This window comes from Amaranthus tricolor, chromosome 1, assembly GCF_026212465.1.
Source record: "Amaranthus tricolor cultivar Red isolate AtriRed21 chromosome 1, ASM2621246v1, whole genome shotgun sequence".
Lineage (NCBI taxonomy): Eukaryota > Viridiplantae > Streptophyta > Magnoliopsida > Caryophyllales > Amaranthaceae > Amaranthus > Amaranthus tricolor.
This window is the reverse complement of record NC_080047.1, coordinates 11,161,929-11,234,017: the sequence shown is the minus strand read 5'-3', so window position 1 is coordinate 11,234,017 and position 72,089 is coordinate 11,161,929. Positions and strand designations below refer to the sequence as shown.

Here is a 72,089-nt window from a genome sequence, read left to right as displayed (position 1 = left end):
TAAAGTCGTTTCTATGAAAGACGGTCTTTCACTAGAGTAATTGTTGAAGAAAATAGAATGACCATAGTCCATAATCCTCGAATTAAATATGATGTTATCACCAATTAAAATGAGAATTATTGATTAAATGACTTTGAGAAAATATTTCTTAGTGAAATAACTTTTAGTGACATAGTCCCTTAAAAAAATCTTTAAATAAAGAGATAATATTTTTTAATTTGATTATTTAACCTATGTATAAGGGCATATATCATAGTAAAATTGTCTCATACAACAATTTGTATCGATTAAATTCATGAGTAATAGATTACCTAAATTATGAATCATATAAGACGGAAAATCAGACTTCATATACCATTTTATTGTCACGGCTAGGCTAACAACGTACTAGAAAACGCATTTCCAAAACGGTAATTTTCAAATGAGTCTCACAGGCAATGTCATAAATCCACGGGTAATTAGCATTGACTTGTATACACACTTGATTAGGTTCATTCTTTTTTAAAATTATATGGCATTAGGAGATTCACCCATCAAGTATTATATACAAGTCTAAAACCCATTCTTTTAGCGATTTGCAATCTTCCTAACACGTGAATTATTTCCAACACTCCCCTCACATATAAGCCACATCATATCCAAGAACAACATTCGGCTCTGATACTATGTCAAAAAATCAACTCAACTAAATAATTAAGCTGATGATTAAGGCCTCATGATATATTATATACTGTAACAGTGATTTGATTTGAAACTTTGATTTTTTCAAATTAGGAAGATGAACCTAATCTAAAATAAATATTCAAATTTTTTCAAATCAATTCCATTCTTATTGTAAATAAAAATACCATATTTATTTTTCGGATTAAATATATTTGATTTATGATTTTATTTAAATTACTTTCACTTCTAAATAGTAGTTGGTATACTCATAAAAACATCATGCTATTGTTTCGTGTTCTTTTTGTTTGCATAATATGGAACTATAAACGGTGGCCTTATTGGTAGTCGGTATTAAAAGGTAGAAATAATATTATTAGTTTAGCGTAAATTTGATGAGAAAATCTCTTAACAAGTTTATTTTCCATGCTTAATCTAGCTACTTGAATCATCACTTTCTTCACAAAACACTTCCCAAAACATTATTATCATTTAAAAATGTGATTTTAGGTGGTAATTGTGAAAACTTGTGAAAAAAGCCTTTTTATATAACTTAAGTTTCATTACCCATAAATAAAATGGTAATCTTTAGGAAAATTTACACTACATATCATTCTCTCCATTTAGTACTATCAAACAAATGAGTTGTATGTGTTATATTAGAGATCAAACAACGTGTTTCAATCTCTAATATCACTAAGATCGAATGTATGAAGTCTTGTGACAAACAAATTACACTATTAATGAAACAATGTTTGTAGGAGATAATAATGCAATAAAACGACACAAAGATTTAACGAGGTTTACCTAATTAAGGCTAGGTCCTCCGATGTGTAGTATTTCACTTATATTATAACAAAGGATTTCAAAGAATTCTCAGATAGAGATTTACAATAGAGAAGAGTTTAGGCTATGTGTTTAGGCTTGGGGTAATTTTTGTGGATGTGTTACAATGACATATGAGACCTCTATTTATAGAGGTTTGTACATTAATGAGTATTAAATAATTAAGGCTAAGGATTAATGTAAAATAAACAACTTCATGGAACATCAATAGTCAAAAATCGAATCCAATGCTCGATCAAGACAATGCTTCATTACTTGGATGCCTCGTACAAGAATCTTCACCTTTTAGTCTTCTCATTAATTATCATTCATCATGCCATAATTCTTATGTTTAAGTCACTCCTTAATTCCTTCATAACTTTATGAATTAATTCTATCATTTAAACACCATCATCAATCACACATTAAGTTACAAACTTAACCCACCCATTTAATCCATTTATGGTATTCCCTCTCTATGCTCACATAATGCATAGAATTTATTTGGTGCATACAAGTCACCAGTTACTTTAACACCGTAAAAGTACATGGTGATAAACTATTAGGGTGTTTGATAAAATTATTTATCCGTAAATTCCAACTTATTTTTGTACAAATAATTGTTTGAATGGACAAATTAATTCAACCAATTTTTAGTATTTGGTAATTAACGTGTTAAAACAAATCATCTTACAAATTTCAGTTAGGGTATCAATTTAATAAACCCAAATATCGAAATGACCAGGATTAAGTGAATGATTGGAAAAGTGATCAATTTTATAAATCCAAGTATCTATCCAACCATTAAGGCTAACATAAATCAATCAATGTTAACCTTAATCGCATGAAATGAACTAAATAGACAATTACAATCACACACCTTTGATAGGAGAAACTAAATAAATAAGTTGTGATTTACTTGGTAAGAGTTGGGTTTTAACTACAATATAATTTTATTTTATATATTGTCGCTATTGTGTAAACAAAAAATAAATACGTTGGATTTTTTCTGTAGTCATCTAATTGTATACTTTTATAATATAGACTTTATAAAATCATTAGTTTCATATAACTGATGATATAAATGATTAAAATACAGTAATAACCCAAAATCAATTAGATGCTTAAACTAGATTACTTAGACGGAAACTGATGATATAAATGATTAAAATACAGTACAACCCAAAATCAATTACATACTTAAACTAGATTACTTAGACTTAATGCGACAGCAAAATATATAATGTAATCAATTACTCAAATGACTCTATTATCCACTAAACAATTTATCAAGGATTTAACTATTAGAGTTCAAAACATTTAAATTATTTTCACATTACAAATAGAATTTAAAACAATTTTTAAATACATAATTTTTTGTGAAAGATTTTGGTAATGTTTCGTTTGCAAATTAAATATCTTAAGTTTTTTTAACTTAAAAGTCACACTGCAAGTTAAAAATTAATAATTTCAAAATAAAAATTATAATTTTAAATATTACAAGTATAACGGAATGAGGTTTAATTTATTCTTGTGCAAAGAATTAAAAGAAAGTTCTGTTTTTCACCATGGAAAATGGTGGGGATTTGTGTATTAATGGATGATTACAACAATGTCACCAAAGAATGGAGAATTTCAATTTGTATAGATCTTATATTTGATTGGATACAGCTCCAGTGGCGGATTTAGCAAGATATTACTGTGATTAGTTGATGTCAGTTAAATAAATATCCTTTAAGTAAATTATTCTAATCTATAATATATGTTGATGGATTAGCTCGCATACTTATTTGATCAATACTTAGTAGCCCAAAATAATAAATTCCAATCCATTCCTCATTTCTAATATTTTTGACTCGATTCACTATAATAAATTTAACTTTTTACGATATTGGATTTAAAAACATTAAAAATACTATTGATTTATATTTTTAGTATAATAATTATTGGTTTTTATTTTAAGTTCCACTCCAAAGTGATTTAGCGACATTTTATTTGGTCTTTAGTAACATGTAATTGTTACTACTCCCTCCGTTCCTATTTGTTCTTCCTATTTGGGTATTTCACAAAGATTAAGAAAAAGAGAATCTTTGGTGGTAGTGGGTATTATTTTAATTATATAATAGTGAGAAGTAATGATTGTATTGGAAGTATGAGGTTGTAGTGGGTATTATTTTAATTAAATAGTAGTGTGAAGTAATGATTGTATGGAAAGTATGAGAGAGAAAATAATTATAAATAAAAGAAAATGGGTACATTAAAAGAAAAGGGGGATTTTAAGGGGTAAAAGTGAGATAAAAACTTTCTAAAAATAGAAAGTATTCTAAAGTGGAAGAACTTTTGAAACTACCCGTTATAGTAATGTGGAAGATCAAAAAGGAACGGAGGGAGTATAATCTATAGTGACATTTTTGACAAATGTCAATAGATCCTATGTCATAAGAAGCTTTAGTTTGATTTTTTTATAATGCTGCTAAAAGGTTTAATAAATGTCACTAAATATATATACTAGGAAAAATTATAAGAAACTACCTAATCTATAGGTTTATTTGCAAAAAACTACCTTATGTAATTTTTTTTTGCAAAAAACTACCTGATATATTTCTCTGCAAATGACTACCACTTAACGAAAAACGTTCATTGAACGTTAAATTTGAGGGTTTGACCGATTTGAGAGGTTAAGTTGTTTATGTGGCATTATCTCCTTAGTCCTCATATTTTAAAATAATTAGAAAATTAAAACACAAATTAAAATAAAAATAAAAGATATTTGACGTCATTTTTATCCATCATAACGATTTTCTTTTTCAAAAAACGGACGTCGTAATTATCCTTATGGAGTAACTCTTTCGAAAATAAGCAATTGTTCCGACCGGATTTTCGAAAGAGTTACTCCATAACAGTAATTGCGAAGTCTGTTTTTTTTAAAATTATCGTTATGATGGGTAAAATGACGTTAAATATCTTTTTCGGTTTACGTGTCAGGAAATAGGCAAATAAGTACTTGTTTCAACCGGATTTCCGAAACGGTTACCGTATAAGGATAATCACGACGTCCGTTTTTGAGAAAAAATCATTATAATGGGTAAAAATGAAGTCAAATATCTTTTATTTTGGTCTTGCCACATAGACAACTTAACTTCTCAAATTGGTCAAACCCTCAAATTTAACAGGCAATTAACGTTTTCCGTTAAGTGGTAGTTATTTGCAGAGAAATATATCACATCAGGTAGTTTTTTGTAAAAAAAATATGTAAGGTAGTTTTTTGCAAATAGAACTATAAATTAAGTAGTTTCTTATAAGTTTTCCTATATACTATTAGAAATTTGAAATAGTAACATTTAAATTAAATGTCGCTAATTATATACCAATAAAAGCAAATTATGTTGTAGTTACTGTTTTACTATAACACAAGCTTATATAATTAGCCTATTTGTATAGTTGATCACTTCAAAATTATAAATAATCACTTTAACATACTAAATAAAAATTCATAAATAGGTCTAATAGAAACGATGTCACCATATGACGGTCTGATTTAAAAATTTGTGTGTTTCTAGAGGTTATTGTTAGTTATATATTCATGAAATTCAAATTAAAATTGAGTTTACAATCAACTTTAATTGAGGAAAACAATATGATATAGACTAGGTACACGATTTAAGATATAAATGGCCTGTCAATATATAATTTGCATTATTATTCAAATCATTCAAAGTGATAGCAAAATTTCATCTTCCTCTTTGGGACCCTGTGTTTATAAGCTAGGAAAGACTAAATCATTTTGAATTTAAAAATCTTTTTTAGGTTTAAAACTTCAGCAGCTATTGCTGAATATTAAAGAGTATGAAGCTCTACCAAATTTTAGATTATCTGCTAGTTATTGCTTGATAATGAACTCATTTGGCGGCCATATACATAAACCACCCAATAATTTCAATTGTATTTTTCTTTTTTATTTGCTTTAATTAAAAAGTAGAAATGCTCATATTTTGAGATAGGGCGAGAGGTGTGTGTCTAGGACCCAACATAAAATTTAATTGAATTTTATTATATATAAGAAGAGTAACAAGTTTTAGTAGATTAATAAATACGGTATTATTATGATTTTAGATATTAAGATAGGATCAATCAAAATTCGATATATGTAAAACTATGTTTGATTATATTTGATTATATTGACAAGAACAATATACGATCGTCAAATTTTTAAATAATATAAGTTCTAACATTTTAATTAATTTTTATTTGTTAGTTGTTATTATGGACCCCGCATAGTTTGAAGTTCCTGAACGACATTAGAATGAATAATGTTGTATTCTTATATATTGAAGTTTGGTATTAAGTTTGGTCTTAGGCGTAGTTGGATATGGACATATGGTTAGAATGAGGTTTATTATTAGTCTTATTAAAATAGATCGATATTCAATTAATGAGCTTAAATGTTTTGCACAATAATGTTGACCACAAATGATGAGCAAACAATATAAGAGGTTGGCTTGTTTTGTCTTCTAAGGCCATCTCTAAAAGCCTTGGAATGTTATCAAGGCTACTTATCATTAAAATGAATATATATTTTTGGTAAAATGATAGGCTCACAGATAAAAAGAAGGAAATAAGAATGAGCATGTTTGGATAACTCCAATACTGACACATCTCAATTATTTGTATTCAAGCAAATTTTCAAAAAAGATTTTTTATAATTAAATAAACTAACACATTTATGCATTGCAAAAACGTATATTCTAGTATAAAATAGATTTTAATAAATCATATTTTGTAGGTGTTATTAATTTTTAAGAAACAAATTCTATTGCTCAAACATATTATCTAAAAATTACTACTACTTTCATTTCACATGTTTTGTAATATTTTCTTTTTAGTCTGTTCCATAAATTTGCAAAGTTTCTTTTTTTTTTGTTTGGTTATGGCCGAAGTTATTAGGATCGAGACTTCACTTAAATGGTTCTGAAGTATAGGATCAAATCGATAAAATCGAATCATAAAATTATAAGATTCTACTAATAAACATAAATTTACCAATATTTAGTACCTAGTCATTATTATTCAATTTAAAGCTTGAATTTCTGAAATGCGAAATTTTTTTTAATTCATAATTATGATTATAGAATATTTCAAACATATTTGTGCAAGTGAAAGAAATCAGTGAAGTATGATACATAAGAGAATAATTAATATTAGTTATTACTTAATATATTGGACAGATCGTTAGATTGTAGGATTGCGGAATCGTATTATATTCTTATTTCTATAATTTTAATCCAACTAGAATCGTAAGATTCTACCGAGTCATATCTGTGATCCAAATTGTTTCCCTATATTGAATTGTAAAATCATAAGATCATAGATAAGAATAGCGATTTTAATAACAATAGTTAGATCAAACACACTCTTTTTTTATTTTAATCTACATTTTTAACTTACATTTTTATCCGATCCACACATTTTTCTAACCATTGTTCTCATAAAGTATATTTTTCACTTTGTTTAGTTTGCACTATATATTTACTTGTTTGTAAAGTATTGGTAAAGGTGACTACTAGTTGTCCCTAAAAATACACATTAAAAAACATTTAATCTACACAAATTGTTGTTAGAGATAGATTTTTTGAGAGATACATTAGATATATGAACTAAATAGCCTAATTAATACGAATTAAAGATAAAAAAATATGAACTTCTTATTTTTAGGTCATTCCTTTAAAAGATGATCTCTCACAACAATAATTGTATAATCTATTAATGACCATTATTGGCGGCCAATTGGCCGGCCAAGTCACTCAGTCACTCAAAAGAAAAATCAATGTACGGAATTCGCTTGGTAGTTCAACTTTTACCTCATATTTTTGGGTTGAAATCGGAAAGGCTAGTCCCTCAATTTTGACTATAGGATTGTCCGACTACGTCAACCATCCAAAAGGGATACTTTAGACTATACACACGTGAGCCAAATTGCATGCTGCATGCCATTAATGCTAGCTATGCCCAATAATCAATACATTCGGCCCGTTTAGTGCCACTACATTTATACTTGTAGATTCTAGTTTTCTTAATAATTTCATTATTTATGATAGTTTATAGTTGGAAAACAATCAATGAACAAATAAAAATTTTAACAATTTTATTTATTACATGTTCATCTAATGATTATAGTAAGTTATAGGTTCGTATTTCATTTAAAAAAGAATATTTTAAAATGAGGTTTTTATTTAGTGTAAATAAATGATTTAAATTTTTTCAGAGCGTTTATTTAGGTATTAAATGAAAATAGTAAAAACAAATTTTAATTTTAGTTTTCATTAAATATTTTATGTCATTTTCATGGTCGTGAAACTCTAATTCTCAAATGTGTTTTTTCTTTTTCATAATTTTTCATTATTATGATATTATGAAGTAAGAAATTAATTAGAATAGGACAAGCTTGATTACAAACCTTGTCTAATACTTAGCTTCTAATTTTTTTAATTAAATTACATTACATATTCATTATCCATTTCACCATTTAATATTATTAACTAAAGAGGTCATGTAATATATTAAAACTTTATTATTTTCAGAGTCACCTCCTTAGTCCTTACACATGTGGTATACGTTCAGTTTGGTAATGAAATTTTAATTGTCCTGAAATTCTAAGTTTTATGTATCAAGGGGGGCAACTGTAGCCTTCTTTCATCTCAAGGTTGAAAGCAACAACTTAATCCTATTTTCACTCAATAACTAAGGCGTTGGAATCTCGATCTTTGAATTTGGCGCCAAACATGAAATTACTCTTACCTCATATTCAGCTCATTAGTCCTATTTAATTTTTCTTATTTGTCGAATGTTAGAGTATATAACATATGTTGGGGCTTCAACTAACTGCTTAAGCTTTTGGTTAAGTTGGTTTCTTAACATGATATCAGAAGCCAATGTGATAAGAGGCTTGTCACGGGTTCGAATCTCAACCACCCCTCATTTAAAGTGGAATATTAAGCGTCAGGTATGAGGAGGGCCTGTGCTGCATCCACACTTCTAGCCCAAAGGGCTCTCGTGTGAGGGGTCATGTTAGAGTATATAACATATCTTAGGGCCTTAGCCATCAACTTAAGCTTTTGATTGAGTTGGTTCCTTGACAGCGAGTCAAAATTTTAACCCTTGATATTTATAATTTTCTTAATTAAAAATTATAAAAAGTTGATATCAATAATCATTATATTGAGACAAATCAAACAAGATCTCACATGATGACATGACTATGTTTTAACTTATATATTAAAAATAAAATACAAATTAAAAGTGATAAGTAAATAGTGATAAAAAATAAATGTGAAAAATGGGTAAATAAGGAGGGAGTATTATTACTTAGCTTGTACATGTCTATTTTAGAGAAATTTAAATTTTAAGTTTATTTTTCAAAATATCTTATTGATTAAATTGCGAATTACATACCTTATTTTTAGGACTTTTGCGAATTACAGTTTCACTATTATTTCTTGCGAATTCACTACAACATAATTTACACTTAGTGGAATATATTTAGCGACATTTAATTTAAATCACTACATCAAATTTCTAATAGTATATATAAAGGATTTAATGGCATTTATGAGATTAGCGGCATAATAAAAAATCAGACTAAAGCTTTTTGCGACATAGGTACTAGTGACATTTCTTATAAATGTCACTATATACTATTGTAAAAATTATATTACCACTAAAAACCAAATAAAATGTCGCTAAATCACTTTATAGTGGAAGTTAAAATAAAAAGCTAATAATTATTATGCTAAAAATATAATTCAGTGGCATTTTTTTATTGCCACTAAATCCAATGTCGCGAAAAGTTAAATTTGTTGTAGTGATTACAGCCACAAAGTTGCCACATTTTTTCCTTCCCCAAACTCTGATAATAGTTTTTTATGGTCGGGATACACTGGTGTAATGATGATGACATCCACAAAGTTGTCGAAATTTAAGGTTAAGTGGTCGTAATTCTATAATATGGCCTGAAGTCGTAGATTTTGATATTTTAGTGATTATAATTCTCAAAAAATAAATATCAAAATTATAATTTGTAACAATCTTAAATTTTAAAGTTGTAATTCATTAACTATTCTTTTTTATTTATTAGTAGTACCGCTACTTTTCAATTCTGGATCCCACTTATCACGTTGTGATCCAAAATTGAAAATTAGGGATAGCACTAATAAATAAAATATTTTAAAAATAGTTTAATTTAAGACAAACCCACTTTACCGACATTATTTTAATTGGTATTAGGAGAATAGTTTTCAAGATGGATATATAATAAAAACACTGTTGTGACATCAAACTCCAGTGGGAATTACAGAACAGGCATTCGATTAATCGTAATGCTTTGTATCAAATTATTTATAGTGATTATTAATTTAATCCAGTAGGTAGTTGGCTATTTTAGTTATCACGTCAATGTTTAAGTTGGATTTAATGTAGTGTTTATCATCTAAATTAGTTAATCAACGTTGTCCCATCAGTTATATTTATGTAATTATAATTCTTTTATTTTGTTAATCTCCTGCTTGTCTAAAAATATAACTATTTTCTATTAGTATGATCTTCACATAACAGTTGAATGCGTGACTCGTAACTCATAATCAATGTGAGAGGACACAAAATTAGGAGGTACAAAAAAAAAAATTAAGAGCTATTTTGATCTTGTGAGATGATTTTAAAATAAAAAGCACATATGCTTACAATTGTATTAATTAGGTTATCCAATCTATTTAAAAAAGTATATTCAAAATAAGATCAATTGATAAACAATGGTTAGTACTAACAGTAACAATGGAAACTAAAAATTTCCAAAGGTAGTAAGTATTTGATATTTTTTCACCTCTTTTTAAAGGTATAAATATTAATTTATAATTAGCCAAAAAAATAAAAAAAACAAAAAAAACATGTGAAGTAAGAAATTCAATAAATAAAATTAGAAAGAATTATAAAAGTAATTTTCAATAGAGAAAATAATGCAAAATGAAACTAACGTGCAATTACATTTTATGGGACAAGGGGTATCATAATTAAGCAATTTTTCACCAATTAATTTATAAGCGGAAATGAACGTTCCTTTGTTGAAACTTTGCATTATCATAATAATTAAAAAAAAAAAAAAAAAAAAAGAACTTTGCATTATCATACATACACACGTCGACCTACACTGCTTACGAAGAAGTCTCACAAGTCACTTTCACTGGTAGACTTATACCACGTCACCAGTAAACCTCACTGCCCGTCACCCTTCCAGTTTCAATACTATTTTAAATGGTTCACGTAAGAAATGTTCATCAAAATTAAGAAAACACAATATGTTTAATAGTGAATATATTATTTTATTGAATAATAAATTTTATGTAAGCAAAATAGAAATCATAAGCATAAAAAAAATATTAAAATAAAATTAGTAGAAAAATATAACATAAAATATTGAAATAATTACCATGAATAATACAATTTTTTGTTAAGTTTTCTACAATAATACTAACTATTGATAAACCATGAATAATACCAACTTACTACTTAGAAGGGTATTTTCCTAGAATAATACCAACTTTAGTTTATTAAATAATTTATTGATTTTTTTGTCTTATAATTACCTATAGTTTGATTTTTAACATGTTAGAAATTTTTTAGGAAAACCCTGCTTAAGTTGGTATAATTCATGGTAAATTAATAGTTGGTGTTATTGTGGGGAAATTTACAAAAGTTGTAATATTCACGGCAAATTTTCCTAAAATATTTTACTAAAATTAATTGAAAACATGTTGAACATAAAATATACAAAAATATTATAAAGCAAGTTATTTGAAAATATGTAAATACCATAAATTTTATTAAAATACTTAAATAAAAATAAACAAAATTAATTACGTCTAATATATTTAATATAACTAGAAATATTTCTTATCAAAAATTTAAAACAGCAAATAAAAAAGTATCAATCATCTTTCCAATCACAAACTTCCACGTGTACATCTCTACAGCAGTGATCCTCCACGTCACAGCACTACTATATATACCCATCTCACCTTCTTCAAACTTCATCACATTCACTCCTCATATTCCACTCAAAAACATTCTTAATCTTCCGTTATCCCGTACTGTCCTCTATAATGGCCTTTAATTACACTTTTGCCACTTTCTCTCTCCTCCTTTGTTTCACTCTCTGTCTAAAACTATCTTCTGCTGCTCTTGTCCAGCAACAACCTCTTATACTCAAATATCACAACGGTCCTCTTTTAAAGGGTAAATTTTCGGTGAATTTGATCTGGTACGGTAAGTTTACACCTACCCAACGATCAATCATCGTTGATTTCATCCAATCATTAGGATCAGTTGCTGCATCACCGTCCGTTTCATCATGGTGGAAGATCACGGAAAAGTACAAAGGAGGAGCTTGTAATCTTATTGTAGGGAATCAAGTTATCCATGAGAATTACCCCTTTGGAAAAACCCTAAAAAACTCCCATTTAATTGGGCTTATTGGGTTGACCTCTAAGCCCAATAATAATGGGCTCAATTCCATTGATATTATTCTCACGGCCCAAGACGTGGCTGTTGAAGGGTTCTGTTCTCGGTGTGGGTCTCATGGGTCGACGGGTCGGGTCGGGTCTAAGAAGGCGTATATTTGGGTTGGAAACTCGGCGAGTCAGTGTCCGGGTCAGTGTGCTTGGCCGTTTTATCAACCTTTGTATGGCCCACAAAGCCCACCTCTTGTGGCCCCCAATGGTGATGTTGATGTGGATGGAATGATTATTAATTTGGCTACGTTATTGGCGGGTACGGTAACAAACCCGTTTTCTGACGGGTATTTTCAAGGACCCGCAACAGCTCCGCTTGAAGCTGTTAGTGCCTGTACCGGAATATTCGGTACAGGCGCTTATTCAGGTTATCCCGGGAGGGTGCTTGTTGATAAGGCCACTGGAGCCAGTTATAATGCTTATGGGGTAAATGGAAGGAAGTATTTACTTCCGGCGATGTGGGACCCATTAAAGTCTGCTTGTTCGACGCTTGTTTGAGTGAACTTGATGAAGGATTATGATGTATCGACTATTGATGATGCATATAGTGAAAAGTGTAAAATGTTTTTATTTTATTTTATTTTTTTTTTATTTTGGGAGGATAATATAATGAAGAAAAAGATCATATAGATGCAAAATATGTAATGTAATGTGACAATGTGACTATGTGAGTACGTAGATACGGGTGGGTTTAGATTTTTTTTTGAATTACATTTATATCATGAAAAGAATTACTTATGTGAGAATTAGATAAGATTTTATCTGAAAAAGCGATATTAACTCTTTAACAGAGATATGTTTTGATTCCCATGATCTAGTTTGATATTGGGCTATTTGTTGATTTGTAATGTTAAATGTATATTCCGTTTACGAGAAAGTCAAGAAGTTTGAAAAATTAATTGCAAATTATAGCCTTAATATTTAATGCTTTTGCGAATTACAGCCTTTTAAATAGCCTTTTGACCAATATTCAAACTAAGTGACCGGTTCCATACAATTTTAAACCGTTGACCATACTTTTTACCTTTGACTTCCCTTTTTCTGATTTTTTTTTTGTGTTTTAATTTTTTTTTTGAAATTTAATTCCCTCTTCCCCTAACTTTGATAAAACTCCATTGATGAAATTCCAAGCTTAAATCCAAAATCTCTCCTCCTTGTGCTCTTTAATCCCAATCACCTTCCTCTCTCCTTCTTTTTCTTCATCCATAAAATGTTTAAGCCTACAAATCTGCAACTTCCAGGTTTATTAGATCTGTTGATTAACCGGGTTATAATTTTAGTTATTCGTTTCTTGATGTAAATGGACACCTACAGTGGGTTAGTTTGAGTCTCAGTGATTCCAAAGACAGTGGTGCCTTGTCTAATTTTAATGATAATTGGGACAATACTGATCCTTTTCCTAAGTGTCCATTGAATCACCTTCCTTTCTCCTCTCTCCTTCCATTAATTTTCCAATTTTTTTCAGAAAATTTAGTTCTTACTCTTCTTTGAATCACAAATTTATATAAGGTATTCGCAATTAATTCTATTATGTTAAAACTCATTGGACAGTTGATCAACAGAGGAAATTGAAGCAATACAATAAACTGGTTTGAGAGAAGATACCATCAACATTGCATTTGTTATTTCCGAAATAACATTTTGTACAAAATCTTTTTGTGTGTGTTGAATATAGGAAAACATACCTATATATATAGAGGAGGCAAGGAGGCATAAATACAAGCCTCTAACAAACTAAGGATAACTAAGCAATCATAACATAAATCAGTTATAACTAACTTCTAAGTTTAGAGCCAAACAGAATGTCCAACACCCCCCCTCAAGGTAGGCAGGGTTGAAACATGCCTAACTTGTTAATGGGAGTATTAAATTGAGCAAAGGGAAGAGCTTTGGTGAGAACATCTGCTAACTGACTTTGAGTAGGCAAATAGGTCAATTGTAAGAGACCTTCTAGGACCTTTTCCCTTGTGAAGTGGCAATCGAGTTCTATGTGCTTGGTCCTTTCATGGAAAACTGAATTTTTGGCTATGTAAAAATCACTTTGATTGTCACAATGTAAGGTGACTCCTCAAGCAATCTAACAATCCATGTTACTTCAGCTGCAGCACTACTCATAGCTCTGTATTCTGCCTCGGCTGAAGACCTAGAAATGGTACCCTGCTTCTTACTTTTCCAACTAATTGGAGAGTTGCCTAGTAAAAGAATATACCCAGTAATAGATCTTCTTGTGTCAGCACAAGCTCCCTAGTCACTGTCACGAAAAGCTTGAAGAAGTAGTTTATCACTGGTTTTAGGAGAATCCCCTAGCTGCTGGTATTGTTAACATATTGCGGTACATGTTGTAGAGCAGAATAATGTGAGATTTTTGGTGCTTGTAAGAATTGGCTTAGTGTTTGTACTGCATAAGCCAAATCTGGTCTGGTATTTGTTAAGAAGTTGAGCTTGCCAACTAGACTTCTATAAAGAGTTGGATTATCAAAATCAGGACCTTCAGTAGCACTTAGCTTTAGATACAATGGTAAAGGAGTTACTACCCTTTTTGTAGTGGTAATATTTGCTTCTGTGAGAATCTCTTTTGTAAATTTTTGCTGTGTTAAAGAGATGCCTTCAGTTGTGTAACCAACTTCAAACCCAAGAAAGTAGTGAAGTAAGCCCAAATCTTTGATGCCAAAAACCTGATGTAAATGATTCTTGAGATTGTGAATACCAAGCTTATCAGTGCCAGGAAGAACTATATCATCTACATAAACTACTGCAATGATGACCCCGGATGCTTTCTTTCTAATGAACAAAGAATAATCATATTTAGATTGAAAGAAACCTTGATGTGCAAGTTCATGAGCAAGCTTGGAAAACCATTGTCTGCTAGCTTGTTTTAGACCATAAAGTGACTTCTTGAGTTTACAGACTTTGTCTGTTGAATGAGGGTAACCTGGAGGCGGTTTCATGTATACTTCCTCGTGCAAATCCCCATGTAGAAATGCATTATTCACATCAAGTAGATATAAACTCCAACCCTTGCTTGCAGCAATAGCCAAGATACTTTTAACTGTTGACATTTTTACAATGGGAGAGAAGGTTTCTGAATAATCTATGCCATATTTCTGTGTGTAACCTATAGCTACCAAACGAGCTTTGAGTCTCTTCAAAGTACCATCAGCATGGAGTTTTGTTTTATATACCCATTTACATGCAAATGGTTTCTTTTCCAGTTGGTAAAGAAACAACATCCCATGTATGATTCTTTTCTAATGCTTGTAATTCCTTTGTCATTGCTGCCACCCACCTAGGATCATTTGCTGCTTCTTTATAGCAGGTAGGTTCTTTTGGAATATCCGAATGAGGAAGAAGAACTGTGTGAGATGGTGTGTAAAGGGTTAAATTACACCAATGAGTACTGGTGTTAGCTGAGTATCCAGGAAGTGAGTAAACAAAATCATTGAGGTGTTGAGGAAGTTTAGTAGGTCTGTGAGATCTTCTGGGTTCAGGAACATCAAGTGTAGAAGAAGTGGCAGGGAAAATATCTGAAAGATCTAGAGTACTGGAATCGGAGGAAATATTAGAAGTAGAAGTAGAATCTAAGGAGAAAGAAGAAGAGGAAGTAGAAAGGCTGTTTGTGGACTGAGTGTTATTTGTTGGATTGATGTTTTTGGTGAAGATATCAGGTATATCATAGTCAAAGAAACTAGTATTAGTGGTAGTAGAAGGAAGAAAAATTTGAAAAGTAGAGGTAGAGGGAGTTGAAGGAGATTGAAAGAAATGAAATGAGAAATATTTTTCATGAAATGTGACATCCCTTGTGATATGAACTTTGAATGTTTTGAGATTTAACACTTTATAAGCTTTCTGATTTGGTGGATACCCAATGAATACACATGAATCAACTCTAGGATCAAATTTTGACCTGGTTTGTTTCAAAGTAGAGATATAACAAAGGCATCTAAAAACTCTCAAATGGTGCAAACTAGGTGATTTTCCATATAATTTTTCATAGGGACTAACATTGTTTATTGACTTCAATGGGGTTCTATTTATGAGGTGAGCAGCAATGAGAACACACTCATTCCAATAAGAAATAGGAATTTTTAATTGAAAGAACAAAGCCCTTTTAGTTTCAAGGAGATGCTTGTGCTTTCTTTCAACAATGCCATTTTGTTGAGGAGTATCAACACAAGTCTTTGCAAAATAATACCTTGTGTTAAGTAATATTGAAGAATTTCACCTTCAGTGAGTTCCTTAGCATTATCACATCGTACAATTTTAACAGGAAAATGAAATTGTGTAGAAGAATAGGCAGCAAAATTTTTCAGAATTGAAACAACATCAGATTTGTATTTCAAGAAATGAACCCAAGTATGTCTTGAGTAATCATCTACAATAGTGAGGAAAAGATTACATTTGGTATAGATAGGAACTTTATAAGGTCCGCAAATATCAACATGAATAAGCTCAAAAGGTTTAGTTGTTTTTATTGTACTAAGAGAAAAAGTAGATCTAGTTTGCCTTGCTACAGGGAAAACTTGACAGATACATTCTATAGAAGGACAAGTAACAATATTCTTTGTAGCTGTTTGTAGTTGAGGAAAAGGCAAGTGACCTAATCGGAGATGCCACAGCTTAGCAAGTTCTGCATTTTGGACATGAACAGCATGACAAGAGATACTAGGAACAGGAGCTTGTAGTTGATTTGTTGAAGACTGGAATTCATGTTTTGTGCAGTGAAGTCCTTGATGTAGATCACCAAGAACTTGAGGATGGGTCAAGTGAGGGCCCTGGATCATACAAGAAGAAGTAGAGAAAGTGATTTCACAATTTAGGTCAAGACACAATTTATGTATGGAAATTAGATTATAATGAAAATCAGGAACATGGAAAACATTTCTCAAAGTGATGTTCCCTGGTAAAATTACAGAATCCATATGTTTAATTCCAACTTGTCTACCATCAGGTACAGTAATAGCATGATCATGAGATTGTAATGAGGTATATGTAGAAAACAGACTTAAATCATGGCAAATGTGGTATGTGGCACCACTATCCAGAATCCAAATAGGATTTTTGCAGCTCATCATACAGAACTGATAACTAGAGAATAAGGCTGGAGAATTACCTGCTTGCATCATTGATTTTTCTACATTAATTCCTTCAGAATTATGATTCTTGGATAAAAGACTCATTAATTGATTGTATTGATCAAAATTGATAGGTGGAGGAATATCAGATGTGCCTGCCTGAGATTGTATGTCAGATTCATCAGTATTTTGACAAAGATTAGCAGATTTCTTCTCCCTATTCCAAGTGTTGGGGTACCCATGTAGCTTATAACACCTTTCAATGCTATGGCCTGACATTTTGCAGTGATCACAAAACCATATAGAATTCCTTTTGGCCCCAATCATTTTATTAGCAACAACATTAGAATTGGTATTGTAGTTGTTTGTGGGGTAAGGGTTTTGGCCATATTTACTATTTTCAGAAAACCTCCTTCTGTCAACTGTAAAAGCTATAGGCTCAAGTTGTGTGGCTGTTGCAGCCTTAGTAACAGCCTTTTGATTTTCTTCCTGTAAGCACATTCTATTCACTTGATTGAGAGGAGGTAAAGGTTGTAACATTAGAACATTACTTCTAACTTGTTTGAAATCATCAGTTAACTTCATCAAGAATAGCATTACTCTCCTTGCCTGTTGTGATCTTAGATTTTTCTTGCTAGAAGTGCAATTGCAAGCATTACATGAACATACAGATAAGGGATCATGCATATCAATTTCATCCCAAATGCTTTTGATTTTGGTGTAGAAATCAGCAACTGATTTATCAGATTCTTGTTTAACATCCAACAAACTTTGCCTTAAAGAATATAATTGTGAAGCTATAGCTTGGCCATATCTTTCTTCCAAATCATTCCATATCTCAGTCGTAGTTTTGCAGTAATACACACTTTTTGCAATATTTTTCACCAATGATCAATGTAACCAAATCTTGAACATGTCATTACAGCTATGCCAAGCTGCATAGTTGATATGATTTAAAGGGGGTTCAGGGAGGGAGCCATCAGTGAAACAAAGTTTGTTTTTAGGGGATAAGGTAAGCATAACATATCTTTTCCAATCAATGAACCCTGTGCCATTGAAGGGCTCAAGAACAAGTTTAATAATAGTAGTATCTGAGGGATGAATGTAGAAATGGCTTCCATAAATGGTGCAAGGATCTTGATTGTTTTGAGTATTATTGTTGTTATTTGGTGGATTTTGTGGTGTTTTAGACATATTGACAAACACTTGATCAACAAAGAAAGCAAATAATCAAGAACAGAAGAAAGAAAAACAATTGAAGCAACAAAACAAAACTCAAAAACAAGAATGAGTAAAGAACACAATCAATGATGATTTCAACAATAAAAGGTGATCAAGCAACAAATTGCAAAAGAAACAATGAGGCAATGCAGCAATAGAAAAATACCAAGAGATGAGCAATTAGCACAAGATCATTTGATCGCAGAAGAATCATAAGAGAAAGAGCAACAACAGAAGAGAGAAAGGATCAAAAATCTTTAATGGCGTCTGATACCATGTTAGAACTCATTGGACAGTTGATCAATAGATGAAATTGAAGCAATACAATAAACTTGTTTGAGAGAAGATATCATCAACATTGCATTTGTTAGTTCAGAATTAACATTTTGTACAGAATCTTTTTGTGTGTGTTGAATATAGGAAAACAGACCTATATATATAGAGGAGGCATAAATACAAACCTCTAACAAACTAAGGATAACTAAGCAATCATAACAGAAATCAATTATAACTAACTTCTAAGTTTAGAGCCAAAGAGAACCTCCAACATATTATATAAGGTATTGCTTTGGGGTGTCCATTAAACTTGAGCATTTTCTTTTTATTTTTTCTGGATTTCTTTTTATAATGGGTAGAATATTCTAGTTGCATTTATATATCATATGACATTACTCATTCCATAAGAAGAAGTGAAGAGGTGCAGAAGCAAGCGAACAAAAACAATGTTGAGGGAAAATTCATTCCAATGTTTCTTGATCCGATTGAGCATCAAATAAGCTCTGATTGATGCGAGATTTTACGGGTGTGCTGCTGCTATTCTCCTCTTGTTATCCTACGGTGTGATTGTCGTTTTGTCATCATCAAGTCAGTAATTTTTAACCCACTTGTATTTATTTAATCACCTACTTTATACTTTAATTTTGGTTGATTGTTAAACCAAGTTTGATACTTGATGTATTGTGATATCCCCTACATTGTTAGGGAAGGTCAATTGAGAATCTCATTGTTAATTTATTGATGATAGTGGAAGTGTGGTTTTTCCCATTGGGGTTTTACACAAAATTAATTTCTTATATTTGTTGATATACTTGGGTTATTATTGCGAATCTTGGTGGTGTTATTTAACCCATTCTACTTGAATTTTGTGGGAAATTCTGATTGTAAGTAGTTGTCTTTTAATCGTTAAACATAGAAAATATAAATTAGAAGGTTTGAGAATATATATTGAGTATAAAATGGCTATGTACATTGAAATTTTTATTAGTAATGGTCCTGAATGTGCATTTTGCTACTACTAGGGATGAGCATGGTTCTTGGATTTTAAGGATCTAGACTCGACCTGATTTTAATTTAAGGGTTTGAATTCACCTATTTTTGAACCTTATGAATCCAGGTCGGATTCGATTTCGGGTTCAAATGTTTGAGACCCAGATCCCACCCATAAACACATTTACACCTTTTATTTAAATTATATATTAGCTATTATCATGTGTATTTAATTATTTTATTTGGAATTTTGTTATATTTTTGAAATTACGTGATTTTAAACTTTGTCGATTCATGTAATTTGAAATGTAGTCATTATATCTATACTTTAAAAGTTAAAAAACATGATAAATATTTCGTTATAGCAACTTGAATGTTGAAAAGCTTCATATATTTATTCGCTCAATTAGTATAAAGTATAAGAAGATCTTTGTTAATCGAACATTTTTAAATAATTTTATACGAATGGTCGAAAATTGCACTTCATAATATATTTTTATAAAAATTTTAGGAAAAAAATTATTTAGGACCTAAATCCAGACTCTAAATCTGCCAGTGTCTAAAGGCCTGAGTCTGGGTCCGAGTCTAAAATTTTTAGGCCGTGTCCATCTACAACTAGCATGTTGTATTTTTTTAGTGTGAAATGTGAATTGTTAATTGTTAATTGTTGACTGCTTGTTTGTTTGTTATACAAGGGGAGACTCTTTTATTTAGTACTAAAGCAATCAATACATGTTTCACAGGTCAAATGTTATGTGTGATACCAGTAATTATGACGTTGTTTCTTTTCAAGTATTTTCCATTCTTCTTAGTTCTAACCTATTCATTAATCTTACAGTTTGTTGGTAAGTATTAACAAATAATATTAATGGGAATGAAAAACTAGTGTAATTTTAGTTGAAAAATCTCTATGGTCATGCTTGTCTAACTTTAATCATTTCATTTTATTCATAAAATTCATTCTATTGCATTATCATTGGAAGATGTGATATTAGATGGTAATGGAAATTTATAAACAAAAACACTTTTTTGTGATCAAAGTTTCATTACCGTGAAAATGATAAGGAGCTTTTCATGAAATTTTACACTATAAATCATTTTTATTTCCGCCATTTAGTACCACTAACCAAACGGGCCGTTAATATATTCTCAAATTTTGATGATAATTAGAATTGTTAATTAGGCCAAGTCGAGTCAAAATGTTAACGGGCAAGGAGGGTCGGGATAAATGAGTCGGGTTGAGTGAAATTCCGTTTAAACATGACTCACTCTGCCCATTAAAAAAGTGTATATATATATATATATATATATATATATATATATATATATATATATATATATATATATTTATATATGTATGTATGTATGTATGTATGTATGTATGTATGTATGTATGTATGTATGTATATATATATATATATATATATATATATATATATATATATATATATATATATATATATATATATATATATATATATATATATATATGTGTGTGTTAATGTCATATAAAAAATAAAAATAATATGATTATAATTTTATGAAAACCAAACTCAATACTAACTCAGCCTTAACTCATCCGATCCTTTACAACAAAGCTTGATTATGATCCAATCTGTTAGCGATCCAACTTTATAATAACTAGCTTAAAAGTAATTTGATGTTTGATCTGTTGGGTCTACCTGTGCCATCAAACACCTATAATGATAATAGAGAAGTTTGTTACATTTGTTTGTGGTTTATAATACAAAGAATGCAAAATTTTTGAGATTACTTAATATAGAAATTATGTGCAAATTAAGAGAGACGGAAAATTGAATTGGAGAACTTATGGATGGTTCAAGGAGACCAAAGAAAGTTATTGCAAGGAGACCAAATAAATTTTTTATGGTTCAAGGAGTATTTGCGAATCAATTTGAGAAATTACTCAAATGTTAGAGTACATAATATATTTTGGCCTCAACTATCAATTTAGGCTTTGAGTTGAGTTAGTTCCTTGATATAGTGTTATAAGTCAGTGTAATAAGGGGTCACATGTTCAAATTTCATTTATATCGCAATTAAAGTGAAATGTTCAACGTCAGGTATAGCATTCACACTTTTAGCACAAAGAACTCTCGTATAAAAGGACGTGTTAGAATATATAACATGTTTTAGGGCCTCAACTATCAGCTTAATTAACAACTTTTAGCCGCCAACATCCCAACTTTAATAGGAGACAAACAGTATCAAGATATCGTTTGCTGCATGTCTAATGCCAAAGTCAGTTTGAACATAGTAAATGTTCAACATATATTGTCAGTCATTGAATATTTTTTGCCCTGAGCCAGCTTAAAATTAATATGAACTTTTTAAGTATATATAAATGCCTAATTTTTTAAAGTGTCAATGATAAGTTACGAATTTATTTTAGTTGAATTAATAATTAATTTGCTCAACTAATCTAATTAACGGAAAAAACAATAAATTAAGAATAATACTATTTTATTACCTAAATTCAATTAATATAAATGAAAAGATAAAAATATCAAACCATATCCACCAATTAATAACCCAAAATCAATAATACACAAGTACTCATTGTTAGGGCGATGAATAGTCAAAATTAAGAAAAAAAGTTGACGTAAATTGTATGGAGATATGCACGTGTTACTTTTCTAAGTAAATTTTCTTTAAAAAAAATTAATCTAAAAATTCAAATATATTAAAATATATTGAGATTTTAAAATAACGAGGCTGTAAAATGTCGCTCATGACGCTCATGTGGCAGACCACCCGAAGAATTTCCACATTTATTATAAAAATTATATTTAAAATTATGGGTTATTCTCAACTTTGTCATTTGCTTACCATTTTTCCGCTAAAGAACATACACCTATTTGCCAATAATGCTTATTACATACAATAATCCAACTAAAATAGTGAAGGAACTAAATACAAGGACATGAAATGAAAGTGGTAGATAAAAGTGACAAAACACCTTGTATATTCATGTCAAAGGCACTCGAAAAAAATAGGAGGAAAAAGACAACAAAATGTCTAATTGTTAAGAATTCGGACAAATTTTGTAGTTAATAAATATTTATTTTTATTAACTTTTGATTTAGATAAACAAATAAAAAATATATTTGATAAGATTATCTCTCATTTCTCCTTCCATAGAAATCCCGAATAAACCCTTCTTTAGGAGCAACTTACCAACTAAAGACTTTGAATAATTAGTCTTTGCTAATTGCTTGCATAAGATTTTAGGGTTGTTCACCTCAAGAACATCATACTTAATCTCCGGTCTAAGTGCTATTTTGATAGTTTATGAAGCATCCAACTTCATATCTGTTCACTTTAGCTCCTCTACATCAACGCGTTTCTTACCCTCAAGAATTTCATATAAAACTCTTCTACATCAATGTATTTCTTACCCTCAAGAGTTACATATAACCCTTGTCGGATCAACAAATTTTTCATCATACTTTGCAATAATTTGAAATTATTCTAACCATTATTACATGATTCGAATTGAAACGTATCATCCAATAAAATTTTAAATCACAACTACGTGAACTTGAATCTTGATACCACTTTCTTATAAATTTTAAAAAAAATAAATAAATAACACAAGATTCGGTTTGAGAAATTTCAAACACCCCTTCACAATTAATGAGAACTTTCATTATTCTCACAAGGATGTCTCAAAGACCCTTATTTATAGGAAATCACAAAAACTCCTAAGCTTATAAGTATAAGAAAGTAACTATCACAATAACCTTTTTAGAAAAGTTACATAACTTAAAAAAACTATATTACTGTGATTATATTAGACTTATAATTTCCTAATTATTATAGGAGTATATTACTTAGTAATAAAAAATCTATCAAATAATAATAATATTTATATTTAATTTATTTCATAACATTTGCTTCTATATTATCAATTTAGGTGTACATTTTATTACTAAAAATTAAAACATTAAAAAAGAAAATATATGAAAATAAGTAAGACAGTGAATATCACATGGAGTATTTATAAGTCCTCATTAATTTGCTATAAATTCTCTTTATAAATTAGATAGTAAGACTACTATCTATCTTGATCTTATCCTAACAACTGGATTCAGTGTCACAAATAGATTACTAGTATAACATAGGAAGAACATACCTAATTCAACATACAAAATAGAAGTCTACCACAAATTGCCAATGTTACCTCAATAATAGCCAACAACAATATGACATATGTGCCCCATTGATTTTACTGAATCTTCAAATTTTAAATTGAAAATTTTGTCGACAATAGTAGGTAGACGGAAAAAATAATACAAATATTTAATATTGCCAAATATACGCAGCTTAATGGAGGGGTACGGTAAATGAATTCAGCTGGTCTTCGACGAGACCATCTCAATATGAGACGGATAACCCAATCAGTTCAATTATAATTTTTCTCAATATGCGCTCAGTATTTGATCCATTTAAGGTCATAATTAATATATTTAACGTTAAAATTGAATTCTTCTATAAGTTATAACTGATAATAATAGATCACTTTAAGGTCTAAAGTGATCATTTTTAGATTAAAATTGAAATTTCTTATAACAAAAAAGACTTAAACTCTTGGTCATTTCTAAGAGCATTCATTTAATCAATTGACAAACATAATTTGGAATCGAAACTTCTTCCACCTTCACATTCAGAGTAAACAAACATTAAACCTACAACTTTATTTCCAAGCCCATTATGAACAGCGAAACTGTTAAGGAAAGAGCAATCTCACTATCATTAATCAATAATTGAAGAGTACAAGTACTCTTATGTTCCATTAAAACCATCATGTATGCATTGAATAAGAGTACTTGTATTGCGTAATGTTTTAACACTATTATTGATAGTTTTATTGACCATTTATTTGTAGTTTGAAATTCATCCATAGAATGATAGAATATACTAGTTTATTAAACTTCGTTCTGAAATTGTGAAAACAGAACTATATTTAGGTAGAATTTGATTAGTTTAACGTCAAAATTGATCACTTATAGGTCCAAATTAAAATTTTTTATTTTAATTGATATGTTTAAGTTTTACTTTACGTTGATTTTGATACCTTTAAGGTCAAAATTAATAACTTTAAAGTCAAAATTGATAAATTGCCAAAAAATAGAAAAAACGTAGGAAAACGTGTGATGTTGTTACATATACGAATTGGGCCGACCCAAAATTAAAGGCCTCATAATGAGACCGTCTCTTCCATGTTTTTGTGAAATGAATTTTGCATTGATGTTTTGTTTTGGGCTCGTTAATCGGTCAAAGGTTAGAAAATTGTTGGGTAAATTGCTTTGCAGCTGACTGAAAGCTTGCATTTAAGCAAAAATGAAAAAAATTATTTCAGTTGCTTTTTCATTAATTTTTTACTTGTTGATCAACTTTATTTATATACTCCACACACAACAATACCTAATTTTATAAAACATTTTTAATGTCTTTAGAAGTACTCTTTTTTCGACAATTGAATGTAGGCCTAAGATAACGACTTTTTTCAATCTTATGATGGAGATTGTATACTCACAACCTACCTAAAGAATTAAAATTTCCTTCCTTTTTACCTATGGGGTTTCTCAAGTCCTTGCCTCCGATAAAAAAAGGTTAAAGCTAACGATATGTCAATGAAATTAATAATATATTTCAAAAAGTAAATTACAAAACATAATAAAAAAAATAATATAATATACTTTAACGTATGATTTAAGTTTTGAATTATTTTACAATAGCAAAAACTAAAATTAATACTTAAATATTTTGAATTATATATATATATATATATATATATATATATATATATTAATTATTAATTTAAGTTATATTACATGCTTCTTAACCAACATCGAGGCCAACAAAATCCCAAAACATTTACTCTTCTTCGAACTATTCTTGATACACAGTGGCGGATCCAACGTTCAATTTCCATTTGTAAAATGAACAAGTAAATTTATTTTCATTCCTTAAAATTACATGTACACACACAATAATTTCAAGCTAAGAACAAAAATTATAAAAGCCGTCAATTAATCTCATCTTCACCTCAAATGATGGCAATCCAATAAATTAATAAAAATTTAAAAGCTTATAATAAAACAAAGTCAAAAAAAATAAAATTCAAAGTAACAACATAGCCAATTAGGGCATTCATTGGTTTGTTAAGTTGTTAATTTTATATTAGTATATTATAAATATTTAAATTTTCTAGTAATGATTTTAATGATGTAATATTGTAATAGCAAATAGTACATTAAATGCAAGAGTGTTTCTCTGTTTTTGTTTGTAATTTCTATATACCTATTTCCTGGGATTTTTATTGCTTTTTTTTTTATATATATTTTTAATTCATCTCTATGACGATTTATATCTCAACTTTTTCTGGGGTTTTCTTGCTTTTTCAGACCAAATTAAAAGTGGGTTTTTCTTCTGTTATTGAAATTTTAATGAAAATCTTTCAACTATAACTTCAATTTTAAAGTTTATGTCTTTTTGTCTTCAAAAATTAAAAAATGTTATAATGAAAAACTTCAACTTTTCATTGCAAGTGACTTCAATTCAAGGTTTATATCTTTATTTTGGGTGAAATGAAAGATGGGTTTTCTTCTTCTGTTGAAAATTTCATTATTCATGATATGTTTCAAGCTTGATGATAGGTAGTTTTGTGATCTCTGTTAATATACTCATATAATATACTCATTCAACTTTTTCAGACCAATTCATTTGACTGTTTAATTATATATGGAATGGAACTCGTTTCACAAATAGATGTGCTATACTTATACAATTATGAAAGTGGTAAATTCGTAATTGCCACCCATTTAAAAAGGTTTTATAGTACTGTCTCTTATTCACTTTATTATCTTATTCGCTTTTGGCACATCTGTAGAAGCACTATTTTAATTTTAAATATCTTTAATTATACTCGAGTAAAAATTATAAAAAGTTGGTATTAATAAAATTTACTTTGAGATTAATCAAATAAGATTACACTTGATTATATTTTAACTTATAAATTGAAACTATAACACAAATTGTCGTGAAAAGACGATATCTCCAAGATAGATATATAGATTTAAGAGAAAATAAAAATATGTATTTTTTTTATAATGTCGATTTTTTACAAAAATAATTACTACTATAATTAATAAATAATTTAAAAACTAGCCCAACATCAGTCAACAGGTGTCAGAAGTATACAGCCCAATAATTAACTTTCGAAATTCGATTCTCATGATACTTGTATTGAAGTTACAAGAATTCCTAATAGACACCCAAATCTTCGCTGCTCTCGCGAAGCAGCTGGGTGAGAGAGAAAGGAGAGCGGTTTTCAGAGGTTGGGAAGGGAGAAAACATGGAAATCGCGAAAGAACATGAGGTAGATATGACTTCTTCCGGTGCATTCATTAACAATGTCGCTTCTGCGTTTTTTTTTTTTCGAATTTCAACAAATGATTATATTTGTTTGTTTAAGAACCCTAATCAGTGATTAAAGATGTGTGTATGATGATTTTAAGGATGTTGAAGGACTGAAAAAGAGGTTAAAGGAAATGGAGGAAGAAACTCTTGCTCTTCGTGATATGCAAGCCAAAATCGAGAAAGAGATGGGCGTTGCTATTCAAGGTTTTCTTTTTTCTTTTTAAATATTGGTTTTGAGAGTTGAATGATTATTGGAATGTATGAATTTAGGGTTCTGATTTCTTTGTTTTGGACTTTTGATTAATTGATCGAGTGAATTTACTTATTTGATGTGATCATGAATTTTATTGTTTCATTTTGGTTGAATTTGTGGTTTTTGATCAAGTTTTTTTATATACATTGTGTAATGTAAAAACTATTATTCGAGGTTTTAATTTTTAGGCAGTGTATTGACTGGGATAATTTTGTAATGTCGAACATGTAATCGCTTGTTTTTGTATGTTGGTAAACAAGTATATGAGAGTGTAGGTAGTGATGCCACGGAATAGTTTTCGTGAGACAAATTTCAAGTTGCTTTTGTGTGATTAAATCGCTGTTTACATCTTAGTGATGCTTTTTAAAATATTGATGATTTATGATATTGGGAGTTTGCAAATAGGAGTATTATCTTGTATCAAGCCTTTATACGTTCCTATGTTTTAAAATTTAGGGTTTATTGTTAGAATGAACTTAGTTCAATGTAGATTCTTCAGCTGTTTTTCAGAGCAAAAAAATGGAAGGAAAGCTGTATCATCCGCAAATGTTATTTGATATGCAAAATTTTTGAATTTGGTGGATAATGGGTTCGAAAGCGTATACTATGTCGTACTATTGGTATTTATTCTTAATAATTTCAACGGGTTACCTGTTTGTGTATGCGTGTAACAGAGCCTGCTGCTGCAGCTGTTGATCAAGCAAATAAAGAAGAAATTGATTCCCGATCAGTTTTTGTGGGCAATGTGAGTATTTTTTGTTGATGTGGATTTACATGCATTTTTAAGACACATTCTTTGTTGGTATAACTACTAAGTGGGGTACTTTACAGCTTATAACTTGATTGGTTATTTTATGCTTCTACTTATTTTACTAAAATTAGCTTAGTGTGTTCATAGTGGATGAAACTTTCCCATGTATCTTTCAGACTTCTTATGTTTACGATGCATACATGAAAGAATGACCATATTAAGTAGTTTGTTGATAATGTAAACTCCTCGTATGTAAATATTGATTCAATTTAAACGACTAGGTACATCATCACAATTGGGATTTGATTGTGATACTGCACACCTATCTCCCAACCCCTACCTTTGAGTACTCAAGCACTTTTTTGTTTTGACTAGTTGGCTGACAGTACTGTCTGGAATACTCAGCCGCAATTCTTTAGTGCTTACTTTTGCAATAAAAGTTTTTGGGAAGCAAAATGATACCTAAGAACAAAACATTGTATTGTTGAATTCTAGCAATGGGTAGTTTGTGTAATGGGAGTAAGTATTTGGCACCGTTCTATGGTCATAGATTGATTACTGGTGTCATGATTAAGGATCTTATTTAAGATAGTCAGGATCTTTCGATATTAAAAGCATTTGGGAACATCATACATGAGCTTGGAAGTGGGTATGTTGACCCTGTCCTCTGCAATTCACCTTTCAATAAGTGGCGTGGGATTGACTATAAATGGTAACTATTGTGTCACTTTAGAGATTCATAGTTATATTTAGTAAATCCTTTTTTTAGGGGGCTGGGTTAAGCCGTTAAGGTCCTTATATTTATATATTATAGCTATGGTTGATGCTCTGGCTATATGCTAGTCTGATGCAATTAGTACTCTTGATAGTGGACTTTTTCTTGGCATGTCTCATTTAATTATACACTAGTTAAACATGACCATTGATTTTTGAATCTGATATGCTGATTTGGTGTGCCCAGCAAGATGCTGACATCACTTTGATGTAAAGGCAGCTTATACAACTAACCTGTTCTTGTTACTAAAAAGTAATTTGCTTCCACAACTATGTTGATTTTGTTGTATTCCAAGGAAGCTTGTTTGTTTTGAACACTTTTCACAGCAAATGAAGTATGTTAATAATTGATACTAATTTTTGATTACTATGTCTTTAGCAAAAAGTCTTGGGTGTTAAAATTGAAAATGTAAGTTGTCTTGATGTCCTTAAAATTTCAAACATATGAAAGTATCATGGATGAATAAAGGTTCTCTTTCTTGGAATTTAATGAGTTTAATATATTCTTCTGGTTCATCAATGTAAAAAGAAGATGCAAAACTCTAAGCAAATTTCTAAAAATGAGGAATTGAATTATAACCCAATTTTTTTGGTATTTCTATGTTCTGTTCAATTATTGAAGCATTCATTGTATTTTGAAGCTTGAATTGAAGGTAATACTTGTCTCATGAATTGATATATTAGCGTAGCTCTTTGCACCTCTCTAGGGACTAGACTAGAGATAGAATTAGTTGGAGACGCATAATACATGTCCTAGACCACTGATAGTTATCCTTATCATATTGTTGTTGGTACCTTTTCGATTTCTTTATATTTCTTTGGTTTTTTATTAGCTGTTCACCGTAATGCTTCAAATACCTTACTTCTTACAAGATGCGACTTGTAGAATTAAGTGTGGGTGGAAAAAATGGAGAGCAATTATTGGGATATTATGTTATTGATGTGTGCCTCGAAATCTAAAGGTCAAGTTCTATCGAACGAGCATAAAGTCAATGCCACCATATAGTTCAGAATGTTGGGCTTTTAGAAAGGATCATAGTAGAAAGATAGGAGTAACGAAAATGCAAATGTTTCAATGATGAGCAGACGTACCTTTAGGGATAGAATTTTAAATGAAGATATAAGAAAGTGGTTAGGATTTTCAAATATTGCGGAGAAGATGAAAGAGATTAATGTGGTTTTGGTATCTATAAAGACTAGATATAGCAAATCGATAAGGAAGATAGGAAGTTTGACTTCATTGAACATAAAAAGAGGTTGAGGAATACTGAAGATGAGCTGATGGGTAAGATTAGAAATGATGTGAAGGGTTTAGACTTACAGGCTAGAGAATAAAAATGAATGGAGAGGAAAAGTTCATGTTGACGACCACTAAAATCGATATGCTGGTTGATGTATTCGATCCTAATCTTTTGGGATTGGATTAAGGCTTTGGCATTGTTGTTGTAAGTTTTGGTAAAAGAAATAATAAGTGCAAGGTGTGATACCTTTTGAATAGAGTGTATCTGCAACTCAATGAGTTATATTTATGAGTCATGATAAATCATGGAATATCTTCTCCTTAAAGGAATATTGTTTTATTAGTTCTCATTTTTTATGCTTCTTTTGTAACCAATAACACTGAAAACATTCATGAGGTTTAACTTAAAACTAACCTTTCCCAGGGTTTCAGCTCTGGCTGAAACTGAAAGGCTATGTGACGTGTAAGTGTGTAACTGAAGCAAATTTTAGCTTTTCGTCAAAATCCTATTTATTTGATAAAGATTATATCTCAGGCGAAGACTTATTATATGATTTTCAAATGTCATTGCTCCATGCTTCCAAATAAACTTTTTATTTGAAGTACGATTTCTTCTGCTTCACAATATCAAACAAGTAAATGTCTTCTGTCCTTAATCTGAAAGAGCTCATTGCAATCTTTGTTGCAACATGCCCCCTTCCTCATGTGGTTTGTGATTGATTTTCTATTATATCTAAGGTCTTCCCATCAATGATTTTCCTCTGGTGCAGAAGCATTTATCTTGTCCTCAGCTTATAAATGCAAATAAGTCCTCAGTTCTCTCAGGTTCTGTCAAAACGGATGCACAATTTTACCCTCTGGTTATATCAGTGACTCAACTACAAATATGTAGCCTAATTATAACGTTAGACTCACCGGTCTGTGTGTTTCTTAGGCTTCCCTTCTAACAGATTTTTACATTCTGATTTCCAAAATCCTGTAAAATTACGTGAGTTATAATGTGCAGCTTTCAGCTTCCATTGAAATTAGTACCATTTCTCAGGATTTCGTTCTAATAGATTTGTACAAAATGCTTTGTGAGATCGTGTGAAATTTATTTTTAATCTCTTCTTGTGAGTAAAAGGTATATGTTCTAATGTTACCGAGAGTTTTTAATTGTATTGAAATTGTACGATATTATTTGTTCTTTCCCGCGGATTATGTGCATATTTTATTAGATCTTGTTATCATTGACGAGTAGGACACTTTGCAGGTTGATTATGCTTGCACACCTGAAGAAGTGCAGCAGCATTTTGTGTCATGTGGGACTGTTAACAGGGTGACCATACGTACTAATAAATTCGGACAACCAAAGGGATATGCTTATGTGGAATTCTGTGAGACAGATGCGGTCCAAGTAGCACTTCGTTTGACTGAATCTTTTCTGCATGGCCGCCAGTTGAAGGTCAGGAATCTCTAGTTTGAAATATTATTACTCTTCAATGTGGTTTCAGTTTTTGTTATTGTTCTGAATCCTTTGATATGAGGACTAAAGGTGACAGCAAAGAGAACCAATGTTCCAGGAATGAAGCAGTTTCGCCCTAGGCGTGCTAATCCATATATGGGCTATGGTTTCAGGGGTGCATATCCACCACCATTCTTTTACACACCTTATGGATATGGGTAAGGGCTAAAAATTTATAAAGCTCTAATTTCTGTTCTAAAACTAAGTATAAATCGTTTTGAGACGTTCAAGAGTTCAGTTTTCATTCTTGGTTTGCTTATTTCTTGAGGGTATCTACCTCATTGCCCTAAACCAATCTAAACTTGGCACACATCAAAACAAAAACATAGATTAATCATTTTAATATGCCCCTTTTTCTCTGTTCAGCTTGTGAGGTTAAGCAGTGCATAAACTAATAACAACTCCTGCGTCCTTGCTGCAGGAAATTCTCGAGATATAGAATGCCAATGCGTTATGGCCCTTACTAGTAACAAATGCATGAGTTTATTTAGAACATAAATTGTCGAGGATGGTAATTGGGACAATATACCATGATTTCATGATACTCTCTTATCATCATGAGACTTGGCGACTCTTTAAGGGGATTCTCCGAGCAACATTTTTGATAGTAGTGATTTAACTGTGTTATTTATCGCTTCAATTCTTTCTCGCCTTTGTTTTTCGTTTACTATATCCTTTTAGGTACTTGCAAGGTTAGTTGGTCTTTCAGAACAGAGAATTGACAAGGAAAGGGGATCCACCTGTTAATTTTTCATCATCATCGTACTTAGTGTCCCGCTCATAGAAAACTATGGTCAGGGTCTAAGGCACCTGCTAATTTTTGAGCCCAATAATAATATGCCTCTTGGTGATGAGGATGGAATACAACAAACACCCGTTTTTTCTTGTTCTTTAAATTTGGAATGCAATATGCCAATATCTAATCCACAATCAAACGTCTGGTTTTGGTTTCGTGTTTCATTCCGCTAAACTTCCCCTCCCGTATTGTTTCATTGAATTCTCTCCCGAATACTGCAGCCTAGTTAGGCTCAGCAGTAAGCAAACCATGTTTTAATAGTTGAGCGGCCAGAAACGCATAATCTGAGTTGTATGGCTAAAACGGGTTTGAAGCAATTTAATGCTGAAATGGTTGACAATACTAAAAGAAAAAAATATTTATTATAATTTATAATAATAAAAGATTCATAATGTATCCGATATGCATAAATACTCATTTGGATATGTAACTATACTTTTTTATTTTATTGGTCAGCTAAGTTTAATTTAATCTAGGTGATATTAGGGGTGTTCAAAAATATCCAATTCCGAAAACCCGGTTTCCGATTTTTAAAAGCGGATAAATTACCCGATTTCCAAAATTCGGATAATCCGGGTCGGGTACCTGGTTTTAAAACCGGGTATTCGGGTCGGATACGGATCGCGAATTTTGGAAAACCGGGTACCCGGTATCCGGTTTTTTTTTCTTTTTTTTTTTTAAATATAAAAAGAGAAAATTGAAAACCCTAAATCAGTTTTCCTCCTTGCCGTCTTCTTCCTCCTTCTTTCTGGCTTCTGCTGCGCCTTCAATCTTCCTCAATTTTCACTCATTTTCTTCAATTTTTAACTTCACTCATTTTCCCCCAAATTACAATACACAATCCAATCAAAATCAAAAACCCTAAAAATTGAACTCAAAATCAATTTCTGAAATCCAGATCTAGATCTACGAAGAAACTCGTGGTGTTTTGAAGATCTTCTTGCCTTCTTCCTCCTGCGTTCTTCAATCCAGACACAATCATATTGCTTCTTCAATCTTCAGATTTTCTTCTTCTTCTTCTTTAGTTCTTCACTTCTTTAATTGGGTAAGTTTGTTTCAATTCATCACCATTATTCTTCTTCTCTAGATCTTCTTACTTTTTTTCGCAATTTCTGATATTTGTCACTGATTTAATTTTTTTGCATTTTCGATTTTTTCATCTTAGTTCATCACCATTTTCGATTTTTTGATATTCATCACCATTTTCGCAAATTTTTCACAGATTTGGTACTTATTTTTCGCAAATTTCAGTATTTGCTATTTGGTACTTTTTTTTTTTTGCCTTTTTCGATTTTGTCACAGATTTATTCAGCCATTTTTGGTACTTATTGAAGATCTACATGGATTCATCACCATTTTCCGATATTCTGATTATTGTTTTGATATTCTGATTTTGGGTAGCCATTATAATATTTGATTCTGATATTTGTTCAACTTGTTCAATATTTTTGATGTATATGATGATGGTAGATTATATATAAAAAAATTCTGCTTGTATATGATGAATTGATGATGGTAGATTCACTAGCTTGGTAATTTTGCTTGTATATGATGAACTGATGAATTGATGATGGTAATTTAGAGCATACTGTCTTTACTCTTTACTCATCTCTGAAATAAAAAAAAACAAAAAATTTAATAAAACCGGGTACCCGGTTTCCGACCCGGTTTAAACCGGGTCGGATCCGGAACTCAATTTTCACTATCCGAAAAACTGAGTACCCGGTTTTTCGGAACCGGGTCGACCCGGTATCCGGTTTTGAACGCCCCTAGGTGATATAGTTGGAAAATAAGTATCACATTTTCAAATAAAATCCTTGGTTTTGAATTAGTCATTCTCTTTTTTCAGCCTATTTTATAATCTATAAACCAAATTATTCTTATGCATAAAGTGTGATCCAAAATCCTAAGAAAAAGTCTTACTTCTTTCATTCCGTTTTAGTCGCTACATTTGCATGGCCACGGGTATTAAAAAAAGTGATTGACCTACACTGTAGCTGATTGTTTACTTTATAGAGTATAGTATTTTATTACTGTTAATTGAAAAAGAAAAAGGAAAAATAGGTTGTTAGGTACTTTATAGAGTATAGTATAGTATTTTATTATAGAGTATAGAATAGGGTAAAAATAGGGGTAGGTAGAACTTTAAATGATTGTTTTATTACTAAAAAAGAAAATGTAGCAAGTAATATGAAATTGCCAAAATAGAAAATGTAGCGGGTATTATGGAACGGAGGAAGTATATAAACTTAGTCCAGTCAATTTTAGCGTGCACTAACCTAATAATAAGAAATAATTTTCAATAATATTATTAAATTGTACTTATCAAGTAAAAATCCTTACTAGATTAATATCTTATAAGTTTGGTGTACATTAAAATAGTATGGACCAAATTCATTCAAGACTTTATTATATCTAAAAACTCAAGGTTTTTATGGTAACAATTATTCTTAATTTTGATTGAAAATGATGCTATATTAGAGATTAAAGAAAGTGTTTCAATCTCTAATATCACCAAAATCGAATATATGAAGTTTTGTGATAAATAAATTACACTATCAATGATATCGATGTTTGTAGGAGATAATAATGCAATAAAACGACACAAAGATTTAACAAGGTTCACTCAATTAAGGCTACGTCCTCCGGTGTAGTATCTCTTATATTATCAAAGGAGTTCAAAGAACTCTCAAATATGGAGAATTACAATTGAGAATAAATTAGGCTAGTGTTTGGCTTAGGGTGTATTTTTGTGGATGTGTTTGATGAGCATGAGAACTCTATTTATAGAGGTGATTACATTAATGAGTATTGCATACTTAATATAAGGGATTAACTCCATAATTAATAGATCCAAAGAACGCCAAGAGTCAAAAACCAAATCCAATGCTCGATCAAGGAAATGTTCATTACTTGAATGCCTTGTACTAGAATCCTCACCTTTTAGTCTTCTCATCAACTATCATTCATTATGCACCATAACACCTATGTTTAAGAGCCTTCTTCAATACGTTTATAACTTCTAGCATTGATCACTATTCACTATTTAAACACCACCATTAACACACAAATTAATCCACCAACTTATACATTAAGTGACTTACTTGAACATCCTAAAAATTCTACTTTTATGCATTCACATTAATACATAAAGTTTATTTTATGCACTCAAGTCACCAATTACATCAACATTAATTCTTTTTTCTTATACTAATAACTATAAAAAAATCCTCAGAGATTCCAATTCTACATATTGCATTTAAAACAATTCTCTCATTATTGTTTCATATAAATTGAAAATAAGAAACTTGAGCATACTTAGTTTGTCCCAATCCACGTGCTAAATAGTTAGAAGCGCTTCCTCTGTTCGTTTTTACTTGCAACATATGCTTTTTCACATTATTTAATGTACGATTTAATCGTTAATATCTATAATTATATATATCAAAAAATTATTGAAACAAGAAATTAATAAATGTTGAATCGAAATAATTTAAACAGAACCTTATATGACTATGTTTTAACTTATAGATGACCGACAATATAAAAGTCAATTTGTTAGAGGAATAGTGTCGAATTCAAGAATATTACAAGTAAAAAAGAACGGAGGAAGTGGGGGTGTTTGATATATGGCTTTAAGCTTAATTTTTTGGTTGGTTTTTGGCTTTTGACTTGTTAGTTGGTCAAACAACCAAAATAGTGTTTGGTAAATGACTTTTAAAGCAGCTGAAAAACTGGCTTTTAAGCCAAAATGAAAAAGCTGCTCCAACTAGTTTTTTTGGTTGACTTTTGGCTTGTTGGCCCACTTTTTCTCTAATAAACGACCAACAGCTAATATTTAAATTTACCAAACATCTTCACAAACAGCTGGCTTTTTCAACATTTTACATATTATTTTTTTTTTGGTCAATATCTATTTATAATTTTAAACATTTGTTTTTTTTTCATTTGATTCATTTCTAGCCCAGTTATTAATGTTAGTTTTTTTAGCTACCGCTTAGGACCCGATTTTAGAGACTCTTAATTTGTTTTTATGTATACAAGTATTGATTTTTTTTTATATATTCTTGTAAGTGTAAGCGATATAAAATAATTTAATTTCTTCACTTGATTATTTGTTATTGCTCGATATCTTAGATTTTTTTGTCCAATTGTAGAATTTAATTACATATTTGCGTAGTTCATAGCTTTTTGCTAATATTTCGGTTATTGGTGGCTACTTGTTTTATAATCTTTTTTAAAGATATGACCAGTAGGATTCTAGTGAATATCGTATAACATTTTTATATTTTCAAGTGAGAAACATTTAATATAAATATTGGACAATAAGTGTGGTTGATTTTTTTTGTGTGTGTTTTTCTCTATGAACTAGTTTACTTTTACAAATTAGAACTGTCCTTTGAAAATATAATATTTTATCAACCGTCACAAAAAAAATAATCCGATACTTGCTCATTTTAAAGGCCCATAAATTAATTTCACTTAGGGCCACTAAAATGTCCAAAGACGGCCTTGACTCTATGTTTTCGGTTGCAGGAAGGTTGGATATGAACACCAAACAAAGTGGGCAAATACACATCAATGGTTACAAACAAGCCCTTTCGTATGGCACATTGGTATTTTTTGTTTTTTGTTAATCCCTTTAGAGCAATTACCAATTTATATACATTTTGATCAACCTTCAAAATTACAAATTAGACCTGTTTGAGTATATAACATATTTTGGAGTCTCAATCAAAAGTTTAAGCTGATGATTGAGGTCTCAGGATATGTTATATATACTCTAACACGCTCCCTCACATGTTGAGATTCGTTTAGGCGCTAAATATTCCACTTTAAATGAGAGGTGGTTGAGATTCGAACCCGTGACCTGTTGTCATGTTGGCTTCTGATACAGTGTCAAAAAACCAACTCAACCAAAAGTTTAAGCTAATAATTAAGGCTCCATAATATATTATATACTCTAACAAGACCAACCAACATAATGATAGATGACCATGCTTGAAATGTAGGCTTATGTAACACAAGATGATGCATTAGTCAGAACCATAACACTAAAGGAAACAGTGTACTACTCCAGCTAGCTCCTAACTACCAGCATCCATGTCAATAATCGAGAAGTGAAAACGAGCAGACGAATGCATAAAAGAGATGGGTTTACAAGATTCAATAGACACAAGAGTTGGAGGAGGATGGGGAATCAAAGGATTAAGTGGTGGAGAAAGGAGAAGATTGAGTATTTGTATAGAGATATTAACACATCCAAAGCTTCTTTTCCTTGATGTGTCTACAAATGGGTTAGATAGTGCTGCTTCATACTATGTAATGAATAGAATTATAGGCAATGAAAAGAGGAAAGGAAGGACAATTATTGCATCAATTCATCAGCCAAGTAGTCCAGTCTTTAGACTGTTTAATAACTTGTGTTTGTTATCTGCTGGTAGAACCGTATATTTTGGCCCTGCAGAAGCAAACAGGGTACGTATTTTCATTTAACCATTTTTTTAGCCTCTTAACATTAATTTTTTGTCTCCTCTAAGTAAATTTTGAAGAATTCGGATATACATAATTGATCTTAGTGTCAACAACTCGAATTTTAGTCAACATCTCTATAATTTTTCGAAGTGGAAATATATGCGAGCTATTCTCCGATATACCTCCTAACATGTGAGCCTATTTTTTAATGAGAAATTCTACATGGTAGCATCAAACTTTCGTAAAATGCCAGTGGTAGCACGCACCTTTGTAAGATTTTTCCACATGATAGCATCCAATTTATCCTGATCTGCTTTGACATTTGCGTTATTGTTGGCTTGCTATTTACATGGTCGAGATATTCTCTTATCCCCAACTACAGTCAACTGGCATCAGCTTTCAGCTGTAGGCCATAATACTCTTCAAGTCTTCAATGCTCGCATCTCATTTTTCTTCTTCTATTTTTGAATTTTTATAAGATATACAGATTTTTCAATTACTCACAAATTAATTATGTTGCGTAGGCATTGTGACTTTATTTATATATTATTAAGGACCATGACCGTGGATTCCCAAGCATATACTAAGCGGGTTATTATTTAGGGCTTTAAATTTTTTAGGGGTTAAATTAAAAATTTATTTTTATGTATATAAGCTAAGGTTATACTCTTAATCCTATTAATTTAAATTAAATTTAGATAAAAAATTTACATTTTTGCTAAGTAATATTAGTATGAGTTATTAATACTTTTTCTATAAAGTAATGAAAATATCAACAATAAAAATCAAAGAAATATTATATTATTTATTAAGCCTTATGTTTTAAGAGCTCTTTTTTATCTTTCAGTTTGAAACTCAAAAATAAATAAGACGGCCCAGTTAAAGGCATCTTAACTTGTTTTGACTAAATTGAATTAAGTTGAGATTATTAATACTTAAGTAAACTAAATTTATAGTGTATTGAATTTACGTACCTATTTTAAAAAATTACTTAGAACTTAACTCAACGAAATTCATTGTATCTTTCAATATAAAAAGTAGGTGCACTCATCAAATATATTCTTGATTTATTTTGGTTTTCATCTGTCAAATGAATTAATGAGTTTATTTTTTAAAAAAATAAAATAAGTATGAGTTATTTGTTCTGTTCACAAATAAGTATAAAAATAAACTAGATTGCAATTAAGTTTTTTTTTTTTTTTTTTTTTTTTAGATTTAACCATATTTCAAATATAACTATTTGGACATCAACATTATACTGAAATAAAAACATGTTAATTCAATTAGTTGTTACCCTTCCAAAGTTAACAGATTGGATGGCCAAATAAGTGTACAAATTACTCTTTCCACAAAAGAATAAAGTGTACTAATAGGAGTAACTTATATGTACCCTAATTTAAGTGCACTTGTAGTGTACGTATCAAATTTGATGATTATTTTTCTATATATTTCATCATAAAAATAATTTTAAAATAAAAAAATAGTGGAAACTTATATAAATTAAGCTGATATGGTTGTATAAAATTTATGCAAATTATATTTTTGGCAAATGTAATTAATAATGTTTGGTGTATGGTAAGTGATGTCAATTAACATAACTTTAAGTTTTGGAAAAAAAAAATAATGGTCTGTTTGGTTAGTGGTACTAAATAGTAGTAATGAGAATAATTTATAGTGTAAAATTTCATCAAATGTTTCATATCATTTCCATAGTAATGAAACTTTGATCACAAAAAAGTTATTCACAAATTTTCATTACCATTTAATAGCATCTCTCCCAATGATAATGCATTGGAATGAATTTTAAGAAGAAAATAAAATAATTGAAGTTGAACAAGTATAACCATCAAGATAACCAAAAGATTTTTTCAACACTAATTTTTATAATTTTATTTAGTTTTTTGCAACAACGGTTTTTATGTCCAACTCTTCAAAATCCTGCGGATCATTTTCTTGAAATGAACAACAAAGACTTTGACGAGGAACGTAGAATAATTCTCCAAATTTAATTTTATTTTAACAATTTTAGCTTATTTTTGAAAATTTTGATACTAAATAGAAAAAATTACCCTGAATGATACAACTTTTCGTAAATTTCCCTACAATAATATTAATTTTTAATTAATCATGAATAACACCAACTTAAGGAGGGTTTTCTAGAATAACACCAACTTTCATTTATCAACTAATTTACTAATTTTTTTGTCATATAATCTTTTTCAGTTAATTTTTAACATGTAAGGGATATTTAAGGTAAACACCATTTAAATTAATATTATTCATAATTACTAAAAAATTTATATTATTATAAGAAAATAAGTAAAAGATTATATTATTTTTGATAATTTTTGCTAATAAATATTAGTGTTGGTTCTAATTTCTTGTTTTGGATGTTAGGATGTTGAAGTAGGTTTGCCCGCTAGAAAATCAAGGGAGGAAAATGTCAACTTTTTGGTCAAGTCATACAAACTATCTGATGATTATAATCAAGTCAAAGGAATCAATTCAATGATACGCAATCAGGTACTCATTTTATTGATAGATAAAACAATAAAGGAAATATTTAATTGTGTAATATTAAATCTCCCATTAAAAATAACCCTGCCCCACTAATTTTTTTTTACGGTCTAGTCACGAGCTCTTATCGCCCCGTCTTATTTACACCTCTAGTCCTCTACACATTATCACAATGGTGGATTTTTAATGTTTTTTGTAGGATAATCAATCTAATATTAATTAAGTACTTAAATATTATAAGGGAGGACAAATTAAAATTTTAACCATTTAAAATTTATTTTTTGGGAGAGCTTGGGGCACCTACCCGTTGATAAGAAGGCAACAATATTATCCCATATACTCCGTATACCAACTTGAATTGTGTTCCTGTTTGGTTCTGTGAACAATTAATTACGAAATTAATTAAGTGATTTAGGATTAATTAGAAGATTAATGCTGGTGAAATTCTGTCTTTGCTATCTTGTCAAGCTATGCAATTAGATCACCTGAGAAGATGGTTGTGCCTGTAAAATGAAACAAGGGATTAGCAAGGCCCGGAATGTTTTTCCGCGGACCCACTCCGACGCCCAAGTCTGTATCAGTTTGAGACAAATTGCCTAATAGGTCATTTCGGGAGCACAGTGGCTACAAGTTGTATTACTACTTAGGACTTATTTAGACGTGAGGTCTTTAGAAAATATTCTTAATATCTGACAAATGTTCTTTTGAAGATTATTTAGAACAATTGTAATTTACTCTCTTATATTTATGATTAATTGATTATGCTATTAATGTTCTTCTAAAAATCAATATGGGTCCTTGAAGTTCAGTTGTAATAACTCCTTAGCAGTAAATTACTTAAAGTTCTTTGTATCTCTCTTAATAGTAGAAATTTGTTACCTCATTCATGTGCCCCATGAATTGTATTTATAGTCCATCATTGTGTATGTAGAATGTTCCTTCTGTTATTTCATCAATCCCCAAAACTCCCTTGCATGCTAATGTTGTTGTCTTTGACGTGTTGAGTTCTCTTTTATTTTGGTGGTTTTTCCTCTAATTTAAATGGCGCTCTTTGCTTCTTCTATTAACACGTGTCCCACTATCTTGTAATAATCTTCTACGACGGACAAGTGTCCTCATAATCACACGTGACCTTCCCATGCACTAATACGCTTAATGCACGCTCAATACTTCTTCAGTGTTTCCAGATAAATGTTGCCAGTTCTCTTAATTTTATTATTTTTTCTCAGATTAACGTTAATTTAATCCTCCCAGATAATTTTCTGCCGGAATTACTTATGATTAATATTTTACATATACAAATTGTACTCCTCCATACCCTCATTTTGTAGTATCAGAGATGACACTAGTTTTAAAGAATTGAATTGGATAAGTTTGTTATTTTTTTTTTTTTGAGTTAGTTGAAAAATATCTGCCAAAACTTGTCTAAATTTATTGTGATTACCAAATAGTTTTTCTAAATATTATCATATTATTATCATAATCACTCTTTAATAATTTATTGTTTGATAAGAAGTATCATTGCAATACGCATTAACACAAAATGTAATTAACTAATCATATCTTAATTGATGGCAGAAATATGAAAGATTAGAGACGCAAAAAAGACATGCCAGTTTCTTTACAGAATGCGAAGTTCTTACAAGAAGATCCTTTGTAAACGTGTATCGTGATTTGGGTTACTATTTGATGCGTTTTTTAGTTTACATGGTTTTGGCTTTTGGTTTACACACCATTTGTATCATCTCGGGAATACTTATGCCTCTATTCAGGTTTGAGTTTTGCATCTTAGAATTATTTATTTTTATTTTTTTATGCATCAGATGTATTATGTATAAGTTTAGATAATACAATTGGTTATTATTTAAAATTTTACTTACATATTTTAAAAGATATCTTTTATTAAATTTAAAATAATTATCAAATTTATTGTTTAAACTTATATATTTAATACATAGATAAGAAAAATCATATTTATTTATATTTTAACATTTATACACATGATTATTAAAAAATATTCTTTGAATAAACACATGATATTTTCATATTTTCATATTAGTTGATTATGATGAATAGCCCTTATACTATTTCTTATTTTTAGTTAAAAGAGATTGTTCCCCTTAAACTTGAAACACTACTCCACTAATGAAAACATAACCAACATAGCATCAATATATAAGATAGCAAAATCAAAACAAATCAATAATACATAGCAACAGTGGCAAATCCCTTAATTAATAACCCAACATGACATAGTTTTTCACCCCAAATATAAAATTAGTATCAAAGCAAGTATGCAACCTCCTTTAACATTCGACTTGTAAGTTAAGTAAAGAAAACTCAATGAACCCTAATTTTTATTTTGCAAGTTAAGTAAAAACTAAACTTTTCTTCCTTAGTTAACATAAAATTTGAAGATATAACACAAAATAGAGGAAATACCCTTGAATTTAAAGGAAAAATTACCTTGGATAATCTAACTTTTTCATGATTTTCCTACAATAATCTCTCTTATTGATTAACCATGAATAATCCTAATTTCTAACTTTATGTGGTATTTGCCTTGAGCAAACTTGGGTAACCAGATGATATGCTATAGCAAATTTTATTTTTAAAAATAAAATAGAATAAATGTCAAAAAAAAATGTTTAAAAATTGTTAAATTCTTTTAGAATTTTTTATGTGAATTTTTAAAATTTTTCTTTAACTCTATATTAATTTTCAGTTTACTTTTTTCGTAAAAGTTACCTACTATTGGTCATCCGAATACTTAAATTTACTCTTAGTAAATACCCCATAAAGTTGAGATTATTCATGATAATAGTTGAAATTATTGTAGAAAAATCATGAAAATGATTGATTATTCAAGATAATTCCCCTAAAACATATCATATATTGAGACTTCAACTATTAACTTCAGTCTAGTTGGTTTTTTCTTGACAAACAGGACTATATATAATTGATTATTTTTTTCTCAATAAGTATTACCATGAAAAAATGATATAAACCCACTTATTTTATATTTTCAGGTGTTTAAAGACTAAATGGTCATTATGGGACATCTTCATTTGTTATAGCCAATTCCATATCTTCACTACCCTACTTAGTAGTAATTTCATTAATTCCATGAGCAATCACATACTATTTAACTGGTCTTAAGAACAATTACACCAATTTTCTATACTTTGCATCAGTTCGTTTCTCTTGTGTACCATTAGTAGAAAGCTTAATGATGATTGTAGCCAGTTTAGTGCCTATAATTTCCTGATGGGTATAATAATTGGTGCAGGAATTCAAGGGTAATGATATTAAGTGCAGGCTTTTTAGATTGCCTAATGATCTTCCTAATCCTTTTTGAAGATACCCACTTTACTATATGTCATTCACTAAGTATGCTTATCAAGGATTGTTTAAGAATGAGTTTGGAAAATTACACATATTTAATGATCAAGGAATAATGATTATGGATGGTGATTTGACACTTAATGATACATGGCAAATTGAAATTGGTTATTCTAAGTGGGTTAATCTTGCTATATTACTTGGAATGGCGGTTTTGTATCGTTTGTTGTTCTTGATCATTATTAAGGTTTCTGAAAAAGTTAAGCCTATTGTTCTGTTAATAAAATGGTTGAGGCAAGTAACTCAAGTCGATTCTCCTTGATATAATGATGTATACTTAGAATGGTGATTTTGTATCGGTTATTGGTCTCGATCATCATTAAGGTATCGGAAAATGTTTAGCCTACTACTAAAATATTGTTAATGAAATGGTTGAAGCAAGTAACTCAAGTTGGTTCTACTTAATGAATATATACTTAGAATGATGATTTTTATATCATTTGTTGTTCTTGATCATCATTAAGGTATTGGAAAATCATAACCCTATTATTAAGATATAGTTAATGAAATGGTCTAGGCAAGTAACTCAAGTTGATTCAATTTAATGTTGCATACGAAAATTAAGGTTTAGAAATTTATGGATTGAATTGAAAGATGTTGGTAGCAAGTTATTTTGACTTCATTTAGATGTTATTATTATTATTATTTTATTTTTTTTGAGTAAACTTCATTTAGATGTTATTTGTTTGTGTTTAAGAAAAAAAAAAAGTATGTTGTATCGTCTTCAAATTGTGCATAGTACTAACTACTAAGTAAATGAGATGTTTTTATTATTTTTTAATTCTAGTTTTGTATTTAGATTTGTAAATTGTAATTAAAATCTACGTTTCTGACTTAGTGTATGACTAGTATGAATTATTTCAAGTTGAAGATGTTTATCTTGAGATGGTACATATCAGTAACGACATGTTTGTTTATTAGTATTAAATTAAATTAAATAATATATGCTAATATGAATGAGTTTTAGTGTTAATTTTCGCAAAGTATATTATTATCCATCCTCATAATATTATTAATTTGTTATACATAAATTTTTTTCTTCATAATTTCTATTTTATCACATATCATATTTTCAAATAAATTAAAATAATGATTAGAATATAAGACAAATATAATTACTAATCTTATCAATTGATTTATGACATTTACTAGCTCAATTACTATAAATTTTCATCAACATTTAATTCATTCATCATTTAATTTAATTTTAAAAAGGTAATCAATCATAAGTTTAATATTCCACTTAGAATGAAAAATAAATTTAATTCATATAGTAAGCCTTCGCGATATAGACACTTGATACCATATCAAGAGATTGACTAAACTAAAAGTTTAAATTAATAGTTGTAGCCTTAAAGATTTCTTAGTCACTTTCCAGATGGAAAGCAAGTGCCACTTTTCAGCTTCGTATCCTAAAATAAGATTATTGAACTTAAAATCTAAAATCAAACCGATTAATCAAAATTGAGTATAAACACATCCGATTTGAAATAAATAAATATCAAATCAAATTGTTAAGATTTTTGAGCATACTCATAAATAGTGATAACCACGGTCCGGATTGGACCGGTTTCGATTCCGATTTCTAAAAACTGGAACCTGATTTGGATAGTTGGATTCCGATTCCAATTTCAGGCGGTTCCAGACGGTTCCTTGGCGATTCAGGAAGCGGTTCTTAGTGGTACAACTCTCGGTTTGGGCGAGTCGGACCATCGATTTATTTTATTTTTTGCTTTAAATATAATACAAATATTACATAAAATAGTACAATAATGTGGACATAGCTTTGTTGATTATTATCGAAATTCATTGCTATCAATCGTTATTAATATGGTATTAGTAAATAGAAGGAAAAAAATAAATTAATTGTTATGAATGGTATCACATGTGTGACTTGAGTGCACAATTGAAGTGTGTATTTATGTGTGTGACTCTTGAGTTGTGGAAACCAAAAGGGTGTAATTATGTGGAGAGTATTCATGGGAATTATTGGTGTTAATGAAGATTAATGAAAAAAGTAGAAAGGACTTATTTTTGATGGCTCGATCAGAATTCTGACAGAGGAAGCAGAATGGTCGCTCGACCTACCCGCTCGACCGAGCGAGTCATATTGGTTGGTCAAGCGGTCAGACAGAATGTATCCAGAATGTATCTGTTGCTCGCTCGACCAAGCCGCTCGACCGAGCGAGCTCTCTGTTCCAGTCGAGCGGTTTCTCTGATATGCATGGGATGCTGATTTTCGACCTTTCAAGTTCTTGGAGTTATTTCATATTATTCATTACTCTATATTAATACTGTATTCAAGTGAGCTATTGACATTCATGTACCTAGTACTATATATAGAGCTCTCATACTCACACATAAAATACATCAAACACAACCCCTAAGCCAAACACATAGCCTTTTGTTTTTATTTCTTACTCATTTGTAATTCTTCATTTGTAAGTGTCGTTTATACATTCTTGACATAATATAAACAGAAACTACACACCTCGGAGGACGTAGCCATCATTGGGTGAACCTCCTTAAATCTTTGTGTCTCTTTTGCTTAGTTTACACTATCAAACGTTGTTTCGTTCATTGTTGTTTGTATCGTTCTTAATATCGTAACGGTTTTGGCAAAAATTTTCATTAATAAAAAAGATACGATAATAATAAAGATGATTGATAAAAAAAAGGAGAGAAAATGGACTTGAACCTAGTATCCAAAAGGTATACTAAGCTGCTTACGTATCCGAGTGAACCGATTTGTGATTTCGCGAGCTGATTCCTGCCAATGGTTCCACGGGTCTTTCAGAATTATTTTAGAAATTTAACAGTTTAAATTTCGAGCAAGTTCGAAATTTGTGCAGACAATTCCGACTCCGGAACAATTCTTTGGCGATTCCGTTCGATTCAGGGTAACTTGCGGTATGGGGATCACTACTCGTAAATCAAAATCAGAATAATATGAGCTAATTCCCAGAATATTGCGTAAAAATAAAATTCCCACTTTACATAATTTGGGAAAGTATTTCCCACAATACCGTCCACGTGGAAAAGTGTTTTTTTTATAATTTTTTCAAACAAAACCGCTACTTGAGATGGCGGTTTGCCTTAAGCAGAAAAACGCCACATGAAGTGGCGGTTTGGTCAAGGCAAACCGCCATCTCATGTGGCGGTTTGGTCCCTGGTAAACCGCCACATCATGTGGCGGTTTGCTTGTGGCCTGATTTTTTTTTCTTTCATTTTAAAATAGTGAACGTAACATGCATTAAAGTAGTTCAATACCATCTATTCCATAATAATCAATTACGAACCGGCTTGTTTTGGAAAAAATAATTATGAAAATAATACAAAGATATATTACAATTATGGAAACTCATACAAGAAGTTCAAGTCATATAAGAATATACAAAGTTTGTTAAACTACAACCCCCGGCCCCTTTTGTTTTGCGCACCGGTGGATGATGATGGTGTGAACTTGTCAACCTCCGCAATGACATTAAGAGCAGGAGCTCGTCGTTGACTAGCACGCTGATATGTGATAATCCTTTGCGGAGGCGATGGATGTGGCGGAGGAGTGTTGATGGAAGACGGGGGAACGAACGGCGACATAGTAGCGGATGTCGATGGCGATCTGGATGTCGGATGGTAATGTGATCCTGGCTGCGCAAATGCGGTGTTCGTTAGGCGTAATATGGAGATGCGCCTGTACCAACTCATGTACATAGCAGAGCTATGACCTGTGAAGTTATCTCCTCCAACCAATGTAGATGCTCGGTCGTTCCACGCATCTACATGCGATCTATGTCGTACGAGGTAGTTCTTGTCCCTAGTCCTCCGATCGATCGCATGTAGTTGAGGTTGGGTGTCACAGGCTTGCGGAATTACCTGCTCCAAACCGAATTGACGCATGACACGATCCGGGAGATGTAGCTCGACGATGTCAAAGCAAATAAGAGGACAACGCGATCTCCAAATCTCGTGGCCCGATGTACATATGTGCGGTAGAGCTTCCATCTTAGCCGCTGTGTAAGGCTGCCATGTCATCTGTAATAGAAATCAATATGCTTAGTAATGTATACAATTTATTCATAACTAATACAAATAATAAATGTTACTAACCTGCTCATCCCGTTGTCGATCTAGTGCGTCCCTGTAGTAGACGAGAGTATGTGGGGAGTGGGATCTCGAAAGATATACGCGAAGCCAGCTGCAAACAAATAAACATTGATTAACATTTTCATCTATCATAAAATAGTGAAATTATGAATTTGAATAGTGAATTGAGTGTTGCTACCTTACTGCCAAAGGATCCATCCCGCGCCGATGCTGTGACCCTAATATCGGTTCAAAATCATCCGCGTCATCTTCCTGATCATGTTGCCCATCCGGTCGAACCGTCCGAATAATGGGCCTCCCTATATGAATGTGCTCCCATGACCATATCTGTAACAACATCAAGCATCCACCCATGTCCTTGGCACCCTTACGAGATGCTCGACATAAGTTACGATACAGATACGCTAGGGTAGCACTTCCCTAACTGTACTCATCTACGCGCTCCAAGTCTCCCAGTAGAGGGAGATAGATCAACTGTACCGAGTTGCCGCTCTTGTCCGGAAACAAGATGCATCCAAACAGGTACAAGAAGTAAGCTCGGGCATGTCTGTCAACCGTCACATCATCTGCATCATCCTCAAGCGCGCTAAAATGCTGTCGAAGCCAAGTCAGCTTCAATGACGATCCAACGATGATCTTCGGCTGTGAGGGGTCTTGAGGGTTTTCCGGCCAAACCCCTAGCAGCTCATGTACTAATGCTGGCCAATTTCCCTCCCCATGACCAATGATTGCTTGTCCTTCAACCGGCAGTCCCATGATAACTGCCACATCTTGCAACGTGATCATTGCCTCGCCAACTGTGAGGTGGAAGGTATGTGTCTCCGGCCTCCACCTCTCCACCAATGCAGTGATAAGAGCTCGATCGAGCTCTAAGCCCCCGCCCAACAACCGGTGAATGTATCTGAAACCAGCTAGCTCGACTACGTCTAATACCCTGTCATCCACCTCCCACCGTAACGTACTCGCTTGGTAGTGCTGACGAGTAACCAATTGGGCAGTGGAGCCCTCCCACGCAGCTACGCTCCTGTGTGTCGCCTGAAGCGTAAGCACTGATGGATCAACTGGGCCCGGCATCGCCATGATCGCTGTTACGTGTTTTTCATCTCCATAAGTGTTATAAAAATCATAAAAATATCATGACTTCCCTCGCATTATCCAAATTTGCAACCAATTCAACATGTTTTTCAATGGGATAATGATCTTTCATGTGATATCTCCACCAATTTGCTACCAATTTGCAACCAATATCATGACTTCCTCACCCCAATACACTATAACGGGAAGTGTAAATTTGAATACAAGAATTTGTGATATTAAGGTATTAGAACACTTATTAGAAAGTTCATTACAAATATAAAAGCTAAAAATACCATGAATATATACTAAAACCATTAAACTAACCCTACAAAGTAATAAACTTTCATTGAAGCATTTCATCAAACACTTTATATGCATACAAACCAAATCCTAAAATTCAACTATAAATGTGTAAAATGTAAGCTTAAATCATGAAAACAAGAGAATGTAATAAACAATCAATGTATTTATAACTTCAATTGAAAACAATAATGAACAAAATATTCAATTTGCAAATTGAAATAAATTAGGGTTATGTTATTACCTTAAATGATGATGAATATGAACAAGTAAAGAAGGAGAAGATGAGAATATAGTTGATTAATTTAGTTAAATGAGAGGAATTGTGAATATGAAGTAAATGAGAATTGAAGAATTTTTTTTTTTAGATAACCGGCAGCAGCGAAGGGAAGGAAGCAAATGAAATGAGTGAAGAAAAAGAACAGATACTGCCGTTTTGTACACGTATAAAACCGCCACTTCAAGTGGCGGTTTGCTCATTATAATTTTTTTTTTTTCAACGTGAAATGGTCTAAACCGCCATTTCATCTAGCGGTTTATTTGGGACTTCTAAACAAAACCGCCATCTCATGAGGCGGTTATATTAAAAAAAAAATTAAAACCCATTCTACGTGGACGGTATTGTGGGAAATATTTTCTCATCATACCTAAAGTGGAAATTATTTTTTTTGAGGGCAATATTAAGGGAATAGACTCGAATAATATGCCAAAAACTTATTCAAACACCGCAATGGATAATGACCGATAGTAGTAAACTAGTAATAGTAATAGATGGTGTGCTTGTTACAAATACTACCATAAACTCCACCAACCCCCAATTTCTTCACCTAACTTTTCTACATAATCCACTACATCAGTCAACCCTCTGCCAATCTCTGTCCTCTGAACAATAACTCAACAAAAACTCCTACAAGCAACAGGGGAAGAAACAAAGATTGAAAAATGGCTCTGACAAGTTCTTCATCTCTTACATCTAAATCCATTTTCCACAACTCAAATCAATTCAATTCGCCGAAACCTCATCAACCCACTTTCTGTTTTCTCCCAATTAGAGCTTCATCGTCTTCCAAATCACCATCAACAACCACAACTACCCAGAATCCGAACCCTAAATGGTCATTAGAAAGTTGGAAGGCAAAGAAAGCTCTTCAACAACCCGAATACCCTAACAAAAATGACTTGGATTCGGTTCTTAAGACCCTTGAATCTTTCCCACCAATTGTATTCGCGGGTGAAGCTCGGAGCCTTGAAGAAAGAATTGCTCAAGCTGCTATGGGTAATGCTTTCTTGCTTCAAGGTGGAGATTGTGCTGAGAGTTTTAAGGAGTTTAGTGCTAATAATATTAGGGATACTTTTAGGGTTCTTCTTCAGATGAGTGTTGTTCTTATGTTTGGTGGTCAAATGCCTGTTGTTAAGGTATAATTTTTAAAATTCCTCTCCATTTTGATCCCTATTGATTACTTCGCTTCTGTGATTGTTATTTTCTGGGAATTCTACTGGATTGTTTAGGTGAACATATAAAAGTTTCGTACCTTGTATTAACCCTTTTACTATAGTAATTGATCGCTTCTCTAATTTGATTGTTGCATTTCTTGAGTTCAATTGGATTATTTAGGTATAAATCTCTCCTTTTCCTGCAAAATTTAACTTTTTTTTTGTTGTAAATTGCAAGTGATTACTTTTACTGTTTAAGAGTTGACTTTTTTAATTTCTAAAATTGGGTAAGCGGAAATTGTTTTTCGAAGAAAGTTTTTGCATGCTTGATGCAAATTGTAGCCAATACTAATTCTGGTAATTGGGTTTTTCTTTTTCGGAGCGATCAATTTTTAGAATTCGTTGACTTTTATATTTTGCAAACTATATGATTTGGTTGAATTTTCTGATTTTATGTTAGAGGCTGAGAGCCTTTTGGGGAAAACATGATGAGAGGGTTTAATCGTTGAGATGAGTTTTCACATGTGTGTGGACTTTTAGTTGATGAAAACTATGTAATTGAATGTTTGTTCTGAAAGGCAGATCCGAGGGGATGAAATTTGATTGTTCACTGCTGTTTGGTATGAGCTGCTTGCTTTCTGGTCTGATATAGCCTATTGGGAAATGATTCTCCTGTGGATTTGAAGAATTTCTAGGATGCAACTTTGTTAATGCCAAACTTAAAAGATTGTCAAGATAGTGAAGCAAGTCATTAGGCCGGACGAGTTAGGATCCTCTCCATTACTTAAAATATAATGGAGAGTCTATTACTCGATCTAATAGTTAGAATTGCTTGATGGAGAAAAATAAGGGGGATTTTGAGATTTTATTTTTTATTCCAAAAATAGGTGTTAAAATCTTTGCAGGGGCAACAGAGAAAAGTAACGGAGAGGATCCTAATACAATCTGGACACCTGTCTTTTTTTCATACTTGATTTGTTATATTAAAAAACCTTCTCCATCACAATTTACACCCATTAGTTGTTTAATAAGTACAATATCATTACCCTAATGCAATTAAGTCTCTCCCATCTAGGCGGGATGTTGAGGGTTGGATGTATACAACTTTACCGTTGTGATAATAAATAGATTGTTTTTGATTGACCTTTGATAGAAAATTTACAATAGGCAATTGCACATGGATAAGAAGTGTACAAATTTAATGATCTAGTTTATCCTATCATAAGTCAAAACCAAAGAACTAAAAGTAACACAATAGTAGAGCAACAGCTTATCAAACCTCATAGTCTCAAACATATCGTACTCCGTTCCATATACTATAATTGAGTATGAGATATTGATATTTTTGAGACGTTGAGGCTTGATAAGCTAAGGCTCTAATTTTGCGGTATTTATCAATTCTATGCATCCTGTCTTGAGCATGTCAGCGGAAACAAGAAATTTTAGATGTAATCTGCAAAGCAATGAAGGCATTACATAAATTTCTTTCGCTAGTGCCACACATATTTGAACTTTAGTGTTCATTTTAAATAGATATGTCAACAGGCATCATATGATACTATGATAGTTCATACCAGTGCTTTTATGTTTTGACATGGACTATGGACATGGATCACCTTGATTCGTTCTTTAGTATCAAAGAGTGTTATGTGTTTGAGACTATCATTTGATTTAAAGAATGTTTACATGCAAAGTTTTACACTAAAATGATTTTTATGCTACTAAAAGAGGGATAATCGTGATACTTTTTGAATGTTAATAACAGCTGATAAAATTCCACTAGGAAGTTAGTTTGTGATAATTTAGCAAAGTTGACCACTCTCAACTTTTGCACAATTGTCCTGGGGTAATACCTAGGTTTTCCAGCTTGGAAAAGGCCCTAAGACCAGGAAATAGAAGGCATAGAATATTGGGATGGCCATGTAAATGAGAGGGAGAGAAGAGAGAGATGACTAGGTCACCCTGTCAAACACTTATGAAGAAACTGGACTAAGATACTATTGCTTCTATGTTATAGTCTTAGAGTCTTGCGATAATGTTCTGGTGATTACTTCATGATTGGTATTTTCTTGCTTACACCTTAATGAGTATGAAGTCAATTATTCTTGTATTTTCTCATGGGTGTTGACTAGGCAAGGTCATTACTCTAAAGTGGAGTACTATTGTGTAGCATAGGCACACCATTGTTTTTGTTGGGATCAGGAGTTGTATTATGAGTTACTGATATTGAGGGATTGAAATGCTATTGTTCTGTTAGGTGGGCAGAATGGCCGGCCAATTTGCAAAGCCAAGATCAGATGGGTTTGAGGAGAAGAATGGAGTGAAATTGCCAAGCTACAGGGGTGACAACATTAATGGTGATGCATTTGAAGAAAAGGCAAGAATTCCAGATCCTCATAGGATGATAAGGGCATACACGCAGTCTGTTGCAACTTTGAACCTTCTAAGGTCCTTTGCTACTGGAGGTTATGCTGCCATGCAAAGGGTCACACATTGGAATCTTGATTTCACAGACCACAGTGAGCAAGGAGACAGGTATATTACCCCCTAATAGTAGCATACGCATGACCATTTGCATGCATCCTTAACTTGGAATATGGCATTATGTGTAATCTTCAGAAATCTTCAGGTTTATTTAACAATTAACGGATCGAGATATGCACACTTTACTTTCACTGTTTCCGAGGTTTTGTTTATGTTGGCTTTTTATCTTTCATGTGTCGTGTTATATCTTCATTTGAAGTTATTCATAGTCGTGGACAACTCTTAATAAATTTGGGTTTTTGATAACAACTTTCTAACATTTATTTTGATTTTGATTAAACAATATACAACTTCAATTATGTCACCCTTATCGCAGTGGATGTTAAATGGGACCCATTTCAGCGCCTAAGGCCAAAACCAAGTTTTCTCCTTCAAAAACCTAGGAAATACATAGACTTTGGGCAAGCATTCAATTTTTCAAAAAATTTGCATACTCAAAATACTTCCATTCTTGGTTTGTTTATCAAAGTTAATACAATGGCAATTTTGTAACAATTTGAAATTTGGGTTTTTGAAAATAGGGGAAAATTTGAGGACTTAAAGGTTGGATTATTTTTATAGTTCATTGTTACAAATTTTTCCGTAGTTTAAATTACAATTTTATTCAGACAAAAGTTTTTCATAGCTTATGTTGTGATTTGGAGTATGTAGGTCATGTAACTTGATTTGGAATGATGCACTTATTTAACAAATATTTGGCTTAAAACTGCTAAATTTTCTGCTGTTTTTCAATAGGTATCGTGAACTTGCTCATCGGGTTGATGAAGCTCTTGGCTTCATGGCTGCTGCTGGACTTACAGTTGATCACCCAATCATGACAACAACAGAATTTTGGACATCACATGAGTGTTTGCTCTTGCCATATGAACAAGCTCTCACTAGAGAAGATTCTACTTCTGGATTGTACTATGATTGCTCTGCTCATATGATTTGGGTAGGGGAACGTACACGGCAACTCGACTGTGCTCATGTTGAATTCTTGAGAGGAGTTGCTAATCCTCTCGGCATTAAGGTATTTAAAACTATCCGTGTTAATTTCTATTTGATTTTTAACCGTTCATGACGTCTTCGATATGTCGTAAATTTCCCGTTAAAAAGCTTTTGTGCTCATTTAGCGTACTGTCCATCCCTCTAAAATTGTGTATATATCTTAAATTATGGCTCTTGATATTTGAATGAACCAGGTGAGTGATAAGATGGATCCTAATGAGCTTGTTAAGCTCATCGATATTCTTAACCCTCAAAACAAGCCTGGAAGAATTACTGTGATTACCCGGATGGGAGCTGAGAATATGAGGGTAAAACTTCCACATCTTATTAGAGCTGTTCGTCGTGCCGGTCAAATTGTAACTTGGGTTAGTGACCCAATGCATGGGAACACTATCAAGGCTCCTTCCGGTCTCAAAACCCGATCCTTTGATTCTATCAGGGTACGTCCTATTTTCCTTGGCTAAAAGCAACTTAATTTAATGACATAATTTTATTTGTCTTAAATTCCCGTTTCAAGATAAATTGTTAGAGTTTCCTTTTTCCCGAGATATTTAAGTATGGATTAAGTGTTCTGTGTTTAAGCCTGTTGAAATCAGTGTAACATAATTCGCCAGTTAATTCGCCTTTTGAATTCACGATTCGCTCAAAATTATCCAAAAATAGCCCAAAACCGACCATATTTTCGCTTTTCTAATTCGCGATTCGCAAAGAGATTAGTGAATCATGTGACAGTGTCTGAAACCATTCTGAAGAAATGATGTGAGCTTTTGACAAGCGCAATTGTCGCTTTAGCCCAAAAATTTAGTGATGAGTTCAATTGTAAACCAGTGTCCTATACATAAATTTTGTTTTATCTCAACAACGCCTTATGAAGAACAAAAAATATTTTGCTACAAGCCTTAGGTAATTGATTGATAGTTGAAAGCGTCACATGATTGTGCATTGAATTGTTCATTCTTGCTATTATTCTCTTGCAATTTGCTTCTAGTATGAGTGTGACGAATATTGGTTATCTTTTGGGATTATGCACGATCTTTGCTGATGGGCAACAATTTGCTATTCTTGCACTTGGTTCCATATTGAATAGCTAATAAAGTGAAAATGTTATCTTAGGCGGAAGTTAGCGCATTCTTTGACGTTCATGATCAAGAAGGAAGCTATCCAGGCGGAGTCCACTTAGAGATGACAGGACAAAATGTGACGGAATGTGTTGGGGGTGCACGGACAATCACATACGATGATTTGAGCTCTCGTTACCACACACATTGTGATCCAAGACTAAATGCTTCTCAATCCCTAGAATTGGCCTTCAATATTGCCGAGCGACTTCGTAAAAGACGATTAGGAGCGCGACATAATCTAGGCTACAATCTTTAGAAATTTTAGTATCTCCCTTAAATTTCCTGTGTCACGACTCATGACTCGCCGAGTATCCATGAACAATTCTGCCATCTTTCGGGGGACATATCAGTGTTAAGCCGTGATCATAGAGGAAATTTTTGAGTGTACTTGATGTTTTTCATGACTTTGTGTTGTTCTTGTCGAACATATACTGTTGTTGGATCGTGTACGATTTTGAAAAGTATAAACTGTATGATTATCATTTTTGTTAATTTAATTAAGTTTCCTTTCCTATCGGACGTAGGGGATGGAGTTGCATATTACATATACTATCTCCAGCCTTTTTTTATTCTTTTATGTATAAGAAAAAGTATAATTAAGTGAGTTTTTGTTTGAATGTTCATTGTATTTTTTTTTTTTTTGTATATTTCATATTTTAAACTTCACTCCAAAAGATAATTGTGTAAGTCAAAAAATTTAAGTAGACAAGTATGCAAGTCATCCAGGATTAGTTATAATGACGAATATTTATGTTAAAGCTTACCTCAAAGTTTTGATAATGGGGATGAAAGTTTTATGCAACAGAAAAATGAAGAAGATGATAAAGAAAACAGAGAAAGGAAAATTGCATGTTATTTCAATAAATGGGAAAAATTAAATTGATACATTGCAAATTACATGTATATATATGTATATGTCTTGAATCTAAAAGAGAGTATCTATTTTGTAATAGAATATATTTTGTTGTAGAAAAATAAGAGTAGTTGAGCGGACGACTTGTTTATATTGTATTAATATCCTCAACACCCCCTCAAACTAGGGTTGTGTAACATGCCTAGTTTGGATATGAGAGTGTTATGCTGAGAAGATGGTAAGATTTTAGTTAGCACGTTTGCCAATTGAGATGAAGTAGGGAGATAGGTAAGCTGAATTAGTCCCTCGAGGACTTTATCTCTTGTGAAATGGCAGTCCACCTCTATATGTTTTGTTCTTTCGTGAAATATAGGATTTTTAGCAATGTGTATAGCACTTTGATTATCACAATGCAAGGTTACAGGCTGCAAAGAATGTAACTGTAGCTCTGTGAGAAGTCTAACCACCCAAGCTACTTCACTTTCTGCAGAAGACATTGCACGATATTCAGCTTCACTAGATGATTTTGACACAGTGCTTTGTTTCTTTGACTTCCAGGCAATTGGTGATCCACCTAGAAGAAGAACGTAGCCTGTTATGGAACGTCTGGAATTAGGACATGAGGCCCAATCAGAATCACTAAATGCTTGGAGAGTCAGTTTGTCCAATCCTTTTATCAGTATACCTTGCCCTGAAGTGTTTGCCACATACCTTAAGGTGTGGTGCAAGGCATCAATGTGTGGGATTCTTGGTGTCTGCATGAATTGGCTAAGATGTTGCACAGTATAGGCTAGGTCAGGCCTTGTATGAGTTAAAAAATTAAGCTTGCCAACCATTGTTCTGTAGTAACTGGGTTCAGAATAAAGTTCACCTTGATCTTGATATAGCTTGAGATTTTGAGGGAGAGGAGTTACAGCAGGTTTGGTTACATCGACTTTAGAAGATTGTAATAAATCCTTGGTGAACTTTCGTTGAGTAAGACCAATGCCATTTGGCAGGTATCCAACCTCAATGCCCAAAAAATAGTGTAGTTTACCCAGATCTTTGATGCTGAACACCTTGTGGAGATGAGATTTAAGCTGTGAGATGACAATGTGATCACTGCCTGTAACAATAATGTCATCTACATAAACTGCTACTGCTGTGAAAGAGTTTTGTTGATCTCTTATGAATAGACTGTAGTCATTTTTGGATTGATAAAAACCTTGAGAGAGAAGTTCAGAAACTAGTTTTGCAAACCACTGCCTTGAAGCTTGTTTAAGGCCATATAAAGATTTTTTTAGGAGGCAAACTTTCTTTGAGTCATTATGTAAACCTTCAGGAGCTTTCATGTATACTTCCTCATTTAAATCCCCATGTAAAAATGCGTTATTAACATCTAATTGAAAGATATCCCAGTGCTTATAGACGGCCAAAGAAATAAGACATCTTACAGTTGTCATCTTTACTACGGGAGAAAAAGTCTCTTCACAGTCTATTCCTTCCTTTTGTGCATATCTCTTTGCTACTAGTCTGGCTTTGTATCGTTCTATTGAGCCATCTACTTGTAGTTTGATCTTGTATACCCATTTGCAACCAATTACCTTTTTTCCTTTGGGCAAATCAACCATATGCCAAGTCTGATTGTTTTCCAAAGCCTGTAACTCCTGTTGCATAGCAACTTGCCATTCCTTATATTGTTTTGCTTCATTATATGATTGTGGTTCAAATAGAGATGTCATAGAGGCTATCAAACACTTATGTGAATTTGGCAATGTAGAAAAACTGAGAGTATTGCACCAATTTGGGGAAGTAGAAGAATTAGCAGCATGAGAACAAACATAATCTGCTAGATATAGAGGTGTTTGCTTGGTTCTTGTTGAGTGTCTGGTTTGTTGTAAGGAAGGTTGATTTGTGACTGTATTTTGATGGCTAATGTGTTGTGAAAGGTCTATTAATTGGCCAGAAGGGATAGTAGAAGAAGTAGGGGCAGAATGAGATGTGGTCTGTGGTGTTGTTGAAGGAAGAACATCATCCTCAGTGTGAGCAGAGGGATTAGTTGTTATAGGTAAAAAAAAATGGATAGAAAGGAGAAGAATGAGATGATGTTGTTGTTGGTAAATGAAAGGGAAAATGCTTCTCAAAGAAAACTACATCCCTGGAGATCAAAACCTTCTTTGTCACTAAATCATACACTTTGTATGCTTTTTGTAAATTTGGATAACCAATGAAAACACAGGGATTGGCCCTAGCATCAAACTTGGTTCTGTGGATTTTCTTAGTTGAAACAAAACATAGGCAGCCAAAGGATCTTAGATGAGATAGATTTGGTTTTGTTTGAAGTAGTTTCTCTTGAGGAGAAATGAGGCCCAAAGATTGTAGGGGCATTCTGTTTATTAGATAAGCAGCTGTGAGCACACAATCACCGCAGAATTGTTTAGGCAAGTTTGATTGGAATGAGAGGGCTCTGGCAGTTTCAAGAAGATGTTTGTGTTTTCTTTCTACCACTCAATTTTGTTGTGGAGTGTCAGAACAAGCTTTGTAATGTATGATTCCTTTGGTAAGCAAAAAATCTTTCATGGGTCCTTCACAAAGGTCTGGTGCATTATCGGATCTAATACTTTTGATAAGAGCATTAAATTGAGTCTTTACATAAAAATAGAAAGATTTGAATATAGACACAACATCACTTTTGTATTTCATGAGATAAATCCAAGTAGTTCTAGTGAAATCATCAACTATAGTGAGAAACATAGTACAACCATGATGAGTGCAATGCTTATAAGGACCCCAGGTGTCTAAATGAAGAAGCTCAAAAGGAACTATAGTTTTGATATGACTATTGGGGAAAGATAGTCTACTTTGTCTAGCTGCAGGGCAAATCTTACAAAAGGAAGTGTGTTGATAACTAGAAATTCTTAGAGTAGGCAAGACATTCTTTATCACATTTAAAGGTGGATGACCGAGTCTTAAGTGCCATAATTTGGCATTATTGGAATCTGATATAGCTGAATAGCAGGAACGTTGGGAAGGAGCTTGATCTTGAACAGTTGGCTTGGAAAAGACTGATGTTGATTGACAGTAATATAATCCATGTTTGAGATTACCAAGCTGTATTGGATTTTTCAGAGAAGGGCCCTGTATAGAACAAGTGTTATTTGAAAAAGAAACAGTGCATGATAGATCTCTACAAAGTTTAGTTACAGAGATAAGATTGAAGTGGAACTTAGGAACGTGCAACACATCTTGCAACATAATTTCAGAATTTAATGGAATATTGCCGTGGTGTTTTATCATAGCTTGAGAGCCATCAGGTAAAGTAATGCTATTTTTAAGATGTGAAGGAAAGGGTTGGAAAGAATCAAAAAGATCAAGGTTGTATGTTATGTGATTGGTAACACCACTGTCAATTATCCAAATAGCATTATCAGTTGAAAGTAAACATTGCTCACCAGCTAAGAAGCAGGCAGTGTTTGAATCTTCAGCAAAAATTGGAGATGCTTCTTCCTTTTGTTGATTGATTAAATGGAGCAGCATATTATATTGTTCAGTGGTGAAAGAATTGAAACCAGCTAGAGTAGGTTTTAGCTTGTCTGGATCAGGATTTTCCAAATCAGCCAAAGCAGCTACTTTGTTATTTCTCCAATTGGACTTAGCAGCAGAGTTGGAAGGAAAGCCATGTAATCTGTAGCATCTATCTTTAGTTTGGCCGGTTTTCTTGCAATGGTCACAAAAGTAAGATGATTTTCTTTGAGAGGAGGACTTGTCACTAGAATGAGGAGGTCTGTAAGGAGTTATGCCAGAGTTACTTCTATTTTCAGATGTTCTCCCCTTGTTAGCAAACATGGCATGAGACTCTTCTGGAACATTATCAGAGATAGCTTTGTGTTCTTCTTCCTGTGCCAGGAGCCTGTAAGCATGAGATATTGGAGGCAGTGGATATTGCATAAGGAGATTAGCCCTGACATGTGTGAAATTGGGATTGAGCTTCATGAGAAAAGAAATAGTTCTTTGTTCTTCTTGAAGTGTCATGACTTTTTGAGTGATTCTACAGGTGCAATTTGTACAAGTGCATATTGGCAATGGTTGAGTAGCATCTTGTGTATCCCATAGTATTTTCATCTTAGTGTAGAACGAAGAAATGTTATCTGTTCCTTGTTGTATGTCGGCAAGTTGCTGTAGAGTTGAATAAATTTGTGTACCAGAAGTCTGTCCAAATCTTTCGTGAAGATTAGACCATATTGCAGAAGCAGAATCGAAATGCAGAACACTTCTGGCGATTATTGGATCTAACACCTTCATGAACCAGGTGATGAGAGTACTATTGACTCTTTCCCAGGCCGGAAAGACAGAAGAAGAATCAGCAGGTTTAGAAATGTTGCCATTGATGAATCCTAGTTTGTTCTTGGCTGATAAAGCTATTGTAACAGATCTTTTCCAATCAATGAAATTGTTTCCAGTAAAAGGAGTGGAAACGAGTATAAAACTTGCATCGCTAGGATGTAAATAATATGGAGAGGTTGGATTAGTAATAGGATCGATGTTTTGTTGAGTTTCAGAAGAAGAAGACATAATCAATTGAAGCAAAAGAAGAAAATGAAAAAAGAGATGGTGAAAATCAGTTTCAAATATCAAAGAAACAAAGATCAAAGAATTAAGAACTTACGGAAATATGAAATGACTGACGAAGGCGACTCGATCGTGAATGAAGAAGAAGATCAATTTATCATCGGGTGAAAAAGGAGATTTAGGGTTTCAGAAAATCAAGAACGGGGAAGAAAGAGGCGAAAGCAAGAAAGATAGCAAGCACGAATTTGCATATACAGATACAAAATTAAGAATGGAAGAGAAGTAAGAATCGAAGAAGGAATAGAAAGGAGAAAAGGAATCAAAGATTCAAGGAAGAACTTACGATTATTGCAAAATTTCAAAGAAAATGATGGATCTTCTTGCTGAATCTGATACCATGTTAAAGCTTACCTCAAAGTTTTGATAATGGGGATGAAAGTTTTATGCAACAGAAAAATGAAGAAGATGATAAAGAAAACAGAGAAAGGAAAATTGCATGTTATTTCAATAAATGGGAAAAATTAAATTGATACATTGCAAATTACATGTATATATATGTTTATGTCCTGAATCTAAAAGAGAGTATCTATTTTGTAATAGAATATATTTAGTTGTAGAAAAATAAGAGTAGTTGAGCGGACGACTTGTTTATGTTGTATTAATATCCTCAACAATTTAATTGATCACTTTATGAAAATTATTCAAAATTATTTAAGATTCGTCTCTGAGAACGAGTCATATGTCTTTCTTTTGGCCAATCTAAAAACTTTGTATAAATAAATAACAATTGCAAAATATACATGTGTGTTTTTTTTTTAATGGTTTGTTATGTGTTTAAATCTCATTTGTTTCGATTATTACTCAAGATTGCAATTCATTTGTTTTTGATTTTTACTTTACACTATAATATTGTGTTTAGTTCTTTTTAACATCACTAACTTGTAAATTGTATCTTTGATTATTGGTGCTTATATCCTCATTAATTTAATAGAAAAAACTTGTAATATGTGAGTGTATGGCTTAAACCTAACAATCGTTATTGGTTAGATTATAAGGGTGTATATTTCCTCTAGATTTTAATAGTTGCTACAGTTTTTATAGGCTATAGCAATTACTGTTTATCAACTGATCTTATTTAGCGTATATTTCTCTATGTATAATGTAAAATGTCAACTGGAATCTTGGTTGATTCGTCTTAATGCATATTTTTATAATATTAACTTTTTAGAATTTTTTTATCAAATGAAATTAAAGATACTAAAAATTAAAATTGTGCATTGGTGGATAGCGTAAAAACAAAATTAAAACTAAAAGAAGTATTATTTTAATGATCCTATCTGCTTATGTCTAGTCAAGAATTAGCCACCAGGGCCACCACTCATTAATTTGGTAAGATTATAAGGTTGGCAAATTGCTTGGGGATGGTGGATGGTTCCCTCGCATTTTTGACTACTTGAATGTGTTGATTTTTCTTTCATATTAGTGATATCAGTTTGATTCTTATCAGGTATAAGAAAAATATTTTTTTTTGCTCTTAATTTTAGAGATTCTTTAGTGATTCGTTTCTATAAATATTGTAAATTGTGAATTTATTTATCATACTATGTCCATGGGAAACTTATTTCCATGTAGGATGGGCTAGAAAAAGTTTGTTTATAAAAGCTTTTTTTAGACCAAACTGTCATTGAGAAAGCTAATCGATATGAATTTAAACCCAAAATCGCTTTCTTAAATGGTGGTTAGCTTCAGACAATATTTTTAAAAAAAATAAAAAAGAAAAATTGTCATCTTAAATGGCGGTTTATTTATACATATTTAATTAGTATTATTAGTAAAGTGCCATATGAGATGACAGTTTTCTCTTTCACAAAATAATATCCTTCCTTCATATATATATAAAAAAAAAAGCCGGACCAAACTGCCATCTCAGATAGCAATTTTATTATTAACAAAAAAAAATTTCTTAAAAAGAAAACAAGTCGGGATAAACCACCATCTAAGATGGCGATTTGTGTTAAAGCTAAAAACGCTCTTTAAAATAACGATTTTTTTGACAAAATTAAAAAAAAAAAAATTCATCCTTCATAGACAATAGGAAGTAAGTTTTCTATGGGTGCAAAGTGGGAAATATGTTCCCAAATTGCAATATTTAGGAAAAAGGTTCTTCTTTAGCCTACTCCTAAATAAAAAATGTTGTTCGTAATGATCTCTAGTGAAATCAAATATTATCTATTGGTTGTTTATCAAAGATAAAGTGGGTAATGAGTCAATAACCAATGAAAAAATTGTCCATAACAACTTTTTATCTTGACTTTATGATCAACTTTTCATTTGTGTTTGGATTGGGCCATTTCATTTGAATCGATGGAATTAGCCCAATTCCATTGTTTGGCTAAGCTGAAAAATTGAAATTGAAATTGGCCCAATTCCAACAAAATTTCAACCCAAGTAAAAAACAAACTCTTCATTTCCAACCTATACCTTCCCTAGTTTCAATTCCTATTCAGCCCAAATATATATATATATATATATATATATATATATTTTTATATTAAATATATATTAAAATTTCTTATCTTGGGAAATATTTTGACACTTTGGCTATTATGTAAATTTTTCATATTTTTTTGCTTTTCATTTCAATTTTTTTTTCAAATAAAGAAGGTTCAAAATGGGCCCATTTAAGCATGTGGGTCTACCAGTCTAAAAAGCTACAAATGACCAGTGAATTGGACTTCATGTCCACCAACAAGAATCAGCCATAAATCCCTTGGGAGTAAGAAAATTTGAAAAAAATAAAATTATTTAACAACTTTATTCTAAAAATAAGCTTCGTGAAAACTTTATTCCCAAAATAAGCGTTTGTACATCTAAACCTAGGCTTGGTGTAATGTCACTGTTACTAACAGCGAAATAATAAAAAAATTAGTAAAGTCTCAAGTCGTTGTTAGTAACAGCGACTTTAAGATTGATTGGTCAACTCCTTAATCTCGTAGGTTGGAATGAGGAAGTAACTGAAATGACGAAGAAGAAACTTAAAACGCATTAAGTCGCTGTTAGTAACAACGACTTGAGGCTTTACTAATTTTTTATTTTTTTTTTGAATTCGCAGTTAGTAACAGCGACATTACACCAAGCCTAGGTTTGGATGTACGGACGCTTATTTTGGGAATAAAGTTTTCACGAAACTTGTTTTTATATATAGGCTAAATAACCCAACTAATACAAATTAAAGTGAAAATAAAAATGTGAACTTCTTGTTTTGAGGTCGCTTCTTTGGAAAACGGTCTCTTATAAGAGTAGTTGTTTACTCTGGTAAAGCAACTACTTTTGCTTAACAGGTAGCAATAGGCCCGTTTGATCAACGGTAATAATTAGCACAAATTCTTGTGAGAGGCGGTCTCTTTGAGAGACCATTTTTAATTAGGCCAACCCATTATATATTTTTAAAATATTGTAAATAGGCATTAACAATAATGTAAGTAAACATTTCAGATATTAAAAGTAAGCATTAAGGATATGATAAGTAACCATTAAGAATAATGTAAGTAGACATTAATTTTTAATGGGTTGGGCTTAAAATATGTATCTCAAAGAGACGGTCTCTCAAGAGATTAACAGAATAATTAGTGGCAATGGAAATAATTTTGTAGTGTAAATTTTCATGATATGTATCATGTCATTCTCATGATAATAAACGTTTAATCATTAAAAATTTAAATTTAATATTTTTGGTTGAATGTAATTACAAGGTTATCCAAACAATGCTATAGAATTTAAATTTGGAAATTCAATTTCAATATTTTTCAAACAACTATGTGGATTTGAAATATAGGAATTCAATTCTTTGATTTGCAAACGAGATTGAGGAATTGAAATTGGAATTTAAATCCATAATTTCAATTTCTTGAATTGAATTACAAAATTTCAAATGAAATTCGTATTTCCAAACGCTACCTAAAATTCATTTATCAAATAAGTTTCGTCATTATTTGAACCAACTGACAAGGCAAAAGCTAAAGGTCAAAACGTAGGTCATAAAGTCATTTAACAAATTATATGGAGCGCTTGACAAATGACTATTGGCTTATTTGAGTAGCTGCAAATGTTTTGTTTTATATGTTAGCTTTAAGTTAGTTGAGTAAGTCGACTGTTATGGAGATGTTTGGTAAAATTAACTATAGATTGTAGACAGTTTATTGGTTGTTGATTGATTATTTGAGGAAAAGTGAGACAACAAACAAAAAGCCAATAAAGAAGGTCAACCAACTTGACATTTTCTTTTTGGCTTATTGACGCATTAAAAGTCAAGAGACAAAAGTTAACCAAAAAGCTAACCTGAAAGTCATTTTTAGAACACCCCCATAGTGTTTTTTCAAAGTAAAATGAAAATTCTTTTGAATTCTAAAATACAAATATTGATAAAGAGCAAATCTTATATGAGACGATTTTATTGTGAGACATGTCCATAGAAAAAGCTCAAATTCAAAAATGAGTAATTTAATATAGCTATTACTCTTAGAAAGTCCGTCTTTTGATGAGATTACCTAAAAATAAGAAGCTCAAATGCTAATAACTTATATTAGTTGGACCATTCAACCTATTTATGGATTACGGAATGCGCTTCACGGTGAGAATGACTAATCAAGAATTTGTGATTTATAAAGTGAATGTTTAAATAAATTAAAAAAAAAGTCTTATTGAGACCGTCTTATTAACAGTAAAATAGAAGTAGTTGTTAAGCTCATACTCATCTATCACATTAAAATTGTAACATTATGTAAATTTATATAAAAGTTTTTAAGAGTGAAAGTTGCAATTTTAATGGGATGGAGGGAGTGTGAACTGTGACATCAACACCCGTGGATATTCTCATACTCCTAAAATATATGAGATGAACTATTTAACACATATATAAGGCGCGCCTTTCGATGAGGTCGTTTCATATAACAGTTTATGGCACCCATAACGTCTTCTGATTGTAAAGAAGACCAAGAATTTCCGATCGAATGTTGGATGGAATTCTATTTTGGGCCAATTTGTGAAAAATTTTTAAAAAAATTCTCAAAATAAGTTTCACGAAATTTTAATTTCCAAAATAAGCGTTTTTGTGTTCGAACCTAATGTCAAATTTGTTCGCTATTACCAACAGTGATTAAGAGAAAAAAATTTACTATGACTTTATACGTCGTTACTAATATCAATCAAAAGAAAGACATCGTCTTTTTTTTGTTTATTGTTACTAGTAGCGTATTTTGAAATTTAAGAATTTTGTTCAAAAAACATTTATTTTATTCCATTTTTTTTCCAAATTGTAGGCCTATACAATAAACTCCGAAAAGGCCACGCATCTTTTACAGTGTTTCAAAACTCTATATACGCATTTCCGATTTCATGGTTATTGCACAAAAATAAAAGAATGAGGGAATTCAATCTTACAGATCATACCAGAAAAAGACAATCCGATTCTCTTCTTATTCTTTGAATTTGCCCAGGTCCTGTTTTTCTTGCTCTCTTTCCATATTTGCTTAATTGCTTGTTTCCTTTTTAGGCTTTTGGTTCTTTGAATTCAGTGTTCATCAATAATACTTCTTTGACTAAAATTGTTTAGAAAGTGGAATTTTTGATATGAAGTTTTCATTAATTTTTTTGGAACAGGTCATGGTATGAATTTTCAGTGAAAAAATTGATATCTGATGGCTGCATTTTGCGTTAATTCCTATACTGGGAATTGGGGAGGTTTTTTTTTCTTTTCCTCCATTTTTTTGTTCGAAGGTGAGGAACAATTATGCCTGTATGTGTAGTTTAATTGGAATTATTTGTGGATGTAAGATTTGGGATGATTTTGAAAGTTCTTAATTGTATCTTTATGTTGAAAGTTATTTAGTCTTAATTTGTTGCTATTCCTTTTCTGTGGTAGTTGTAGATTAGTGTAATAACATGTATGATGTTGCTATTCCTATTTCCTGCAATAATGTGGAAGACTCGTGCTTTGATACCATGTTGAGAACAGGTGTGAGCCGCACCCCTCCATGGAAGGAGAGTCCAATTTATATAAGACCGACCGGGTTCCATTTTAACATGGTATAGAAACCCTACTTATTTGTAAATTTTTGAAAATCGTAATCTGAGTAGGATTGAAATTGAGAAAAGTGAATGGGGGTTATTGAATTGGGGGTTTTTTGAGGGGAAAAGCAGAAGGTTTTTGTGCTTTTAAGATAAGGGAGGGTTATAGGATCATGGATAGAAGATGTTAATCGAAAGAAAATGATAAAGGTTGGATCTTCAGAAACTCGGTTTTGATGAAGCCGAATTAGCGTTTACTTTATGATGGTGTATGAAGATGGAATAAGATCCAATGATTGAATTTTTATGAGGCTTATTAATGGATGGATGAATGAGGGAGGGTCTAGAGGAGTTTAGGATATGGAAGAAGGTTCAAGATTGAATCTTTATGGGTTTTATAAGAGTTGGGCAAACTGATGAATATTGATGATGTTGGTGACTTTAGATGTTAATAATGTTGCTGAATGGCATATGAAGATGAAGATGGATGATTCCATGAGATGTGATGATGTTTCGTTAGGGATAGTATTAAGCAAACTTAGACTAAAACACCGAAATAAATTTCACCATGAAATTTTAATTTCTGAGGTTTTCAAGAACACATTTATTTTGCTAAAGATTGAAAAGCATGGACGACCTATCTTATTTCCATATGAGCAAAAAATGAAGTCACGGGAAAGACGGTGTTCTCACATATTTTTAACCATTCAAACTTGAAAAAACTAGAATTTTTATTCATTCATACGCCTTGTTTATATAGGCAAACAAAGATAGAATTCGAAAGAAACTAACTTGCTAAAAAATAAGAACTAACTAACAATAATTGAAAAGATAGTTTTCCTGTGTTTTTTACTAGTCTAGAGTAGACTTTTGCAATGGACCGAGGCTAATTATTCGTGCTTTGAACAATAGTTCCTATATTTTATAAATAGAGCAGGCTAAAAACGAGCTCTAACGTTTTTTTAAGGGCCTTAATTATTTTTTATTACTTAACATCATTCTTATCAAGAATGACATTCTTGTGGCCTTAAGTGAGACAAATGGAATGGACAACTGCGTTTAGGTTATTTCATCAATGGTATGTATGCAAGTCGTTTTTTTCAAGACTTGCTTAGTGTTTAACTTTAACTAATGCTACCTTTTTGAATTTGTGACATGGCAACCATTAAAGAGGGGTGGGGAGGGGTAGGCGAGTTTAATTCAATATCATACTGTTCATTGTGAATAATTGTAAGAAATTTCATTTTCATGATCGAATAGGGAGTTTTTGTACATTTGATTCTTTTGTTCATTTTGAATACATTTGTAAGAATATTATTTTCATTATCTAATGGGTAATTTTTTTGTAGATGTAGATTTAGATTCCAATAATCATACTCTTATTTTTCCTAAGCATAATGTAGAAGTACGGTAAAACAATTAAAAGGTTTGGTTGGAGCGAGCTGGGTGAATTGGTTTCTTTTTTGTATGGCCTGACTTGACGCGATCTGAGCCCGAGCTAACTTGTTTTTGTTTAAGCCAGGCCGACTCGCATGTTGCCACATGTCTAGTCTAGACGTTTGGAAAGGGTGTTGACTCCTTTCACAAGTTTTACTCCTTTTCACTCTTAGTCTATTTTGAATTTTGGTCAACTTATTTTTTCATGTGACCATTTGGATGAACTTTCAAATTGCTCAAAATTTCTCCCTATATTCATCTAGACTCCAAAGTGGTGTTGAATCTTTCACAAGAAGATTAAAAGTAACATGAGTTTGGAATCTTATTCCTTGAAAATAGTTGCCATTGGTTGGGTTGCTGCCATTTATGAGCTTCTTTGCTCAAACTGATGTTGTGCTTGTAATGCTCTCGTACCTATCACATGAATCTCAGAAGGACTTAAATTTACATGAACTTCTCTTGGGATGGGTTGGTTTTTCCTTCTTTTGAAACCTTGGATGCTTGTTCGTCTTTCTTCGACTTCTTTTATTCTCCATTTACTTAGACGTTTCAGATTTTTTGCAAAAATAGAAAGCGTAACTTTTATTTTTTAACAATCTTTTCTAACATAAACTTGTATGGCTTTATTGAATTGACTTACAAAGAAAGACTCAAATCATCAACTTAAACAAATCAAACAACCTAATGGAATGCAAAACTAGTCTTGACTCGATCCTACTTAGATGGATAAAATCAACGAACATTTAGAACATTGTTCTCTGCATTCACCTTGGATGTGAAGGTGATTCTCCCTATGCAACAATCAAGGAGAAGACCATTATCGAGGCTAGATTTACTTTTTCTTCTCCTCCGCTGGATTAATTTCTCCTACAATTTTGCGGCATCTTAGATTTTTGTAGACTTGAAGCATGTTCATTAGTGGCGATGTATGAGCAATCTCTTGAACCAATATTCTTGTAAAAGTTTGAAAATTTTGGCCTTCTTTTGCGGATGAATTTCGAAGCATCATACTTCACATCATTAAGATGCGCATAGTCATGGTTACTCGTGCAAATTTTCAAACTCAGTGTCGTGGCCACATTTTCTTAAAATTTTTAACCCCTTGTAGTGTGATAAATTGTATTTTGGACATGGGTTTGATGCTAAGGTTAGACAACCACTTCTTAATTATCTTTTCCTGCAAGTTCTTCACAATTCAACCCTTAAAGCCAATTGAATTTCAAACATAGAATCTAAATACAAACGAAACCAAATCCAAATGTCACAAAAGTTGAAAAGGATGACCTATTGATGTATCTCTAGCAAGTTAATAGGATGCACGTAATACTACCTTCTCTTGAAAGGATGTTGTTCTTGAACTTGATCATGATTGCATTGGGTTTTCGTCGAGATGAACTTTTGGATGTGGATTCTTTTAATAAGTTCTCCCTTTTTTCTTTTTTTTGAAGTTCTGATGAGTTGAAATCATGGTGTTTCGATGGGTTTTTGGGAAAAGGTTTTGGTGGAAGATTTGGGATTGTTTGTTTAGGATAATTAAGGAAGTACTTAATGAGGGGAGTAAGCAATGTGTAGGGTAGGTTTTCTTGCTATGTTTTAATTTTTTCTTCCTTTTTTGTACTAGCAAGAATAATCAAAGGATTGATGTGTTCATATTTTTGGGCTTGATTTTGGTCAAGGCGTTAGTTTTCAGTAGGCATAGGTTTTGGGGTTTCGAATTTTTTTGTGGTGTTGGGGTGATAGTTATGTTTCTTTGATTCTAAGCAAAAGAATATGTATTTTTGTGTCCATTACGCTTCACTCATTTGCTATACAACCATGGTTTATCTCTTCTTCAAAGATGAGATCAATAGAGAAGTTGAACAATACTTGGCTTGTGACTCGTTAGCCTTTCGCCTTGACTAAGCCACATATGGTATATAGTCGTGGATATGGTGATGTTACCAAGTTGATTTTTGACACCAAAGTTTGAGATACTATGCTTTTAGTGGTACCATTTTCTCTGTTTATGATCAAGGAGAAAACTTTTCCCTTTATTGTGCACATACAATGAAAAGGGATTCTCTTTGCTTTTGTTCATCTTCATTAGTAAGGTTACTCAAAGTTCTTTGACCAATAAAACTTCAACAAACCACTTCCACAACATACCTTTTGGTTTCGGTCTACTTACGATAGCAAGTAAAATCAAAAAGTTTTGAAATTTTACGCGCTATTCAAAAAGTTTTGGAATTTCGCAAGTGCGTAGTTCTCGAAAAATACCCAAAATCAAAACATAGAATTTCTCGATTTGGATTCCGAACGATTAAAGAGGCAAATAAATGGATCATAACAAATGAAATCATCCCCGTTAAGTGTACAAAGATATATGAGGCATTCAAAGCCTACAAGAGGGCACATTGAAGATTTTGATTATGTGGTTCGTACTCTCTCACGGTAGATAGAGGATGTTGATGATTCGTGATTATATGAGAAAACTGTGACTTCATTGTTTGCTATCGAATGACTATTAGCTATAATGCAAGAGATAAAATCTCATAATAAAAATAAGATTTGGTCTATTGTGATGGCACCCAAAAATAAGAGGATTTTGGGATGCAAGTGGGCCTTCAAGGAAGGATCATGAAGTACTAGTGGCCCATCTTAAAATCTAGGGTAGTTACAAAAGGTTATTCTCAAGAAGGTATTGGCTTTCATGAGGTGTTCTCTCCGGTGGTGAAGCATGCTTCATTTAGAGCCCTACTAGCTTTGGTTGTGGTGGAGGACTTAGAATTACTCTCATTGGATTAGAAACGATGTTTCTCCACGATGAGTTGATGGAAGAAACCTTAATGAAGCAACTGAATGGATTTGAATTTTGAGGTAGTGGGAAAGGAGGATCTGTGTATCGTTTATAAAAGTCTGTTTACGACTCTGCACAATTTCCAAGATAATGGTGCAAAAGGTTTGATTTCTGAATGGTGTATTTTGATTTCATGCGTAGCTCTTATGATGTTGGTGTCTACATGAAGAGTCCAAGTGTTGGATACTTAATTTACCTTGTGTCATATGTTGATGACATATTAATTGCAAGTAGTGATTTATTGAGGTGGAGGCTTAAAGAAGCTGTTAGAGAGAGTTTGATATGATGGTTCTTGGTGAGACTAAAACGATACTTGGTTTAATAAGGGAGAGGAACAAGGTCATTTTGTATCTTAGTCAAAGTTAATACATTGAGAATGTGTTAAACGTTTGTCTATGAATAGTCCAATTATTATGTCTATCAACTTGGTTCTCATTTTAAGCTTTCAAAAAATATTTCTCGGTGATTTAAACATTAAGAAAACCACATGAGGAGTATATTATATAGAAGTTCCATAGGTAATGTGATGTATTTCATGGTATCTTTGAGACTAGAGCTGTTCATGGGCGAGCTACCCGCTAGGCTCGACCCATCCGGCTAGAAAAACGGGTGGGCTTGAATAATAATTTTGAATGTTTTTTTAAAACTTTGGACGGGTATAACCGCTAAGTTAGACAGGGGGTGGCGGCACATAAATAATACACGAGAGTAAACCCGCCTGCCCACTTATTTTATAAATATACAATTTTTCTATTTTTTTATTTTAAAATTATATGAGAAGATACAATATTCCAAGTGCCCAAATTTAAAGTCCATAGTCTAATTACTTTGAAAGTTCGACAATGTGGACATTTAGAGTTTTAACTTTACTAGTTTATGTATTCTTCATTCACTGTCAAGTACCTCGTTTTATGAGAATATTTCTTTATTTGGAGTATTTTGGACATTAAGTATTATATATAAGATTGTATTTTAAAGTATCGGTAGTGCCATTTTTCCCCGGGTCTTGCTCGCTAAGAAA

At 31.8% G+C, this 72,089-nt stretch overlaps 5 protein-coding genes across 5 annotated transcripts; 4 read left to right on the top strand and 1 right to left on the bottom strand.

Annotated features, from left to right (window-relative positions):
• Positions 1–11,569: 11,569 nt before the first annotated feature.
• Positions 11,570–12,941, top strand: LOC130800107 (protein EXORDIUM-like 2). The gene has a single exon (XM_057663462.1). The coding sequence runs from the start codon at positions 11,634–11,636 to the stop codon at positions 12,537–12,539; it is 906 nt and encodes a 301-aa protein (XP_057519445.1). The 5' UTR covers positions 11,570–11,633; the 3' UTR covers positions 12,540–12,941.
• A 13,873-nt stretch (positions 12,942–26,814) lies between these two features.
• LOC130800102 (polyadenylate-binding protein 2-like) lies at positions 26,815–33,905 on the top strand. The gene is made up of 6 exons (XM_057663456.1): positions 26,815–27,005; positions 27,145–27,250; positions 27,974–28,044; positions 31,317–31,508; positions 31,599–31,726; positions 31,990–33,905. The coding sequence occupies exons 1-6, from the start codon at positions 26,982–26,984 to the stop codon at positions 32,033–32,035; spliced, it is 567 nt and encodes a 188-aa protein (XP_057519439.1). The 5' UTR covers positions 26,815–26,981; the 3' UTR covers positions 32,036–33,905.
• A 3,610-nt stretch (positions 33,906–37,515) lies between these two features.
• Positions 37,516–44,020, top strand: LOC130827436 (ABC transporter G family member 1-like). The gene is made up of 5 exons (XM_057693195.1): positions 37,516–37,842; positions 40,237–40,362; positions 41,935–42,128; positions 43,551–43,655; positions 43,717–44,020. The coding sequence occupies exons 1-5, from the start codon at positions 37,516–37,518 to the stop codon at positions 44,018–44,020; spliced, it is 1,056 nt and encodes a 351-aa protein (XP_057549178.1).
• A 2,436-nt stretch (positions 44,021–46,456) lies between these two features.
• Positions 46,457–48,277, bottom strand: LOC130827351 (serine/threonine-protein phosphatase 7 long form homolog). The gene is made up of 3 exons (XM_057693077.1): positions 48,041–48,277; positions 47,866–47,953; positions 46,457–46,528 (listed from the first exon to the last, which is right to left on the bottom strand). Exons 1-3 carry the CDS (start codon positions 48,214–48,216, stop codon positions 46,457–46,459), a joined length of 336 nt encoding a protein of 111 aa, XP_057549060.1. The 5' UTR covers positions 48,217–48,277.
• Positions 48,278–50,033: 1,756 nt separating this feature from the next.
• On the top strand, positions 50,034–55,842 carry LOC130800095 (phospho-2-dehydro-3-deoxyheptonate aldolase 2, chloroplastic-like). Its single transcript, XM_057663448.1, has 5 exons — positions 50,034–50,655; positions 52,931–53,208; positions 53,953–54,229; positions 54,402–54,647; positions 55,321–55,842. Exons 1-5 carry the CDS (start codon positions 50,182–50,184, stop codon positions 55,582–55,584), a joined length of 1,539 nt encoding a protein of 512 aa, XP_057519431.1. The 5' UTR covers positions 50,034–50,181; the 3' UTR covers positions 55,585–55,842.
• Positions 55,843–72,089: the final 16,247 nt, after the last annotated feature.

What these genes read in the sequence shown, in the direction of transcription:
- LOC130827436 (XM_057693195.1), top strand. Translation starts at nt 37,516, where the DNA reads ATGGGTTTACAAGATTCAATAGACACAAGAGTTGGAGGAGGATGGGGA. An exon ending in ATTCAATGATACGCAATCAG is followed by an intron (nt 40,363 to 41,934) that starts GTACTCATTTTA and finishes AATTGATGGCAG; the next exon opens with AAATATGAAAGATTAGAGAC. An exon ending in ATACTTATGCCTCTATTCAG is followed by an intron (nt 42,129 to 43,550) that starts GTTTGAGTTTTG and finishes ACTTTGCATCAG; the next exon opens with TTCGTTTCTCTTGTGTACCA.
- LOC130827351 (XM_057693077.1), bottom strand. Translation starts at nt 48,216, where the DNA reads ATGGGTGGATGCTTGATGTTGTTACAGATATGGTCATGGGAGCACATT. An exon ending in ATGGATCCTTTGGCAGTAAG is followed by an intron (nt 47,954 to 48,040) that starts GTAGCAACACTC and finishes ATTTGTTTGCAG; the next exon opens with CTGGCTTCGCGTATATCTTT. An exon ending in ATCGACAACGGGATGAGCAG is followed by an intron (nt 46,529 to 47,865) that starts GTTAGTAACATT and finishes AACCATTGGCAG; the next exon opens with GAATCAGCTCGCGAAATCAC.
- LOC130800095 (XM_057663448.1), top strand. Translation starts at nt 50,182, where the DNA reads ATGGCTCTGACAAGTTCTTCATCTCTTACATCTAAATCCATTTTCCAC. An exon ending in GTCAAATGCCTGTTGTTAAG is followed by an intron (nt 50,656 to 52,930) that starts GTATAATTTTTA and finishes TTGTTCTGTTAG; the next exon opens with GTGGGCAGAATGGCCGGCCA. An exon ending in GATCCTTTGATTCTATCAGG is followed by an intron (nt 54,648 to 55,320) that starts GTACGTCCTATT and finishes ATGTTATCTTAG; the next exon opens with GCGGAAGTTAGCGCATTCTT.
- LOC130800102 (XM_057663456.1), top strand. Translation starts at nt 26,982, where the DNA reads ATGGAAATCGCGAAAGAACATGAG. An exon ending in AAATCGCGAAAGAACATGAG is followed by an intron (nt 27,006 to 27,144) that starts GTAGATATGACT and finishes GATGATTTTAAG; the next exon opens with GATGTTGAAGGACTGAAAAA. An exon ending in GATGGGCGTTGCTATTCAAG is followed by an intron (nt 27,251 to 27,973) that starts GTTTTCTTTTTT and finishes TGCGTGTAACAG; the next exon opens with AGCCTGCTGCTGCAGCTGTT.
- LOC130800107 (XM_057663462.1), top strand. Translation starts at nt 11,634, where the DNA reads ATGGCCTTTAATTACACTTTTGCCACTTTCTCTCTCCTCCTTTGTTTC.